Source organism: Ursus arctos, chromosome X (assembly GCF_023065955.2).
Source record: "Ursus arctos isolate Adak ecotype North America chromosome X, UrsArc2.0, whole genome shotgun sequence".
Classification (NCBI taxonomy): Eukaryota; Metazoa; Chordata; class Mammalia; order Carnivora; family Ursidae; genus Ursus; species Ursus arctos.
This window is the reverse complement of record NC_079873.1, coordinates 19,106,435-19,177,875: the sequence shown is the minus strand read 5'-3', so window position 1 is coordinate 19,177,875 and position 71,441 is coordinate 19,106,435. Positions and strand designations below refer to the sequence as shown.

Here is a 71,441-nt window from a genome sequence, read left to right as displayed (position 1 = left end):
GGCTCTTCTAGTGAGACTCTTTTCTCCCTTATGAGTTCTCTGGACTTCTTCCAAAGAGATCACAGATGCCTTCCTATAATGTGCCAAGTTCTGGCTGACTATAGGATGGAAGAAAGGGTATAAAAATGTGAACAGCCTTTGCCCTATATAGGTAGGTGGGAAATAAGCTGCTCAAAATAGGGGGTTTTGCTTTGCTTTGCCTTTCCTTTCCAGAAGAACCTACTGTACCCGGGGTGGGGTGGGGGAAGTTCTGCTGAAGTACTAGGAGGAAAAATCTGCTGTCACGGGAGAAAAGAATATAGACACAAAGCAACACAGACCAAAGCATCCACTCTGACCTTCCCACAAGAAAGGAGAAGAAGGTAGGGGAGTTGTATTTTCCCAGTCCATAACGAAAACCCAGGCCTTTGGACTTCTTCCTCTCCTTAGTGGGTGTCAGTCATCCAGTTCCTTCTGGATGAGACAGGCTAGCCGTAGAAACGGACTGAGGATTTCCTGGGGCTTAAATCCAGTCGAAGAGGAAAGAAAAGAAATAAGCCCTTATCGTGGTCCTCCCTCAGAGAAGTTAAGCTATAAAAAAATCAGACCTTTCCCACTGCCAACATTCATGTGCTCTCAGGCATTATAATGCTACAAAGAGTCGCTGTCTCTTTCCCTACTAAATGTCCTCTTCTGTTAATCAAGCTTTCGTAGGAGGCGCCAGACTCCAAGAATAGGGTGGGGATGGGGCAGGGGCGGGGCGGGGTGGGAGAGAAAATAACCTTCTACAGTAATAAGAAAAAAGTTATTTTTAATTTAAAAATCATCTCAAAGGGTTTAGATTAATGCATGGACAATTGATTAGATTGAATTTATGATGCTGGGGAGGGTAGCTTTTGAGGTTGACATTTATCACAGATTACGTTGTTGTCTCCTACAAGAAATCATCCTTTTTTTTTCACTGCGATGGACCCAATCTTTAATTTGGACTCTGAATATGACTGATAATGTGGTTCCTTTTGTTTTTATGTTATGCTCTTATGGAAGAATCTTAAAGCTTAATCTGGCTGGTTTTTAAAGGCTGGATTAGGACCAAACTAGCCTTTGAAGGTGGGAGCATTGCTTATAGTTCCTCTCCCTCCGTTACCAGCCTCCTCAAGAGTTGGTTTACATCTTCTGATCAATTAAATCTTAACTAGATATTGAGAATTAACTGTGTCCAGGTCCGCCTGGGTGGTGCAGTTAAGCATCTGACTCTTGGTTTCTTTCAGCTTGGTCTTGATCTCAGGGTCATGAGATCGAGTCCAGTGTCTGGCTCTGTGCTCAGCATGGAGTCTGCTTAGAGTTTCTCTCTCCCTCCCCCAAATAAATAAATAAATAAATAAATAAATACGATCTTAAATTAACTATGTGCTCAGACTCAAAATTTAAAAGATGACTACAGGGGCGCCTGGGTGGCTCAGTCGTTAAGCATCTGCCTTTGGCTCAGGGCGTGATCCCAGAGTCCTGGGATCAAGCTCCACATCAGGCTTCTCTGATGGGAGCCTGCTTCTTCCTCTCCCACTCCCCCTGCTTGTGTTCCCTCTCTCGCTGGCTGTCTCTCTCTGTCAAAATAAATAAATAAAATCTTTAAAAAAATAAATAAAAGATGACTACAAACAAACAAACACCCCAAAGATGACTCCAGCCTTCAAAAAACTTACTATGGGGGCACCTGGATCGCTCAGTCAGTTAAGCGTCTGCCTTCATCTCAGGTCATGATCCTGGGGTCCTGGGATCAAGTCCTGCATCGGGCTCCCTGCTCAGTGGGGAGGTGGCTTCTCTCTCTCCCGCTGCTCCTCCCTCTACTTGTGCTCCCTCTCTCTCTCTCAAATAAATAAATAAAATATTTTAAAAAGCTTACTATATTGTTGGAGTACCATGATGGACATTTCAATTCTTTAAAGAAATAATACAAAGTATAATTAGGTGATAAATTGTCAGATTCAGATTTAGTGAAATAGAAGTTTAGAGCAATTAAAATTTAATGATGATTACAGGAGTCAGGAAATCCTCTTAGAAGAAGTTGGACTTCAGTTAGGTTCTGCCAATTCAGAAAAAGAGGAAAGTTCTCAGCAAAGGGAGCATAGCATGAACAGTCCAGAGGGCCCCTCTGTGGCAGTGACTGCTGTTTTCAGTCTTGTGGGTCCAGCATGAGGCAGAGTTTCTCTTGTAGAATAAGCACTTAATATGTGGGTCTTGATTTGAACAAATAGGACATGTGGAAGAGATGGTTTGGAGATTTGTCTACCCAGGGATAAAGTTGATGTCAGCCAACAATGACTCTTCTTCAGGAAGCTGGGGCATGGCTCGTAACCATCCTGACAGAGGCACCTACTTCTCCCAGGGTGTGGACCTAAGTCCTCTGAGAATGCTGCAAAAATGGATGTCTTGCTTATGCACTTCCCTTCTGTTGAGGACACATAGCCCTAGTTGTCTCTAGCACAAGATTTATTTGGGTTGGTCACTCAGGGAACTCTCTGGCCAGGAAATGAGCAATGGTACCTGGCCAGCTTCCATGGGTGCCTTTAATTCAAATGACATATTTTAAGTAGCCAGGTATGTGTGTTAATGAGAGTTAGAAGGACAAATAACAATGTCCCCTTTAATTTCTTGGAAAACTTTCTTAGCCTTTTTATAAAGGGTTTAGTTATGAAACTGAAAAATTAAATTTGGATAATTTAGTGTCTTTTTTTCTAAGGAAAGAACTCTCTCAAATGTCACTTCCTCTCTGTGGCTTTCCAGGCCACTATCCTGTCACCTCACCAAGACTCCTTCAGTATTCCTTTTCAGCAGAAGGCATTATTTACTGCTTCCTCTGAGACCTTATGGCGCATTATTCATTAGAGCAGTTATCACAGTGCATTTGATTACATTTCTTTTTTTTTTTCTTTCTGGGTAGTGAATTCCTGGAGGTCAGGAACTCTCCCTGTTTGATCTTTGTAGTCTCAGCTCCCAGCACAGCACAGCACAGCACATAACATATAATGGGTGCTCAGTAGGATTAAATTAATATATTGGCTCTATTGATTACTTTTTAAAGTATTTATTTATTTATTTATTTATTTATTTATTTATTTATTTATTTTAAGTAGGCTCCAGACCCAGCATGGAGCCCAACCCGGGCCTTGAACTCAGGACCCTGAGATCAAGACTTGAGTTCAAATCAAGATTTGGATGCCTAACGACAGAGTCACCCAGGTGCCCCACGTTTCTATTTAAATTCCAGTTAGTTAACATACATAGAAGTTTCAGGTGTACAATGTAGTGATTCAAAACTTCCATACAACAGCCGGTGCTCATCAGGACAAGTGCCCTTCTTAATCCCCATCATCTTTCCCCACCCCCATCACCTTTTTAACCCATCCACCCACCCACCTCCCCTCTGGTAACCATCAGTTTGTTCTCTATAATTAAGAGTCTGTTTCTTGGTTTGTCTTTCTCTCTCTTTTTCCCTTTGCTTGTTTGCTGTATTTCTTAAATTCTACATATGAGTGGTCAAATATCATATGGTATTTGTCTTTCTCTGACTGACTGATTTCACTTAGTGTAATACTCTCTAGCTCCATCCACGTTGTTGCAAATGGCAAGATTTCACTATTTTTTTTTACAGCTGAGTAATATTCCATTGTATCTATATTATCACTTCTTTATCCGTTTATCTATTGATAATTTTCAAAGAATCGGAGATAGAATTCATCAGAAAAATTCCTCATGTTCATTAACTTTACTTTCTCTGGCTCAGACTATAAGAAGCCATCCCCAGAACTGAGTTGCAGGTGCTTCTGGTAAGAGGCTGAGAGAAGAGAAATGAGGGAGGAAGCAAACTCCTTGTGGGATAGGGTTAGAGTTCAAAGAGAAAGTGGAGAATTACAGACAAATTTGAACAATAATATCAGGCATAGGATCATGAGCCTGAGGAAAATTTAGATATTAAAAAGTCAAGATATAATGTTCTATTGCTGAGTAACCAAATACCACAACCTTAGCAGCCTACACAACACATTCATTATCTCACAGTTTTCTGTGGTGAAGAGTCTGGTCATGGCTTAGCTGGGACCTCTTTTCAGGGTCTCACAAGGCTGCACTCAAGGTGTCAGCCAGGGCTAGGGTCTTATCTGAGGCTCTGGGTCTTCTTCTAAGCTCAAGCGGTTGTTGGTAGAATTCATTTTCTTGCAGATGCAGAACTCACGGTGGCTTGCTTCTTCAAAGCCACTAGGAGACTATTTCCGAGGAAGGCCAAAGACTCTAAGGAAGTCTTTTCTTTTTTTTTTTTTTAAAGATTTTATTTATTTTCCGTAGATGAGAGAAACCATATGATACTTGGGAAGATCGGTAGGAGAAGAAAGGGATAAAGAAAGGGGGGGGTAATCAGAAGGGGGAATGAAGCATGAGAGACTATGGACTCTGAGAAACAAACTGAGGGCTTCAGAGGGGAGGGGGGGTGGGGGAATGGGATAGACCGGTGATGGGTAGTAAGGAGGGCACGTATTGCACGGTGCACTGGGTGTTATACACAACTAATGAATCATCGAACTTTACATCAAAAACCAGGGATGTACTGTATGGTGACTAACATAATATAATAAAAAATATTATTATAAAAAAAGATTTTATTTATTTGTCAGAGAGAGAGAGAGCATAAGCAGGGGGAGCAGCAGGCAGAGCAGGCGGAGGGAGAAGCAGGCTCTCCGCTGAGCAAGGAGCCCCGTGTGGGACTTGATCCCAGGACCCTGGGATCATGACTTGAACTGAAGACAGATGCTTCACCGGCTGAGCCACCCAGGCATCCCTCCAAGGAAGTCTTTTAAGGACTAACCTGATAAGGTCAGGCCCACTCAGATACTCTCCTTTTTGAGAGTCAAACTGATTGGGGCCTTAATCACATCTGCAAAATGCCTTTATGTTTGCTTTTTTTTTTTTTTAAGATTTTATTTATTTGACAGAGAGAGCGCACACAAGCAGGGGGAGAGGCAGAGGGAGAGGGAGGAGCAGGCTCCCCACTGAGCAGGGAGCCTGATGCAAGGCTGGAGCCCAGGACTCTGAGATCATGACCCAAGCCAAAGGCATACACTTAACTGACTGAACCACCCAGGCGCCCCTTGTGTTTGCTTTATACTATAACTCAATCATGGGAGCGACATCGATCATATTCACAGGTTTCACTCACACTGGAGAAAAGGGCCATGGATATCAGGGAGTGGAAATCAAGGGAGCCATCTTAGGATTCTGTCTACCACAAGCCCTGAATGAGAGACCTCTGAATGGCACTGTGCCTCTATTAGGAAAAATAGGTTAAGTCTGGGAACCAAAGGGCAGAAGCAGGAGTAGCCTTAATTACTATCACACCTAATGCCCCAATGGGGGATTTATGTTTTCTGAATCTGCAACACTGGGCTCTGCGGAGTTTGAGGTTCTCTTCCACATAGGGTCACACTCTTGCGCAATGGACGCAGCAAGGGTCCCATTGAACTACAAGTATGGCTACTGCCAGGGCTTTGGATTCCTGTGGCCAAGGAGTCATCATCTTGGCAGGGGTAATTGCCCTTAATCAGCAGGAGGAAGTAAAGGTGCTGCTCTACAATGGGACAGGGAGGAATGTGTGTGGAACTCAGGTTAGGGTGTGTGTATTTATATATTTATAGAGGGTTTTATTTTCTGGTGGGTGCAATAGGCAGAATCGTGGCCTCCCAAAAATATCCCCATCGTAATTCCCAGAACGTGTCAATATCTTAGGTTGCATGACAAAAGGGAATTAAGGTTGCAGATGGAAGTAAGGTTGCTAGTCAGCTGACGGAAGATAGGGAGATTATCCCGGTGGGTCCAGTGTAATCACACAGGTCGTTGAAAGTGGCAGAGAGTCAGAGGAGGATGTGATTATGGAAGCAAGGCAGAGAGAGATGCAATGTTGCTGGCTTCAAATAGGGTGGGAAGGAGCCATGGGCCAAGGGGTACAAGTGGCCTCTAGAAGCTGGAAAGAGCAAGAAAATGGATTCCCTCTTAGAGCTTCCAGGAAAAGACACAACCCTGCCAGTATCTTAATTTTAGCCTAGCGAAACCTGTGTCAGACTTCTGACTTTCGGAACTGTAAGGTAATAACTTTGTGTTTCTTTGAGCCACTAAGTTTGTGGTAAATTTGTTATAGCAGCTGTAGGAAATGAATATCGTGGGTGAGGAAAAACTGTCCAAATCACATTGTCCAGAAGTAATTCGTTCCTGCTGTATCAGGGGAACTTTGCATATTCCTCTATTAGAGTTAATGTTATTAAATTATGTCGATTTGTTTCCATGTTCCTCTCTGGCTCAGGCTGTTTGCATCTCCTGGTGCAGGATTGTGCCTTATACATCTCTGTATTTTTAATCTCTCAAATGTCATTGAATCTCTGTGGGTGTCTGTGGTGTTGAAGGAGGAAGTGGGGAGGCATGAGGGGAGGAGACGAAATGGTGGTGGTGCCAGAGTTAGAGAAGGAAAGCTGGGAACTGGTGGGGACTGAATCTGGCTGATGTTCCTCCTCTTCGGTTTGGGCTGGCTTGTGTGGAATGCAGAGAATTTGCAGGTCGGCAGCCCACCCCAAGCAGCTTGGTCTCAGTAGGGCTCTTGGTTCAGGAATGATTTGACAGTATTCTGAGCCTCCTGGATTGGCCCCATCAACAGAGAACCCCTCTCTGATTCCCTCTCATCTACCCCCGCACCTGTCACCCACAGTGTTTCTCAGCCCTTGTAGTCCCAGGCGGGAAGCCACAGACTTCAGTTAGAGATGGAGCAGCTCCAGTCCCTGAAGTACTTCATTTGAGCTTTCTGCCGGTGCCAGTGTTTCTCTAGTGTCCCAATGCTAGACCTCGAAATATGCCCCGTAATAGCAAACTCCAGCTCTCAGTGTGTGTGTGCGCGTGTGTATCTCAATCTGTAATCTCTATCTTTCTCTTCTCTTCCTCCCTTCTCCTCCTCCTCCTTCTTCTTATCTCTCTGTCTCTGTCTCTCACTATCTATCTCCTCAGGGAAGTATCGTGAGAACTGCCAGGGCCAGGGTAAGGGAGGTGGAGGAGGCTGAGTGACGAATTGTGGGTAATAATAGGAACTAGAGTCAAGGAAGAGCCTTTTAGAAGTAAAATAAGGATCTTTCCTCCCTCCACAGATGAGGCCAAACAGAAGCCATATGTGGTGTCTTGCGCAATGTGCTAGTTACTTGTGTAAACCAAACAAAGCAGTCTAACAATCCTATAAATATCACACATAAAGATGAACCAGCTAGAGTAACGTCAGTGTTTCTAAAGATAAAGTAAATTAATACTACTGGCACTGTCCTGTTTTTGTGTGGCCCATCTCCAAAAAGCACAAAATACAAATTTATACCCCAAAGCGTGTTTTAGGAGTTCAAACAGCCAGCACGATGTTAACATTTATGGAATATAGAAATCTTACTGTAAAGTAAGTTCTAAAAGCTTGCATGCACTCTGAAGCATGAGCTTTTGCAAAGAGAATGAAATATGTTTACAGCTTTGTTCCCTTCATGGTTATGCATCCCCGTGCAGCTGTAATTGTATCGGAGGTACTTGTTGGTTTTCCTTGCCCGAGGAATGGCAGAATTGGCTTCTACACTGGCCCAGCTGAACAGGCTCCCCTGAGAACTAATGGGAGGCTCTATTTCCTAGCTGGGGTGACAGCACTTGGGGTGGTGTGAAAATATGGAAAGTGGCTGAGCGGGAGAATGGAGAGAAATACGATGCAGAGTGAGGAATAAATGGAAGAGAACTGAATTTGTTGGTGAAAGTGGCTTGAGTGGGAGAGAGGTTGGGCACCTCACCCGAATGATCGCGTTAGGCATTGGTAGGGGAGACACCATTGAAATTGTACTGCTTAAGCCCTCTTTTATTGAAAGAGGCATTTTTATTGAAGATGACACCCTGAAATGAAGATGTACCTATCCTAAGGAGGCCCTCTGATCCCATGTCACTAATAGTATGACATGTTTTTAAAATTTGCTATTTTTAAGCAAGAGGAAATTGTTAGAGGAAAAGGAGAACATTAAAGACACAAACCTTTCAACACTTGGATTTGACGAGTAGTCATAAAAGTGGACCTGAGGGAAGGTAGGAAAACTGATAAAAATCACTGTTGTTTCAAAATTGCCTACCCTGAGTTTTGCTTCTTTTAGCGCAAGTGGGTATAATATTAAGCGCTTTCAGGTAACAGCTCAGTAGTCTTTCCAGTTTTTTCTTTAAGGTTTGGGGGGAAAAACACTTTTCCATTGTTTCCTCCTCTACTTCCCGATTCTGGATCCCTCTTTGTAATCTCTATAATCCAGGAAATAAACTAATTTTTAAAAAGTGATTTCTGGATCCTAATTGAAATTGTAGCAAGAATCAGTTGGCTTGAAAGTCGATGACATAGTTTTCCAAAAACATATTCTACGTAAGTTCGATATCCAAAGTTTATATGGTTCAACGGCCTAAGGAAAGACGGTTACTAGATAGTTTTCACTCATATTACATGATTGAGCAGACAAAATTTTAAGTTTTGTTATTTGATTTTATTCTACTTGTAATAGTGACCTTGATAATATTTTATATATCTGTCAGTGCATGATTTTTCTTGATACTATCTCTGTTACCCTGACACCAAATCAAAATAGAACTAATGGAACAAAACAGGAAACAAAAAGGAGGTGGAGAATCTGTTACTTAAGGACAGTGATCTCACCACTACACAACTGCTGGATGTTTCCTGGTCTGATTTTTGGCTACTTTGCCTTCTATCCCTGCTACCCGCAATTTGGTATAATATATATGCTTTACAACATTACACACAGAGAAATCAGGGTTGCTAAACTGTTTTAAGAATTTTTATTTATTTATTTTTAAAGATTTTATTTATTTATTTGAGAGAAAGAGCACTAGAGAGAGTGAGCATGAGTGGGGGGTAAGGATAGAGGGAGAGGGAGAAGCAGGCTCCCCACTGAGCGGGGAGCCAGATGACAATTTGGAGCTCCATCCCAGGACCCCAGGATTGTGACCTGAGCTGAAGGCAGTTGCTTAACAGACTGAGCCACCCAGGCGCCCCTATTTTAAGAATTTTATGCATCTGCCATTTGAGAAAATTGTAGACATGTGGATGAATGCTGGGCTGGCTGGGTTTAACAGGGGTTCTGTGAGGTTAGAATTAAGGTAAGTGGGTTAAGTGATGGGATCATTTTTTTCCTGTTTAAATTACGTATGTAGTGGACATCTATGGGGTTGGTTGCTCAGCATTCCTTTTCTAAGAAGTGCTCCATTTCCCTATCTATCTGGTTACTGTTGGAAATAGCCATGCTAGTAGATTGTGACCTAGCACTTGACCATGGCTCTGGCTTGTGGGATTCCTGGTAAGTCACATGGGCCAATCATATGACCTTGTGCTGCTGCCACAGTTGACCTGTACAGGGATGTGTACCTGCTCCCACTTGGGCCAATGAATCCCTTCTCAGGACTCTTTTTTCCATTGATGTCTAATTGACATAAAATGTTATATTTGTTTCAGACATACAACGTATTGATTCAACGATTCTATACATTACTCAGTGCTCACCACAATAAATGTGGTCACCATCTGTCACCATACAAAGTTATTAAACTATTATTGACTATATTTCTTATGTTGTACTTTTCATCTCCATGGCTTATTTTATAATGGGAAATTTATACTTGTCAATCCCCTTTCTTTTCAGGAATTTTTGTACGTGAGACACAGAAATTTGGGTGAGTCTCTCTGCATGTGTCTATGGTTATAAGATGTAAAGTTCAGGAACTTCTTTTGCTATGTGGAGAAAGATATTCTACAGAGAAAAAAGAATGAGGCCAGTGTGCAAAGGGAAGTGAAGATAAGCGATGGAAAGGAGGCATCTTCATGGCATTGAGTCCCTGGTTTCAGCTGTTCTGGTCCAAATCGACACCATTTATATGCTGATGAGAATGTGTCTGGTTGGAAGGTGAGTTGATTGCACAAAAATTATAAGCTGTCCCTATCTATTATTATACCATCTTTGTAACCTGAAAAATTCTCTTAATTTTTTGTTTTTAGTTTTTTGTTTCCCTCTTATACCATCTTCGTAACCTGAAAAATTCTCTTTAATTTTTCTCTCTGCATCTAACATTGCTTTAACCAAAAGTAAAAAGAAGAAAAATAGTGTAATTCAATAAAATATTTATTGTACTGTTAGGTGTGGTAGAGTATTAAAAAGTATAAGTGACACAAAATGTATCAAAACCATCACTGGAAACGTACAGACAATATGAACAAAAATGAAAGAATGTATCCCTGCAGGCTGAAAGGAGAGTCTTCTAGATGTGGGTCTGATAAAAGGGAAAGGTAGGTAGAGAGGAGAGACAAAGCCAAAGACCATGTTCCATTTGTAATTTAGGAAATGATTTTTTTTAAAGTCAGCTTAACTAAAATCGACACATTTTTACTAAACATGAGGTATCATAAAAAGCATACAATATGGTCTCTGCCTCCTAGGAAATAAACATCTTCAGGGGGAAAGTCAAGATTTGTGTATATTCTGGAAGGATCCTCTCTCATTATCTTGTTCTGTTTCTTTAGACTGCTGTACCACGTTTGAAATTATGCTATTTGCTAACTTGCAGACTTCCTTTCCTTCCGTCTAAGGTAAGCCCCCTCCCTAATGGCAAGGATTTTTGTCTATTTTGTTGCATCCCCAGCATCTACAGCAGCGTCTGGCGCACTGCAAACGGCTTAATAAGAATTCGTTGAATGAACTGGAGAATCAGGTCCATCATGGGAATCAGGATAAAATCATATTAACTCTCTGGCCTTGAATATCTCTGGGCCAGCCAAAATCTCCAACTTTCAAACACTAGGGGGCAGGCCGAGATTAGAATAGAAACAGTTTTTGCCCTTAGGTCAGTGGTTTCTGACTTCGCTTACGTAAGCATCACCTCGGGGTGCCTTTAGACGTCCTGAAGGCCAGACCGGCCTCCTAACTGTATAGGAATCCCCAGAGGGTGGGGCTCAGGCATCAGCATTCTGGAAAGCAGCCCAGAAGATTCCAACGCGCAGCCAGGGGCAAGAACCACAGACCGGGAGCCGAGGCCTGGAGGTCAAGATTGCGCGGCCTTGGCGAAGCGGGATCACAGAGACAGGTTCAGAGGGCCCGTCGCCTTCACGTCACACTCTGTCCGTGCCGCGTGGTGCCTTTAATCGATAATGGCGGGGATTGGCCTGTCCTCCGGGGAGCAACACGCCCGGCGCTGCCGATGGAGTGGGAAGCTCCTCGGAGACCAACTCCGGCTTCCCGCCAATGACAGAGGCTGCAGGCGTCGCGCACCACCCCCGGCTCCGCCGCGAACTCCCACCCCCGAGCAGCAAGGCTCCGCCCCGGGCGGCTGCTCCGCGAGGGTGCGGTCGTGGGGAGCGAGGTCTGGTACCGCGCTCGCGCTCTCCATTCCCTCAACTTCCCCCAGCCGACCGGCTCGCGCGGCCCGGGTCTCCGGTCGCGCGCGCGGCCGCACAGCGCCATGAGGCGGGCGGCGCTGCGGTAGGTAGCGGGAGGCCGGCGTGGCGCGGTCCTGGGGTCGCCCACGCTCGCGCTCCCGGCTGCTAGCGGGCCTGGGCGGAAGGAGCCGGCCGCCAGCTGGAGGGACGAATGCGAGGGTTTGGGGGCAGAAAGGGCGGCCGGGTGGGAAGGGGCGCCCACCTTCTGCTACCGGGCCTGGACGGGTGCCGTCTGGCTTAGGGTGGCGGCGCTGCGACCCCCACCTTAAAGGGTTCTGGAGCAGAGTTTGATATTAAAAGCGAAGAGGCACTTTAAGGGAGGAAGTTGGGTGTTCCCTGAAATTCCTTTCTCTTTGCTCATCAGGGGTGTGGTTTGGGGATAGACCCTTGTCGATTCCACATTAACTTTCCAGCCCTTTGTCCTCCTTTGGAGAGCATTTTTAGGGTTACGTGCCTGACCCCTTGGACTCTGGGTGAAGTGTATTACAATGTACGCAGAGATTGCAGGGTACCTCATGCGGTGTCAGGACCTCGGTCAGGACTGTGTGCCTAGGGCCTTTGGTGCTGATCCAAATTTTACCTTTAATTAGCAGCAAGGAGGCTTGATTAGGTTACTTGGACAAGGAGGATGCCTTTTTGTATGTGTCTCATGCCATCCTGCCCAGTTAATGCCTAGGAACTTAGACTCTAGGACAAGTCTGGCTCTCCCCCAGCCCCTTTCACCTGAGCACTCCAGCTCTCTCCCCAGGTTCTTTGTTCCTGGCCAGGTTCCCAGGGGCCTCACCCCTGTTCCAGCGTTTGGAATCATCCCACTACAGGTGCACCAACTCAGTATGGCCCACACTGGTGCTGACTGACACCGAACTCCATCATTTCTCTTGGGGATCCTGGATCTCTCTCTCTCTCTCTCTCTCTCTTTCTCTCTCTGTCCCTGTGGATCTTGCTATCGGTTGAAAAAGGTTCTCTCTCTCCCTCTCTCTCTCCCACCTCTCTCTCTCACAGCACTTAAAAAATAGCTTTGTTAACACTGTTTATACAGTATTACATTACAGGAAGGGCCACAGTTGCCTTTAGCTTACATTGAGCATGATGTGAAGGGCCTTCTACAAAGCTACCCAGTCTTGGGGCACCTGGGTGGCTCAGTCGGTTAAGTGTCTGCCTTTGCCTCAGGTCATGAGCTCAGGACCCTGCATCAGGCTGCCTGCTCAGTGGGGAGCCTGCTTCTCCTTTTCCAGCTCCCCCTGCTTGTGCATGGTGCTCTCTCCCTGTCAAAATCAATCAATCAGTCTTAAAAAAAAAAAAAAAAGCTGCGTCGTCTTGCCATGTGCCTTTTCCCAGGAAACTTGTTTTGATCTCCTCTCCCCCAATTTGGAAGTCTCTTTCTTTGCTCTGAACTCCTGTTATCCTGCATTCCTTTCTTGTGAATCCTATTGAACCTTAAGCAGGTAGTTTGTTAGTGTTTAGTGACTGAAAGAGTTCATAAATGAATACAGACTGCTCGAGATGATTAGGTTATTTGACTAGTGGGCAATCTCTGCAGCTGCTTTTTTTCCCCGAGACTCACCAAAGACTCACCTTAATTTGTTCAATTTCTACATTGAGGCATTTCCCTGGGTTGGAGGGCATATGAGTGACATTGCCGGTTGTACTGAAAACTCTTCCTGGACACCTACTCTAAGCTTGGGACCCAGAACAGAGCTAAGACACTTCTGCTCACACTTTAGGTGACTTCTGTGACTTCCTAGGCAAGCCATGAAGAGATTGGCCTCCCTGATCTTTCATTGGAAAAGTTCAATCATAGAGTCCTAGGGCCTGAATGTCCCCAAATCCTTTTGACAGTTTCTTCTAAAGGCCTACTTAGCGATTTTGCTGTAAAACTCTGGAGAGCTTATCAGGGGATAAGTCAGTAACCCTGAGGTACTGAGGTGTTGGTAGTGATTAAACCATTCTTCCGCTCCCTCCACCTCAGTGTTGCATATGTAAAAGGGAAGTAGCCTGAGACTGTGAAAAAAACAGCTTGCCTGCAGATGTATTCATGTGTGCATGTGTGTATGTGAACTTCTTTCTCCTTATGACAGTCCTGTAGGATAAGGTACTATAACTACCCCACTTTACAGATGAAGAAACTTTTTTTGGGAGGGTGGGGGAGTTAGTCCTTACTTGTCCCGACATGAGGTAGTAAGAATTTACTAATAACTCGAACTACAATGAGTAACAGTATTTGGGGTTCTTGACTTCTTCAGTGCCTTGCTTTCTTCAGCTGTGCAATCAGCAGATTGCTTTGTCAATCTCTGATATATGTGTGCTATCCCTGATATGATAGTGAGTGATTAGGAGTCAACACTAAAGAAACAGTGAACTTAAACCGGCTTAATTTATTTTGGCAGACTAGGCTAGGCACATTTGGGTAAATAGCTTTTATTTTGTTGGGGGATTAGGAAATTTTTGCCCCAGTCCAATAAATATTCTCTTTGAGTCTGGAAAGGGCTAATTCTGTTTTCAAATTGATTAACTCCTCATTGGCTTTAGCTTATGGTATGAGAATAAAGAACAGGGGCCCCTGGGTGGCACAGCGGTTAAGTGTCTGCCTTCGGCTCGGGGCGTGATCCCGGCATTATAGGATCGAGCCCCACATCAGGCTCCTCCGCTGGGAGCCTGCTTTTTCCTCTCCCACTCCCCCTGCTTGTGTTCCCTCTCTCGCTGGCTGTCTCTATCTCTGTCAAATAAATAAATAAAATCTTTAAAAAAAAAGAATAAAGAACAAAATAAATGTTCATAATTAATAATAAGTGTTCATAATTAATTTACTCAACTGTTTACCAAATTGATCCTGGGCTTCTGAAGCTAATAAAAAAAAGCAAGAGTAAATTCATTAAACCTCGTTGATATCTTTTATTTATTTTGTAGATTGTTAGCTAATTGGTCTCTGCTCTCATGAATGTTTACTCTAGTTGAAGAGATGATTTATAGAATAGCATCATATGCAAATATACATACACTGGAGAAACAAGTACAGACCCTTACAGGAAAGTATATGCTAAGGATATGGGATGGTCAAGTGTTCTGGGAAGAGGGGCCAGTCTTTGGGGTTGCGAAGAAGCCATGGAACCTACTTCAGTGTGTTTTATCTTGTTTCATAGGTTTTGTTCCTTGAACAAGGGGCTGCTTATTCCTGGCAGAGGACTGACTCAAGGATCCCAGAACCCGGAGAAACAGAGAGTCTTCCATATGCATGAAGGCAAGCATGGGTGTTTACCTTTTAGGCTCACATGGTGAAAAACCCTGTCTTACTTGGGATGCATATAGATAGGTAGTTTCGGACAAACGAGACATACTAAAGGTAGATCTTTCATAAACTTCTCGTTTATAAAATGATCAGTATAGCTTTGGGTAGAAACCACATTCAGAATTTGAGCTTTTGTTCCTGGGAGCCTGGGAGGTGGAGCTCTTTCAGTTAAATGATTTCCACCTTCCTTGTATCAGTACTAAAGGGGAAAGCATGGACAAAAGACACCTGCTGTATAAGTAAGACATGGACCCTTCATTTGTAGCAGCTAAATGCTCCTAATCTACAGTTTTGTTAGAGACACTGTTAATCCATGCTTAGCTGAAGTTAATTTCAGTTACTAGTCTGATATGCAAACTATGGATGTCTATATCAATTTAGGAGTATTCATTATAATTAAAATTGTGGCTTTTTGAAAAGGTACAAATTTAATATATATATATATATATAAAATTAACATTTCTACTTTCTTTAACATTAACATATAATTAACATTTCTACTTTTTCTTGGCCCTTGGTACCTACCTTTCTTCTTATGCTGACTAAACTAGTAATAATCATTTTGTGTCAGCAAGGATCAGCGAGTGTACTGTTTGGCACACTTTCTGTCCATTCTTTTATTCAAGGAGCTCAGGAGGGAAAAAAGTCAGAAGTAGGTCCAATTTCCTCGTGGTTACAGGCATAGCTCAGAGATGTTGCAGGTTTGGTTCCAGACCAGTGCAATAAAGTGAATATCGCAACAAAGTGAGTCAAATCAATTTGTTGGTTTCCCAGTGCATTCAAAAGTTACGCTTACACTACACTGTAGTCTATTAAGTGTGCAATAGTGCTGTGTCTAAAAAAAACAGTGTATATATCAAAACAATTAAAATAGTACCATCAAAGCTCACTGGTCACAGATCAGCATAACAAATATAACGATTACGAAAAATTTTGAAATATTGCCAGAATTGCCAAAATGTGACACAGAGACATGAAGTGATCAAATCCTGTTGGAAAAATGGCACTGACACAGGGTTGCCATAACACTTCAATTTGTAAAAAACATATTATTTGTGAAGAACAATAAAGTGAACTGCAATAAAATGAGATATGCCTGTATATTTTGCAGTTCTCTATGATTTAGTTGTTTTTTAAAGATTTTATTTATTTATTTTGTTTTAGAGAGAGAGAGAGAGTAGAGGGAGGGGCAGAGTGAGAGGGAGAGAATTCCAAGCAGACTCCAGGCTCATCACAGAGCTCGGTGTGGGGCTCGATCTCACAGCTCTGAGATCGTGACCTGAGCCAAAAATAAGAGTCAGACGCTTAACGGACTGAGGCAGCCAGGCACCGCTATGATTTAGTTGTAATTAGAGTTTGTACCAAATTTATGGTGTATAATGATTGTTTGACAGAAAAATCAATTATTTTTTCATTAAAGTGCATGCTTATCTAACCTTATTTCATTTTGATCAGTTATTGAAGGACCAAGGATTGCTATAATTTCCTATAACTAGAATATGTAGTTTATAAATCCTATATAAATGCATGTAAATACTAGAAAAAACATGAGCTTAGCAAATTATATGAAATCCTATAGATTTATTTCCACTGCTTATCTAATTTATTTTCCCTTTATCCATATAGCATGTTCACCTATACATGTGAATCACGGTGTGTGTGGTAATTAGTATCAACTTTTTTTAAATTTTTTTTTTGCATTAATTCATTCTTGCATGTTTTGAGCATTAACTAAAATTAAATTGCTTTCTTTGCTTTTCCTTGATTTACATCTTTGCTTCATTTTTGTGGCTTAAAATTTCTAAGAATTAGGATAGTATAAAAAATCAGAATGAAACTTGGATAGTAGAAAAATCAGAATGAGACTTGGATAGTAGAAAAGAAATCAGAATGAGACTTGGATATCAGTGTTAGTCCCTGCACTAAGCTGTCTGATCTACTGCTGCCTATAAGAAGCGAGGTGATGATTTTAGTCGTAATATCTCCATCGTAAAGGGACTCCTACTGACTGTGATACTGCCCCACCTGGTGAATAATTGGAGTTACCCTTTTCTGTTTGTGTAAGTAAATCCTAGTGATTGGTGCAAGAGTATTCTTTTCTGCACTAAGGAGACAACAGTTGTTTCAAGTTTTTAGGAAGCAGAGGCTTGGTCCCTTCCCTGAGCTGTTTGTTGTGGCATTAAATGGAAATTAATCATTCTTTAAAGCTTTTGAGTGCATGAATTGCTTTTCATAGTTCTTGAATCAGTGCCATAATCCAATGCCAATATTTCTTTGTTTCTTGGAGTTACCACTTTATGTTTGTTTCAGTTCGTGATAAGTTGCGGGAGATAGTAGGAGCATCCACAAACTGGAGGTGAGCACGCTTTGTGGTCATTCTTTCATCCTCATATGCTAAGCTGTGTTTAGGTTCAGCTGATGGTCTCATTGTAGGGACGGAGGGGGCCCTGTGTTGGGAAATGGGTTGAGAGGTGTTTTTTTTTTTTTTAACTTTGGGGAGAAGACCCACATTCCAACATACTCATCATTCGATGCATTGTTGTCATAAAATAATGTGATTTACATGTACTGCACATTTTTCAAAGTGCATTCAGGTATATTACCTCACTGATTCTCAACAAAACTTGTGACATGCTTATGGCGTATGTTCCTATCTTGTTTACCTATGATGAAACTGAAACTCAGAGACTGAATGATTAAGTATCAGGGTTTGGGACTTAAACCCAAGTTTCTTGGTTTTTCTGTTTCATGCAGCCTGACTCCTTTATTGTTTCTTGTCAGTTCACAGTTAACCCAGTCTCTCAGTATTTCCCCACTGTGAAATAAGATAATATCCTTCTTGGTGCACCGAATTTTGAGACTAAAATGAGATAAAAAGAAAAAGCAGTCACTAAACATAAAATAATCTATTGTTGGTGTAGAAATTATCTAATAACTTCTTTTTAACTGTTTAAACGAAAATTTTCCATTTACTGAAAAGTAGAAAAAATGAATACCTATGTGCCTACCATCTTGATTGGATATTTATGTTTTTCCAGATTAGCCAATGTGCATATATTGGGTGAACTATTTCTAAGTAAATTATAGGTATCATGATATGATGATACTTCAGCATATATCTCCAGTAAATAAATATATTCTCTTGTATAACAAAATCAGCAATCATGTATCTCTAACAAACAAGATATTATCTTACATAATGAAATTGACAGTAATTCCCTAATGTTATATTACTTATCTGTTCAGAATATCTCAACAGTTCCCCAAATGTGTTTTTTTATGATAGTCACCATACAGTACATGATTAGTTTTTAATGTAGTGTTCCATGATTCATTTTTTGCATATGATACCCAATGTTCCATGCAGTACGTGCCCATCACTGGGCTAGCCCAGCCACCCACCCCCCGCCCCTCTAAAACTCTCAATTTGTTTCTCAGAGTCCATAGTCTCTCATGGTTTGTCTCCCCCTCTGATTTCCCCCCTTTCATTTTTCCCTTCCTTCTCCTGATGTCCCCCTTGCTATCCTTTAGGTTCCACGAATAAGTGAAACCGTATGATAATTGACTTTCTCTGCTTTTTTTTAAATGTTTTTTTTATTATATTATGTTAGTCACCATACAGTACATTCCTGGTTTCTGATGTAAAGTTCGATGATTCATTAGTTGCGTATAACACCCAGTGCACCATGCAATACGTGCCCTCCTTACTACCCATCACCGGTCTATCCCATTCCCCCACCCCCCTCCCCTCTGAAGCCCTCAGTTTGTTTCTCAGAGTCCATAGTCTCTCATGCTTCATTCCCCCTTCTGATTACCCCCCCTTTCTTTATCCCTTTCTTCCCCTACCGATCTTCCCAGTTCTTATGTTCCATAGATGAGAGAAATCATATGATAATTGTCTTTCTCTGCTTGACTTATTTCACTTAGCATTATCTCCTCCAGTGCCGTTCATGTTGCAGCAAATGTTGAGAACTCGTTCTTTCTGATAGCTGAGTAATATTCCATTGTATATATGGACCACAACTTCTTAATCCAGTCATCTGTTGAAGGGCATCTCGGTTCCTTCCACGATTTGGCTATTGTGGCCAATGCTGCTATGAACATTGGGGTGCATATGGCCCTTCTCTTCACTACGTCTGTATCTTTGGGGTAAATACCCAGTAGTGCAATGGCTGGGTCATAGGGTAGCTCAATTTTTAACTTTTTAAGGGACCTCCACACTGTTTTCCAGAGTGGCTGTACCAACTTGCATTCCCACCAACAATGTAGGAGGGATCCCCTTTCTCCATATCCTCTCCAGCAATTGTTGTTTCTTGCCTTGTCCATTTTTGCCATTCTTACTGGCATAAGGTGGTATCTCAGTGTGGTTTTGATTTGAATTTCCCTGATGGCTAATGATTTTGAACATTTTTTCATGTGTCTGTTAGCCATTTGTATGTCTTCATTGGAAAAGTGTCTGTTCATATCTTCTGCCCATTTTTTGATTCGTTTATTTGTTTCTTGCGTATTGAGTTTGAGAAGCTCTTTGTAGATCTTGGATACCAGTCTTTTATCTGTAGCATCATTTGCAAATATCTTCTCCCATTCCGTGGGCTGCCTCTTACTTTTTTTGACTGTTTCCTTGGCTGTGCAGAAGATTTTTATCTTGATGAAGTCCCACAAGTTCATTTTATCTTTTATTTCTCTTGCCTTTGGAGATGTGTCATGAAAAAGTTGCTTTGGCCGATGTCGTAGAGGTTGCTGCCTATGTTCTTCTCTAGGATTTTGATGGATTCCTGTCTCACATTGAGGTCTTTCATCCATTTGGAGTTTATCTTTGTGTATGGTGTGAGAGAGTGGTCAAGTTTCATTCTTTTGCATGTAGCTGTCCAGTTTTCCCAGCACCATTTATTGAAGAGACTGTCTTTTTTCCACTGGATGTTTTTTCCTGCTTTATCAAAGATTAGTTGCCCAAAGAGCCGAGGGTCCATTTCTGGGTTCTCTATTCTGTTCCATTGGTCTATGTGTCTGTTTTTGTGCCAGTACCATGCTGTCTTTGTGATCACAGCTTTGTAGTACAGCTCGAAATCCAGCATTGTGATGCCCCCAGCTTTGTTTTTCCTTTTCAACAGTTCCTTGGCGATTCAGGGCCTTTTCTGGTTCCATACAAATTTAAGGACTATTTGTTCCAGTTCTTTGAAAAATGTCATTGGTATTTTGATCGGGATGGCATTGAAAGTGTAGATTGCTCTGGGTAGCGTGGACATTTTAACTATGTTAATTCTTCCGATCCATGAACATGGAATATTTTTCCATCTTTTTGTGTCTTCCTCAATGTCTTTCAAGAGTGATTTGTAGTTTCTAGAATATAGGTCCTTTACGTCTCTGGTTAAGTTGATTCCTAGATAACGTATGATTTTTGTGCTATTGTAAATGGAATGGATTCCCTAATTTCTCTTTCTTCAGTATCATTATTCGTGTATAGAAATGCAACTGATTTCTGAGCATTGATTTTGTATCCCACCACATTACTGAATTGCTCTATAACTTCTAATAGTTTGAGAGTGGATTCTTTTGGGTTTTCCATATAGAGTATCATGTCATCTGTGAAGAGAGACATTTTGACTTCTTCTTTGCCGATTTGGATACCTTTTATCCCTTTTTGTCGTCTGATTGCTGTTGCAAGGACTTCTAGTACTATGTTGAATAATAGTGGCGAGAGTGGGCATCCTTGTCGTGTTCCTGATCTTAAGGGAAAGGCTTCCAGCTTTTCCCCATTGAGAATGATATTTTCTGTAGGCTTTTCATAGACGGTTTTTATGAGATTGAGGAATGTACCCTCTATCCCTACACTCTGAAGGGTTTTAATCAGGAAAGGATGCTGTATTTTGTCAAATGCTTTTTCTGCATTTATCGAGAGAATCATATGATTTCTGAATTTTTCGTTCTGGATAAAATCTAAGACCCCGATCGATTTGCGAATGTTGAACCACCCTTGCGTCCCAGGGATGAATCCCACTTGGTCATGATGGATAATCCTTTTAATGTACTGTTGGATTCTATTAGACAGGATCTTCTTGAGGATTTTGGCGTCCATATTCATCAGGGAAATCGGTCTGTAATTCTCCTTTTTGATGGGGTCTTTGCCTGGTTTGGGGATCAAGGTAATATTGGCCTCATAGAATGAGTTTGGTAGCTTTCCTTCTGTTTCTATTTTTTGAAATAGCTTTAGGAGAATAGGTATTATTATTTCTTCTTTGAATGTTTGGTAGAATTCCCCAGGAAAACTGTCTGGCCTGGAGTTTTGTTTTTTGGAAGGTTGTTTATCACTGATTCAATCTCTTCATAATTAATTGACCTGTTTAAAAAAATCAATTTCTTCCTGTTTCAGTCTTGGTAGTTTATAGGTTTCCAGGAAGGCCTCCATCTCTTCTAGATTGCTTAATTTATTGGCATAAAGCTGTTGATAAAAGCTTCTAATAATCCTTCCAATTTCATTGGTGTTGGTTATGACCTCTCCTTTTTCATTCATAATTTTATTAATTTGGGTCCTTTCTCTATTCTTTTGGATAAGTCTTGCCAGTGGTCTGTCAATTTTATTAATTCTCTCAAAAAACCAGGTTCTAGTTCTGTTGATCTGCTCTACTGTACTCCTGGTTTCTAATCATTGATTTCTCCTCTAATCTTGGTCAACTGCTTCCTCGTGCATGTATTAGGCCTGTCCCTCTGTTCCTGTTCCAGCTTCTTGAGGTGAGAATATAAAAACTGCATTTTAGATTTTTCTATTCTTTTGAGTGAGGCTTGGATGGCTATGTATTTCCCCCTTAGGACTGCCTTTGCAGTATCCCATAGGTTTTGGACTGTTGTGTTTTCATTCTCGTTGGTCTTCATAAATTGTTTAAATCGATTTTTGATTTCCTGGTTTATTGAATCATTCCTGAGCAGGAAGGTTCTTAGTCTCCAAGTGTTTGAATTTCTTCCAAATATTTCCTTGTGGTTGAGTTCCAGTTTCAAAGCGTTGTGGTCTGAGAATATGCAGGGAATAATTTCAGTCTTTTGGTGTCGGTTGAGACCTGTTTTGTGACCCAGAACATGGTCTATTCTTGAGAATGTTCCATGGGCATTAGAATAGAATGAGTATTCTTTGGTTCTGGGGTGTAGTGTTCTATATATATCTATGAGGTCCAACTCGTCGAGTATGGCATTCAAAGCCCTTGTTTCTTTGTCAATTTTTTGCATGGGTGTTCTGTCTATTTCTGATAGTGGAGTGTTGAGGTCCCCTACTATTAACGTATTTTTATCTATATGTCTCTTTATTCTGGTTAAGAGTTGGCTTGTGTATCTTGCTGCTCCCCTGTTGGGAGCATATATATTTATAATTGTGATATCCACTTGTTGGATACATCCTTTAAGAATAATATAGTGCCCTTCTGTGTCTCTAACTATAGTCTTTAGTTTAAAATCCAATCTGTCTGATATGAGAATTGCTACCCCAGCTTTCTTTTGAGGTCCATTGGCATGAAAGATGGTATTCCATCCCTTTACTTTCAGTCTGAATGTATCTTTAGGTTCAAAATGAGTCTCTTGTAGACAGCAAATGGATGGGTCATGTCTTTTTATCCAATCTGCAACCCTGTGGCGTTATGGGAGCATTTAGGCCATTTACATTGAGACTGATTATTGAGAGAGATGATTTTAATGATGCCATGTTGCCAGTAAAGTCTTTGTTTCTATAGATTGTGACTTTCTGTTCTGTATCACTCTTGGGGCCTTTTTACTTTTATAGAACCCCCCCTTAATATCTCCTGTAGGGCTGGTTTCGTGGTTATGAAATTGGTCAATGACTGGCGATTCTGGAAGGTCTTCATTTCTCCATCAATTCTGAATGACAGCCTTGCTGGATAAAGGATCCTTGGCTGCATGTTTTTCTCTGAAAGATCTTTAAAAATGCCCTTCCAACCCTTTCTCTCATTCCAGGTCTGTGTAGACAGGTCTGACGTAATTCTGATACCTTTGCCTTGGTACGTGAGAAATTTCTTTGCCCTGACCGCTTTCAGTACTGTATCCTTGGATCTAATATTTGCGAAATGCACTATGACGTTATGTGGTGTAGGTTTGTCGTGGTTGAGCTTGGGAGGGGTCCTCTCTGCCTCTTGGACACGAATGTTTGTTTCCCTTGTTAGATTAGGGAAGTTTTCAGCTACAATTTATTCAAATATCTCTTCTAGACCTCAGTTTTTCTCCACCCCCTCGGGGATGCTGATGATTCTGACATTGGAACGTTTCATTGAGTCAGTAATCTCCCGTAACCTACATTCCTGAGCATGGATTTTTTTGAGTTCAGATTCTATTTTAGCGTTGTCTTCTACTAACCCATCCTCCAGTTTGCTGATACGTTCTTCTGCCTCATTCACCCTGGCCGTCAGAGCCTCTAGTTTTGACTGCATTTGGCTCATAGAATTTTTAATTTCTGCCAGATTCGCTCTCATTTCTGCCCTTAGAGATTCTATATTCTCATTAACATTTTCGTTAATCCTTTTTTCAAGTCTACACATCATCTTGACCATTGTTACTCTGAATTCCATTTCTGATAATTTGGTTATATCCATACCCATTAGTTCTGTGGCAGAGGCCACAGACTCACTGTCTTTTCTTTGCTGGGGGGGATTTCTCCTTCTCGTCATTCTGATGAGGAGAGGTTGCGGGGTTGTCCAGAGCCCAAATTATTGACTGGGACCCAGGCCGTGCGCCCTTGTTTTATAGGGATCTTAGGGATGTGGGCTTCTTGATTTTTCAGCCTGCCTTCTGGGGGAGGGGCCTGCCGCGCCGATACTCAGGCAACCCTGTTTGGGTAGAGTCTCCGTGTCCCCTGCAAGGGGGGATGGGGATGGGCACACTGTGAGCCGGTGTTTCCAGGCTTTTGTTCTCTGGCGGCTTTCCCTGGTGGTTTGCTGTGCCTCTTCTGAGAGTCAGAGCAGCAGTGGCCGAATCTCAGCCTCTGTCTCAGAACAGAGGGATCACGGACCGTTCTCCACTGATGTTCTGGCCAGTTTAACTCTTTTTCTGTTGATGCTGCTCAACCCTGCAGCGTTCCGGGATGTGCGCCCCACACCTGGCGTCCCAGCCCTCACTTCCAGGAACGGCGTGTCTCTGTCCTTTGTGTTTCTAACACCGCCAGCTGCCAGCTGCCCCCCCGCGCGCTCCCGGAGCTCCCGGTCTCAGTCTGGATCCAGTGAGTACACCGGAGCTCCGTTTCAGTCTGGTCGTGCGCGCTCCTGGTTCACAGTCTCAGTCTGTTCTCTAGCGGGTGCCCGTCCGTGAGTCCGCCTGCTCCCCCGTGCACGTGGCTACCGCTTCCTGGCGCCCGAACGCGGTGGCCCCCTCCCCCTTCCATTTATCTTCTGATATCTGTGTGCGGTTTCACGGCTCCCCGCTTCATACGTCAATACTCAGCGCTGGAGATGTTCATTTGTAGAGATCCAGATGTGTCTTCCTGCATCTCAGGCTGACTCCGTGGATGTTCAGGCTGGTCTGGTACCTATCCAACTCGACTCAGGGGACTGGATGAAAAAGGGGTCCCCTACTCCTCTGCCATCTTAACTCCCTCCTGTCTGACTTTCTCTGCTTGACTTATTTCACTTTGCATAATCCCCTCCAGTTCCATCCATGTCGATGCAAATGTTGGGTGATAATTCTTTCTGATAGCTGAGTAATATTCCATTGTATATATGGACCACATCTTCTTTATCCAGTCATCTGTTGAAGCATCTTGGCTCCTTCCACAGTTTGGCTATTGTGGACTTTGCTGCTATGAATATTGGGGTGCTTATGGCCCTTCTCTTCCCCAGGTGTTTTTTACAGCTTTTTAAAAAATACCAAGATCCAATAAAGGATTATATACTGCCTTTAGTGCTTATGACTCTTTGGTCTCCCCTTATCTAGAATAGTAGACAATTATCCTGCCTTCTTTTTTTTTTCTTTCTATGAGCTTGACTTTAAAGAGGCCAAGCCATTTGTCATGTAGAATGTTCCATATTTAGGATTTACTTGGTGCCATTTAAGTTGTTCCTCTGCCCCTTCTATTTTTGGTATGCTAGACCTTTCTGGCAATAATACTTCATAAGTGAAACTTAGAAAGATGTCTGGATTAATGATATTGTCAGCATTTACTTTCCTATCCCCTTGTCTCTTTCTCTTCTCTCCCACTTTAATCATTTCTTCTTTTTCTTCCCTTCCTGTCTCCTTTTTCTGTTGTCCTCCTCTTTACTTTTGCTCTGCCTTCCATACTTCTTTTGGATATACTTCATTTTTCTTCTTCTGTCTCTCTTTCCTGAAATTGAAGGCAGAGAGGGAGAGAGGGAGAGAGCTGGGACACAGAAAATGCGACACTTGTCAAGGTGAGAAATGGGAATATGGAGTTCAGTGGCCACTTTGTTCTTTAATGCATATATATATTTGTGTCCATTGCTGCATTTTTAATTTGATGTCAGATACTCTGTTTTTTGAATATACTTTTTGATGAGGTGAATATATGGTTTGGGTGTATCTATATCACTTATAAGCATTTTTTTTAATCTATAAGCCTGAGACATTTTAACAGAAAATTTTAATTCTGCCAAGTGCCAGATGGGGAGGGAGGGAAGGAGGAGAGGATGAGGTAGGTCCAGACCTTCATTTTCCTCCTTTGTTGGTGTCTGACCTGTCTGACTGTCACTGGCGTGTGGGGTAGCACTGCCTCTGTGTTTCATGAAACTTGCGTCCTTTCTTCTCAGTGACCATGTGAAAGCAATGGAGGAAAGAAAATTACTTCAGAGTTTTTTGGCTGAGTCACAGAAAGAACTGCCACCCAGGAGAATGAGAGACAGTTATATTGAGGTTCTCTTGCCTTTGGGTAGTCAGCCTGAATTACGAGAGAAATATTTGACTGTTCAAAACACCATAAGGTAACACAGCAATCTTTTTATTTGCATCATTTATTTGTTTTTATTTCCTTTTGTTATTGTGACTTTGAGATGTAATTTCCACACCATAATATTCAGTTATATAAAGTGTGCAGTTCTGTGGTTTTTAGTATATTTGTAGAGTCATGTGGTCATCACCACAATCAGTTTTAGAACCTTTCATCTACCTAAACTGTGTTCTTCATTTTTAAGTGGTGATCATTATGATTTTCATTTAATCACAGTTTTCTTTACTTCACAGATTTGGCAGGATTCTTGAGGACCTTGACAGCTTAGGAGGTACTGGTATTCTTTTAGTATTTCTAAATAGATATTTACAACTATACATTGAATCCTTTGGCTGGAGAGGGCCTTTTTCATTCTTTAACTTGCACAGATGAGGATATTCTAAAAGAGGAGTAAAAGAAGGGCCTCTGTTACCTCTGAGTTGTCATAATTTTTTTCCCTGAATGTGTAGATTCCTGTTTAACAGTTGTAATCTCATTAATTCTTCTTTCTAATAACTTTTCAAAAAGTCTTAAATTTATGGAAAAGTTGCTAATACAGTACAAAGAATTGTTCTTCTCTGAGTCATGTAAGAGACTACATTGCTGATGTGGTACACATCACCCTTGATGGTTCTTGTTAGTATTTCCTACCAACAAGGACATTCTCCTCCATAACCACAATACGGCCATCAAAATCAGGAAATTAACCCTGATACTTTAGACTCTTTAATCCTCGGACCGCATGCAACTTTCCCCAGTGGGCCTTTGTAGCAGAAGGGATCCAGTTCTGAATCACATGTTGCATTTAGTTGTTGTGTCAGGAATAGCTCAGTGTTTCTCTGACTTCCATGACCTTGATACTTTTGAAGGTTATAGGCCATTTCTTTTGTGGAATTTCTCTCAATTTGGGTTTATTTGATGCTTCCCCAAGATTAGATTTGAGATATGCATCTTTGGCAGGAACATCACAGAAAGGATGCTGTGTTCTTACTGCGTCTCATCAACTGGAGCATAATTCTCACTTGTCCCATTACCGGGATGCTCACTTTGATTCCTTGTTGAAGGTGGTGTCTGCCAGGCTTCTTCACTCTAAAGTTACTCTTTCCCCCTTTGTAATGAATAAGGACCTTGTAGGCCAGTAAATTCAGACCTTATAAACAGTCCATTTCTCATCAGACCTTCAATTTATTATTTTAAAATTGGTAGGGCCTCAGGATTCCTATTTTATAGAATGTAATGTAATATGTCGCTTTCATCTCTTGTGGTACTCAGATTGTGCCGGGACGGCCTCAGTCCCTTCAGACTGGCTTGTGGTTTTTTTGTTTTTTGTTTTGTTGTTGTGGTTGTGGTTGTTTTTGTAGTTGTTGTTTTGCTGTGTCCCTATCATTCTTTGAGCACTTCCTCACTTTCTGCCACAGGAAGACGTTCTAGGCGCATTTATATTTTACCTGACTTAGTCCTAGAATCGGCCAAATCTGCAAGGAGCTCTGGTTCTTTTTGATGGAGAATGGTAATTAGAAACCAAGATACCGGTGCTGGGAGTGATCCCTGCTGCTGGGGTGTCACTGCTCCCATGCCCTTTCAGTGGACGAGGTGGGGAATCTCTGCACATGCACGTACATTCACATCTCTGTCTGTCTGTCTATCCATCTATGAAAATGATGGGTTCACAGTGACAGTCCCAGTTCTGGTTCAGCACCACAGGTTCATTCATTTCTTCCCTTCGCATGTTTGTAATTCCCTTTTCCAGCCAGCTCCATGAGCCTAAATCCATTTACTTATTTGATCAGTTTTCCCTGCATGAAGTTAATTTCATATGTCTGCCACCCCTATCCCCTCATGGACCCCTCACGGATGCTCCCCTCATCTCACTGGGATTCGTACTAGGTGCCCTTCTGCAGGGTCGCCCTCCTCATTGTGCTCAGCCTGCAACATGCTGGGCCATCGCTCTGGTTGCCCCTCTCTTTATGTCCTCCTGACCCTGTTTGGACTTCAGCATCCTACTCTGGGCTACCTTGCTGCTCTTACTAATGACTTTTGGACTGTACTGTTGGGAAAGGGTTTAAGGAAAGGTTCTAATGACTTCTATAATATAGACAGAAGTCTTTTGTTAGGCTTAACACCCAGCTGCTTGTTTCTTTTTTTTTTTTAAAGATTTTATTTATTTATGTGACAGAGAGACAGCCAGCGAGAGAGGGAACACAAGCAGGGGGAGCGGGAGAGGAAGAAGCAGGCTCCCAGCGGAGGAGCCCGATGTGGGACTCAATCCTGGAACGCCGGGATCACACCCTGAGCCAAAGGCAGACACTTAACGACCGTGCCACCCAGGCGCCCCTGCCTGTTTCTTCAGATTAAATAAACTTGGTCAGGGGCACCTGCATGGCTCAGTCGGTGAAGCATCTGCCTTCTGCTCAGGTCATGATCCCGGGGTCCTGGGGTCGAGCCCCGCATCGGACTCCCTGCTTGGCAGGGAGTCGGCTTCTCCCGCTGCCCCCACCCCCAGCTCATGCTCTCTCTCTTTCTCTCTCTCTCGCTTGCTCTCTCTTTCTCTCTCATAAATAAATAAACAAACAAATAAATAAAATCTTTAAAAAATAAATAAACTTGGTTAAACATTCTTACTGACCTTTAAAAAAAAACCACACAAACACATACACATACTCCTGACTTCGGTTTACTTAGGTGTCCCTAAATACACAAACTCCTCTGCCACTACCCTAGTTTTTCCTCATTGGCTTCTGTCGATGGCCATTCCTTTCACCTGTTCACTTGACTCTGTTCTTTCCAGTTCTTCCAGCAACTTGCCTTGTCAACTGTGCTTTCTCTCTCGTATCTCAAGCCTTTTCTCAACTTCACATTTCCTTTGACTTATAAACATGTTCAAGGCTCTTCCATCTTAAAATGAAAAGTAGGTAAAATCCCCTTCCCTTACAACACTGTTAAACTTGCTCCCTCACTTCATAGCTAACTTTCTGGAAACAGTTGGAAAAACACATTTGCTCTTATTTCCTCTATATCTTGACCTTCTATTTACTTCCCAGTCTCACGTATTCTGGCTTCTGCTCCTCCGTGCCATCGAATGGCTCTTGCCAAACTCTCCATTGGCTCCCTTATTTCATGATCTAATGGGTGCTCTTCAAGGATTACCTGATCCCTTTGTGGCTCCTAATACTGCCAAACTCATCCTTGGGCTTTGCGGACATTTACTCCTGCCTCTCTGGCTGTTCCTTCACAGTCTCCTTTGTGGGTTCCTCTTTCTCTAGTGATCTTTTGAATGTTGGTTATTCCCAGGGTTTTGTGTTCTGCCCTTTTTTGCTTATCTGTACAGTCACTATAAATAATCTCATTTACTCTTAGTGCTTCACTTGTTCTCAGTATGTGGAATACTTAGGAAGCCACATTTCTTGCCCTGCTTTGCTGAGTTCCAGACCAATTTGTCCTCCTGGATATCTCTGTTTGGATACGTGATAGGCTTCTCAAATTTAACATGTTGAAAATAGTCCATTCTGCTCTTCTTGTATTCTGTTTTTCAGTGAATGGGTTACCATCTTTTCACTCAGGCAAGCTAGAGCCCTGGCATTATTACAATATTGTCAAGTGTACCCTCTTCTTAACTCTAGGATCTTTTCATTTCCATTGATACTGCCATAGGTCAGCCGCATATGATTTATTCTATGGGTACCACAGAGGCTTTTAAATGAACTTTCTTGCCTTTAGCCTCTCATTCCCCAGTACATCCTTTAGCAGGTGCATGGATGGAGGGATTTATTGTCACTTACCTAGTATTTATTGGGTGCAGACCCTGGTCCTGAGGGCTGATGATACAAATTTGAATGAATCATGGGTAAGCAGTGAGGCCACCAAACACAGGAGTATGATACAACTTTAAATGAGTTGTTATTTGTAAGGTACATAGAGCCACGCTAAGCTTATTGAAATATGGAAAGTATACAGAGAGCCACAAGGTGGTGTTGGAGTCAAGGGTGTTATGGGGAAGGAGGAGTAACTGAAGCGAAATAATTGCTTTATGATTAGGAAGGAGTCAGAGGGAAAATAGATAGCCAAGTCCTTGTGACTTGTTTCTCTTTTCTGAAGCTGTTTGATGCTGTCAGACTCACATGCTGAGGTCTTTTTCTGATTGAGGCACTGCATCTCTGTGCAGTGGTGACAGGCCACCTGGTGGGCTCAGGCATTGGGCTTCCATTTCTTCACCAAATCTAAAATTGAGTGTTCAGTCAGATGGGAGAATCCCCAAATCTCTTCCATGTATGAGAAATCTTTGGTCCTCTGATAAGACCACTAGTGGGATATGGGGGGTTGGGTTTTCAAAACGAGATAATTTCAGGGAGTCAGTTGTCAATGTTGAGAAATAATTGTGCTTTTCCTTTATTTTGTTCTCTTCTCTTACAGTTCTTATTTGCTACATGCACACCAGAGTTCAAGAAGCTAAGATGTCTCCTTTGTCAATAGTTACAGCCCTGGTGGACAAGATTGGTAAGCGGTATTCTTTTTTTTTTTTTTTAGTAATTTTTAAAAATTATATTATGTTAGTCACCATACAGTATTATTTTCTATACGTAATTAGAATTCTCAGTAATTCCAAGAGATTATTGAAATTAGAGGAAATATTTTCCTTTTATGGGGGAATTTTTATGTGTGTGTGTGTATATATATATATATATATGAAAATGTCTAGAATGCTCTATAGCAAGATACATGTTTATCATAGTAATCTTTGGAAGGGTTTTGCATGATTCCAGTTTTATTTTTTATATTCTTTGCATTGTCTGCAGTTTTCAAAAAGATACACAATTTTTTTTCTATGTCAAAAAAGTTGTTTTTAGTTTCAAAGACTAAAAAAAAGAAAAAAAGGAAATGTGGTGAATTTGCCAGAATTTCAAGTGAAATTTTCCAGTTGTAATACAGAAAATTAGGGGTATGGTTTGAACTCAGATTGATTTTCTGTTTTACAGATATGTGTAAGACGAGCTTAAGCCCAGAACAGGACATTAAGTTCAGTGGCCATGTTAGCTGGGTTGGGAAGACATCCATGGAAGTGAAGATGCAAATGTTTCAGGTTTGTATTCGTCTAAAGTTTGCCCACTTGTTCTAATACAACCAGCCGGGTCTAGTGGAAGAAAAGTGTATTTACCTATCTACCAATAGACAGGTATATAGCTCACTACTTCTAGAAAAATAATTGAAAGTTCATGTCCTGCAGATGGGTGGGTTATTGTTTTTAGATTTGTTTATTTATTTTTAGAGAGAGTGAGAGAGAAAGAGAAAGCAAGTGGGGGGAGGGACAGAGGGAGAGAGAGAATCTCAAGCAGAATCCCTGCTGCGCTGGGAGCCCAACGCGGGGCTCGATCCCAGGACCCTGAAATCATGACCTGAGCCAAAATCAAGAGTGGGACACTCAACTGACTGAGCCACCCAGGCATCCTGTAAATGCTGGGTTTTTAATGACCTCCTCCTGTATAAAGACTGACACATTATTTGGTGTTTATGGTCAGTGTTTATTACTTTCAAATTGTATATAGCTACGTATTAAGGTGCTTGTTTCTGGTTTTGCCCCAAATAATGTCACAAGAGTCTTGAGTTACATTAGGCATGAATGGTACTGGTCACTCTGTTAGTTTCCTAGGGCTGCTGTGACAAAGTACCACAAAGTAGGTGGCTTAAAACAAATTATCTTATAGTTTGGCAGCTAGAAGTCCAAAATCAAGGCCTCAGCAGGACCATGATCCCTCTAAAATTTGTAGGGGGAGAGTCCTTCCTTGCTTCTTCCTAGCTTCTGGTGGTTTGCTGGTAGTCCTTGTCATTCCTTGGCTTGCAGCTCTAACACTTCAGTCTCTGCCTTCATTGCCATGTGCTCTTTCCCTCTTGCGTCTCTGTGTCTCTTCTCTCCTTTTTTTTTTAATTAAGTAATCTCTGTGCCCAGTGTGGGTCTCAAACTCATGACCCTGAGATCGAGAGTCACATGCTCTACCGACTGAGCCGGCCAGGCAGCCCTCTTCTCTTCTTGTAAGAACATCAGTAATATTGGAGTAAGGCCCCACCCTACTCCAGTATGACCTCATCTTAACTGATTATATCTGCAGTGGTCCTATTTCCAAGTAAAGTCATGTTCACAGGTACTGAGGGATAGGACTTCATATCTTTTTGCAGGACGCTGTTCAACCCATAACAGTCACTTAGACCAATATGGCACTTAGGAACAACCCCTCTAATGCGCAGAGTTCAGAGTAGCTATTATAAAGAAATGAAGAAATTTGACAAGAAAAGATTCCTCAAAGAGGATAATAGCACAGAAATCAGATAATTCAGAGTAAGAATGGTGAGCATAGCAGAATGGATAAACTTGTTGAGTCACTGTGTTGTACACCTGAAGCTAATGTAACACCGTGTGTCAACTTTACTCAAAAAAATAATAATAATAAGGGAGAAAAAGAATGGCTTCTCCAGTTATGCCAGGGTATTCAATAGGCCCATTATTCAGACACATTTTTTCTGTTTTGGAATTATGAAGCGTTTTACCTTTCAGAGAAGTCTGAAGCTTGCTCTGCAGTAATTAAAGTTTTTTGTCAAAATAGTTAAGTAGTTTTTTGTTTGATGCTACATATAAGCAGTAGGATTCTTTAACTCCCATGTTGCTATAACTGACAGTAACACTGTTTTTAGAACAAAACACAGTAAGGTTGTAGGGTCTATAGCTATGATTTGTCCACATTGTTTTTTTTTTAAGATTTATTATGTATTTTTGAGAGAGAGAGAGGGGTGGTGAGGGCAGAGGGAGAGGAAGAGAGAATCTCAAGCAGACTCACCGCTAAGCACAGAGCCTGACACAGGGCTCAATCCCAGGATCCTGAGGTCATGACCTGAGCTGAAGCCAAGAGTTGGACTCTTAACCAACTGAGCCACCTACATGGTTGATTCCTACCCTGTTTAGATTCCAGCTGTAGGACCTGCTTTCTGGAGAATCTTGGTAATTTGAATCTTGGCTAAATAGGCTGAAAAGAGATACAGGACTTATTGTGAGGAGAGAGGTAATGAAAATTAATGTCTGACAAGTACAGACTTCTGCTTTAAGTTTGTGTTTCTCATCGGCCATTTTGACTAATAACTCAAGAACCGAGTGATCCTTTCTACTCCAGAGAGGAAGCTTGGTGATAGGTGCTTTGCCTTTGGTTTGGGTACCCGTAGGTTCAAATGCCAGCTCTGCTGCTTATTAGCCATGTGACTGTGGGTAAGTTACTGACCTTCTCTGAGCTTCTGTTTTCTCAAGTGTAACATGGAAATAGTAATAGTACCATGTTTTACTGTTGGGTAGGGATGAATGAAAAAACAACCTGTTTTAATTACTTGGTACAGTTGTCTGTCACACAGTGACCACTAATCCCATGTTGGCAATAATGTTAATTTATTATCATTACTATGGAGGTGGTCCCAAATCTTTTCTGGGATTGACGTTCAGACCTATCTTTCGAGTGCCTGTTACATCTCTCTCCCTACATGTGCTATTGCTACCTAAAATCCAGTGTATTACAAACTGAGTACATCAGCTTCTTTTCCAGTCCTGATCCTCCTCCATTTTCCCCTTTGCCCACACAGCCTTTTGCCAAGTCTTGCAAATTTATCACCCATAACAACTCACCAGAGTTCTTTCTTGTCACACAAGAGGCAGTAAGGCCTTGAATGAAATGCAGGGGCCTAGTTAGTGAGTCTCCCTGCCTCTAGTCTGTTGTCTCTCTGTTAACTGTACAGATTTTTACCAGTTAGACCTTCCAAAGCCGATCTTAAATCCCATTGCATCACATCACATTCTGTGACCATTCTCCGTGCATTAAAGTCAAAACTCTTTTGACTAGTTGGGATCCAAGGTGCTCCATAAACTAGCTCCCACCTACCTTTCCCACTGTACTTCCGCCAACTTGTCATTTATATACCTTCCTAGATCTTGCTACTGGACATTCTGAACATTCTAAGAGAGGAGAGTTGTTCATTTTTGCATTCTTGTTGCTTGGCACTAGTAGGTGTTCGTCGTAATAAACCATAATTTAAACAGTGAGTTGGATGAGTATCATTGCTTATGCTTTTTTCTTTGCCTGAAATCCTTGTGCTCTGGCTCCACGTACCCACATTCTGCCTGTGCTTCTGGATTCCCTCGTGCTCGGATGCTTCCCTCGTCCTCCCACCGCCCAGCCCCTGATGCTTCCCCATGACTCCTTCCTCAATGCCCTTGTTCGGACTCTTTCTCCTGGCATCTGCAAATCTCTTCTCCACCAAGCTGCGTATGAACGTTTTCTCTTCTACCAGGCTATACATGTCTTGAGAGCAGCATCCGGGTGTGAGTCGCCTAGCCCACTTCCCGACATCCATTCGTTTATTGTTCCTTTAGCCATTGTTTCTTGAGTGCCTATTCTGTGCTAGGCATACAGCAGTGAGCTAAACAAAACTTCATTGTTTTAGAGTTTACATTCTCGTAGTGCTCAATCATTTTCTGCCTTAGTTCATACATCCGCAGTTATTGGTTGGGTATCTGCTATCTGCCGGTCTTTGTGGTAAGTGTGAGGGATGCAAATGTGAGTCAAAATGGTCTTTGTCGTCAAGGAGCGCGTGCTGCAATAGGGAGTCAGCCACGCATACAAATGTCTGTGATACACCGTCCCCACCTTGGGATGGTTTGACTTCTGATTTTTCAGCTTTACGATGGCGTGAAAGAGTGTTCAGTGGAAACTGTACTTTGAAGTTTGAATTTTGATCTCTTCCTGGGCGAGTGATCGGTTATACCACAGCAGCTGCGAGCTGCAGCTGCCAGGCAGCCACGTGATCGTGAGGGTAGATGACTAATCCGCTTGTAACCTGCCCGTCCCCATTCAGCCATCCTGGGTTTACTTTCCGAACAGTATTCAATAAATGACCTGAGGTAGTCAATACTTTGTTATAAAATAGGCTTTGCGTTGGATGATTCTGCCCAACTGTAAGCTAATGTCCGTGTTCTTGAGCACGTGTACAATAGGCAAGGCTAAGCTGGGATATTCTCTAGGTTACGTATATTAAATACATTTTGACTTCATGGTATTTTCAATCTATGACGGGTTTGTCGGGATATAATCTCATTGTAAGTCGAGGGAGGTCTGTAGTATTTACGCGTTGTGCAGCAGTTCTCCACAGGGACACTATTGGCATTGTATGTGGGAAGCTTCTTAATGATGCAGGATGATCTCCTGCGTTGTGAGGTGTTTAGCTCCTTGGTAACCCCTGCCCTGCTAGTGATGTCCCTCAAGTCATGTGACCACCAAAGCCTCTTTTACACATATCCGAATGCTCCCAATAGGGGTGGTATCCATATCTCTGTTATATTGAGAACCACTTTCAGAGGAGGATTTCGTTTCCATTCTCATGGCAAACCAAGGAGGGAATGATGACTTCTGCCTGGGGAGGAGGGATGGAGCAGGGGTGGGGAGGAGTGTCCTGAGGAGGGCAGCTGTGAGGAAGGCATCAGGCACAGGCATGGCCAGGACAAGTTCAATAGCATAGTACGTTCTAGGACCTCCAAGTTGTCAGCTGTGGCAGGGCAAAAGGTGCAGGTGTCGGGGAGGTGTTAGTGAACAACCAGAGAGGAGTCTGGGCTGTGTTGTGGAGGGCTTTATATATAGTGCCAGGAGGCTTAGAGCAGATGCGGGAAGAGGGTTAAGGGGGAGGGTGATAGGGGCCTGAACGGGCAGCAGTGAGGAGGACGAGGGGTGAGGTCTGTTGAAGAGTGAGCCTACTATACCCCCAACTGATGATGGGACTTCATGATATAACTTCTCTGGAAGTACAGAGTCCTGGAGGATAAGAAATGCCTTAAATCCTCAAAGGCCTTGTGCATTGTAAATATATCACTCAATCCACAGAATTATCACTGATTCTCGGCCCTTCTTGGGAGTGCCTGTGCTCAGCTCACGAAACCCAAATATGCTGGTCGTTGGCACACTGAAAACACTAATGTCTGTGAGAGCAGTGAGCCATTCACCTGGCTCTGTGTGCCGTCGTGAGGACTGGCAGGTGTGAAGAACGCCGGCATCCTGCGCACTGCTGGACGGTTAAATGATGCTGATGCAGAGGGTCCCTCTGTGACCCTTGCTCTTGAGTCTCAGTCACATGCGGTTCCAAAGCCCATTGGTCATGGCCATCCCAACCCTTCTCACATGGACGCTGTTTGAATTTTAGGAAGTCTTTCTCCTCCCCCAGACCACAGGCTCTTTGGTCATGCTGCCATTCACCCAGAGCTTAGTTCTGTGCCTGGCAGCTCAGCAGATGGTGGTTAATGAATGATTAACTTTTCTTTTTCTTTTCTTTTATTTTTTTTAAGATTTTATTTATTTATGTGACAGAGAGACAGCCAGCGAGAGAGGGAACACAGCAGGGGGAGTGGGAGAAGAAGAAGCAGGCTCCTAGTGGAGGAGCCCGATGTGGGACTCGATCCCAGAACGCCGGGATCACGCCCTGAGCCGAAGGCAGGCACTTTAATGACTGCGCCACCCAGGCGCCCCTAACTTTTCTTTTTCTAATTGCAGCCTTTTTCAAGTGTGCGTGCTAGCTGCTAGAATTGTAGTACGTCTTCCCAGTAAATGCACTTCTTACATCTGTATTTTCTTTCCATTGTTCTTTAGTTACATGGCAATGAGTTTTGTCGTGTTTTGGATGCAACATTTGTAATGGTGGCTCGTGATTCTGAAAATAAAGGGTAAGTGCTCTTTTTTCCTAATTCTTTATTTTGAAAAATTAAAAGAGACATAAAACTAGAGAGAAGACTGTAATGAATTTCTGTATACCCGTCACCTGGACTTCATATTTTTTAACATTTTTTGCCATATTTGCTTCATCTGTTTTTTCAAACTATATTGTTTTCTTTGTTATATTTTAAAGCAAATCCCAGACATCGTGACCTTTCACCTCTGAATACTTTTGTGTAGGCATCTCTTTAAAGATGAGGATATTTTCCTAAATAAATACATTACCATTAGCGTGCCTAACAAAAATAATAGTAAGTTCGTGACATATTCTCATGGTCAATTCATATTCATTTTTCCTCAGATATCTTTTTAATGATCTTTTTGAGTTAGGATCCAAACAAAGTTCATGTACTACATTTGATTTTTATGTCTCTTAAGCCTGTTACTTTTGTTAATAGCTTTATCGAGATATAATTCACATACTATACAATTCACCTATTGAAAGTATACAATTTAATGACTGTTAGTGTATTCACAGAATTATATGATCTCTTAAGGATTTTTAATCCAGAATACTTGTGTGTCCCTGCTGCACCCTTAGTGTTTCATATCAGCTTATTGAAAGGCCAGATGGGCTCTTTTGTATGGTGTCCAACTTTCTGGATTTGTCTCATGGCTTCCTCATGGTATTTTTTTTTTTTACTTATTTCTCTATCTTTAGTATTTTCTGTAAACTGAAGTTAGATCTAAAGTCTTGATTAGATTCAGGTTCAATTTATTTGATGAGAGCATCTTGTAGGTGGTGAGATTCGTGTATGTCAAACTGTAATGTATCTCACGTTGTATCATAGCAGGAGGGATAGATTGTCCCACTCATAGTGATGCCAAGATTGGTGCGTGGTGGTTCAGTAGTGACTGTAGTGGTCTTTTCATTGTAGGCTTCACTTTATCCTCTTACGATCAGCAATAATCTGCAGGCTGTAGTAGGGTACAGGGTGTACCCCGAGTGTACTTTGTCACCCTGTGAATAGCTAGCTCCCTATCAGTCTTTCTCCAGTGCTTTGAACATCCATTGCTAATCATTGCTTTAATCATTAAGGGATGTAAACGATTCTTAAATCCTGTCTTTCCTGCTATATTTACTACCTGGAGTTCTGGAAAGAAGAGCTTTCCTTTATTAACTAGGGCAGTTTGGTTTGTAAAGGAAAGTCAGGGTTAATGTTTCATTCTGGCCCTTTATTTACACTTTCTCTGAATAATGAGTTGCTTGACTAGCTAGTGATGACATGCTTTGTCTACTTTTTGGCTTTTTAAAAAAGTGTCATAGTGAATTCATGGATTTTAGTGGTATGAATTGCAGTAAATTGCAGCCCTTGTTCTTCCTGGTCCTCAGAGTACCATCTTTGGGCAGTGGGAGCCCCTTTAAGCTTCCTCCTGTGAAAAGCTCTTTTCATATCTCCCCACTAGTCTTGCTGTTCTCTGGGATATCTTGGGCTCATCTTACACATTTCCTGCCTCAGGCCTGGAATCAGCCATTTCTCCACGGAGTCCTGGGGTTCCTCTTAGCGAGCACTGGTATTTAGAGACCAGAATCCGGGCACCAGAGCTGTACGTTGTTACTCATTTGTCATTGTCTCTAAGCCTTTTCAGTGGACAGAGCTAGGATGTATGTTAAAAAGCAGCAAACACACACCCATCCTCATGAATTTATACCATCAATTCCAAGTCATATTGAATTTTACAGATTTTAACTTCTTTGGCTTTATACTTTTTTCCTCTTAAGTTGTAGTTTTGGTTCCTAACAGCTTTCATACCTGAGGCATTGAAATGGAGAAACACTGTCAAACTGTAGGGGGTGGTACTGGGGTGGGAGGGGATGGAAAGGGATTGCCGTTGGTACAAATTAGAAACTTGAAGGAGGAGTCTGCTATGAGAAGTCTCTCCTGCTGCATGGAAAGCTGACTCGGAAGAGCGAGTTAGGATCAAACCATCCTTTGGTGACTGATGTGAGCGTAGAAAGCAGTCGCCTACTCTTCACTCCTCCCACCAGCCTGGCTGACCTGCCGCTGCTGCTGCTGGCTGGCCTGGGGCTCCTTGTCAGCCCTGGAAAGGGCAGGGTTTAAAGTTTCTTTCACAGCTGATGCTTTTGAATTTTCCAAGCTGCCATTTCAATATGTTTGTTTCCATCGTTGTTTCTCTTTTGAAAGATTTGCTACCTATGGAGAGGTAGAATAATGCAGTGAGCACCCTTAAAGGCTTCACCTAAATTCACCGATTAGCATTTTGCCTCTAGCCTTATTCTCTCGCCCTCTATCTATAAGTACACACATAGATACTGTTTCCCTGAATCATTCGAAAGGAAGTTTTGAGACTGCTTCACCCATAGATGGTTCAGCATGTACCTCCTGATAATAAGGTCATTCTGCTGCACAACCTCGATGCCTTTATCATAGCTAAGAGATTTAAGTGATACAGTGATACTATCTAATATACGATCCATATTCAAACTTTGCCACTTGTCCCTAGAATGTCTTCTATAGCCCTTTCCCCTGAGTCAGGATCTCATCAAAGATCACGTATTGCATGCAGTTAGCATGTTTTTTTTTGAAAGAGTCCCCCTGCCCTTTTCTGTCTTTTAAGACATTGACATTTATCGAAGGGTCCAGGCCAGGTGTCCTATAGAATGTTCTACAGCCTATTTTTGACTGTTTCCTCATTACCGCGATCAGGTGAAATTTTTTTGCGAGAGGCAGTATCCTTTTTATAAACGTGAACTTTCTAGTGTACAGACTAGTCTGTAGCCGGGAAGCTCTTCATTTGTTCCGGGGCTATTATGGAAGCGGTCAGGCTGCATTACCGAAGACCAGAAGCAAAGACTTCTTGAAACTAGTGGGTAATTGTTCACCTTCTCTATTTACTGGGTAATGACACCTCTTAACCTGTAATCTTCTTTTTTTCTCTTTAGGCCGGCATTTATAAATCCGCTCATCCCTGAAAGCCCAGAGGAAGAAGAGCTCTTTAGACAAGGAGAATGTATATAAATTTGTTGATAATATAAAGATGCAGTTGAAAAGCCCATTAACTGTACTGCAGAGGAGGTTGTGGAAGAGTCTGGATGGACTCCTCATACCGGTCACGTGTCTTACTCATGCCAAGAATTTATTGAAATTAAAAATACCTTATTTTTTTTCATTAGAGTCCATAGTTTGAAGTTTTATCAATTAGACAATATTCATTAAGTGAATGAATTTGCTTTCTCATTTTTTAATGAAATGGGAAATGTGTCAGTGAAATAACTGCTGCTCAGGACTCTAGGTCAGGATGGTCTTTACGTGTGGCCTTAAGTGGTTCCATACTGAGCTGCTATAATTTCCATCTGGAGGCAAAGAATCGCCGGACACCTTATATAGCCTCAGCAACCTTCTCTGGGATATGTGTATAATTTCCCGTGGGCTTTTCGAAATCTGGAAATGCTACCTTTGTAGGGTCCAAGGCAGCCCAGGTCAGGAACCCCAGTGCTGTAGTGTGACCCCCCTGATCGTAACTCCTTATTGTCCTGTGTTCCAGTGAACAAGGGGAGAAGGGTTGCCTTCAGTGCCAAGTCATTACTGAAAATGGCTCCCAGTGCTGAGGAGAGGACTACCATCCATGAGATGTTTCTTAACACGCTGGATCCGAAGTAAGTTAGCATGGTGAGATTACAGGTTGCGAAAGCGTTTAAACCTCGGCCCTCTCCACAGTTACGTCTGCCTCAACATATTGGTAGTTATTTGCACATATTTTGCTTTTCAGCAGCAAAACCATGGCATTAACAAGGTTTACTAAATCTCCATTTGTACAGGACTGTAAGTTTTCGAAGTCGAGTTTTGCCCCCCAATGCAGTGTGGATGGAGAATTCAAAACTGAAGAGCTTGGAAGTTTGCCACCCGCAGGTACTGTAAGTTAATGGAAAATCGTTTCCGTAGGATAACTCGCATTCGTGGTTGTCATGGAAAATCTGACACACCTTTAAACTGACCTCCATTTGGCAGCGTTGTTAATTTTCTTTTTTCTGTGTTTGAGGGTGGCCGTGAGCTTGTGTGTGTTAATCCTTATTTTATGTCCTATAGGAGCGCAACATTTTCAATCGGATCTTTGGTGGTTTCCTGATGAGGAAAGCATATGAACTTGGATGGGCTACTGCTTGTAACTTTGGGTGAGTTAGATTGAAGGTAGTTTTAACTTCTGAGAAGCAACGTGTACTACCCCATTGAATTGAAACATTTTGGACCGGTCTGGATGTGTTGGGGCATATGCTCTGTTATTAAATAATTATTACAGTGATACCACCTGCCTTTGATGTTACTTTTTCTAAGGCTGTTGCTCTGCCTTTGTCAGTTAGTACGTTAAAGACCTGAGAAGAAGTGATGATCGGCAGGAGGGAAAAGGTAGAGGGGTGATCTCATCTCAGGGGTATCGCTTATCATTTCTCACTGGTAGGATTGTTTCCCCCTTCCCTAGGCTTATTCTTTGATCCTTTAAATTTTGCTTCAGCTGATTGTTAGGGGAGAAATAGAGATCATCTGAATTTTGTGGTTGACCCCCATTCTGCCTTTGTCTGTTAGTGGCTCCCGACCGTTTATAGTAGCAGTGGATGATATCATGTTTCAGAAACCCGTTGATGTTGGATCATTGCTGTTTCTTTCTTCTCAGGTAGGTGTGCGATGAGAGACAAAAGACAATTTTTTATCATTTGGGCCTAGAAGAGAAGTTTTTTTTTTTTAAGCCACTGTTTATCTTATGACCGCCTTTCCCCTCCTTGCTAATGCACTTGACTGACTGTCATGTCTAAATCTCCTAGGTTTGCTTTACTCAGGACAATTACATTCAAGTCCGAGTACACAGCGAAGTGGCCTCTCTTGAGAGTAAAGAGCATATGACCACCAATGTCTTTCATTTCACGTTCATGTCAGAAGAAAAAGTGCCCTTGGTTTTCCCCAGAACATACGGAGGTAAGCAGCAATGTCTGCTTGTCTCTAATGAATGGAAGAACTTTCAAAGTCATTTTTCTTCTTTTAAATTGTTGTAAGAAGTACACTGATACCTGTTAGCTCAAGAGCATATCTTTAGAAGATGGTGCTTTGAGATTCTGCAGCCCTGAAGGCCCAGATGCCTCATGGCCTGTATGTGGCAGTCACTGCTCTGCGCAATCTGGCTGTTGTCTGAAGGGTCGGTGCCAGCTGCGAGCAGCCACTGGTGGTCAGAGACTGGTCTGGCCCAAGGAGGGGGCAAGAGTTGAGGCCCACTCCCTCGGGAGCCTTGCCCGGCCCCACCCCGCAGGGCATGGCCAGTGCCAGTTTTGCATGCTCGTTGCTCTCCTCGTGTTCCCAAGTAGTCTTGTGTTTGTACAATGATTTTGTAAGTTTCCACGGGTTTCTTCACGGTTCTCTCTTTCGTGTTTCAGAGTCCATGTTGTATTTAGATGGGAAGCGGCATTTCAATTCCATGAGCACACCGGTGAACTTGAGAAAGGACTACCTTGTGGAGCCCTAGGAAAACCATGCTTGTTGAAGAGCAGCTCTCCACACTGACATAGTGCCTGATGGAGGCCTGATCACGTGTCCTGGTTTTAGTGTTTATTCTCATCCTCCAGAGAGAAGAATGTATTCAGCCTTCAGGATGATCAGAAAAGCAGACCGAGAGGGTAGCTGGGTGGGGCAGAGGGAGGAGGAGTTATTAAACAATAAATATTCTTGAGACAAGTTAAATTGTGAACCTACCATGTTGCCTCCTGTGTGGTAAGGAAATTAGGGCAGAATGCCTTTATACACAGTTGGAAACATTTCTTTTCTTACACTTACCGCAAACTGTCTGTATGTGTGGTTTCCTGCCAAGGTATTTGGAGGGCATTCCGTACGCCTGACCTTGGCTGCAGTTCCCCGGTGTTGTCTAAATCCCACAACCCTACCTGATTCCTCTGTGTTTTGCCTCCCTCTGCTTCCCAGCTTGTGTTGTTAGCAGAGGGAAGATGAAAAGTCGGGGTGAAGGGATCCAACAAAAGGTAAGAATTTGGAAGGATTTGTGGGAAGCTTTAGATCTAAAGCCATACTAAGGGGAGGTGTTCGGTGATGATCCGGACGAGGACGCCCAGGACCCACGTGTTCATTCTTTCATGTGCCAGACAGCTCTTCAGCACACTCAGCTAGGGGCTGGCCAGGATAGATCTGATTCAAAATCAGGAACAGTAATAAGAGCTGCGGAGGCTTACTGAATACTTGCCCTGTGCTAAGGCACCGTCTAAGCACTTGACATGTATTAGCTCATTTATTTCTTCCAGCAACACTAGAGGTAGGTTCTGAAACTCCCTCAGGTTAGTCCACTCAGGAAACTGAAGCACAGAGAGGTTAAGTAACTTGCTCATGGTCCCACAGCTAGAAAGTGGTGGTGCTGGCATTCAGAGCCAGGCGGTGGGCACTCTTACCAGTACACTGTACTGCTTTCTGGGAATCTAGCAAGGGAGGCTGTGTCCAGTATCACAGTGTCACCTAGGAACCCAAAAGGAGGTATTTCCAGGAGTCTAGCCAAGACACAGTGTCTTCCTTGATGGGACAGGAGGTTGGTTGAGTCTGGAAGAGGCAAAAAACCAGGCTGTATAGAAGAAGAGTCATCCCGGAATAGGTGCTTCTAGGAAGGAAGCAATCCTTAGTGTGGGTTTTAGATCAGTGATCACAAACGTGGTTCTGCCACAGAATTAGCTGGAGAGCTTTCTTTTTAAAAAAAATTTCATATTGGGGCACCGGGGCACCTGGGTGGCACAGCTCTTCATTTCAGCTCAGGTCATGATCTCGATGTGAGTTTGAACCCCATGTCAGGCACCGTGCTCAGTGGGGAGTCTGCTTGAGATTCTCTCTCTCCCTCTGCCTCTGCCCTTGCTCACACTCTCTCTCTCAAATAAATAAATAAATCTTTTAAAAATGTTCATATTATTTTAATATTTCCTGGAATCACAGTTAATATGGACAGGCATCTCTGGCGTAGTCATGGGAACAGGCCCAGCTCCCCTGGAGGCGTGCACTTTGACTTCCGGAGAGCAGTCTGTGCCGCGCTGTGGTGGCTTGCCAGCGCTCGCGTTTGTCTCCCTGCACTGCCCGTGCTACTGTCCTGAGCTGCTCTGGGCTCTTCAGTACCGCAGTTTGCATATTCACCCATGACTCGGTGACCCTGGGAATTGTGTGAATGTGTTAAGTGCAGTCCAGTTAAGAGACGTACTGTATGCTGTTGTATAGATAATATTTTTAAGCATTTATTGCTCTAGTCACTGAAGGTCTTTCTAGAACTTTTCTTGCTATTCTAAGCAGTGTTGCAGTAAATCTCCTAAATAGCTGAAATATTTAACCTTGAAATTACTTCCTTAGGAAAATTGTAGAGGAGTGATGTCTAGGTCAAAATAGTACGCACATGTTGAAGGCTTTGAGTATGCATTTCACATAACCCTCCAGAACAGTTGGACACCTTCATTTACTCATCAATTTCCCTAAAATTTGCTGAATTTTATCCTTTTCTTTATAAACATCTTTGCCATTTTGATAGGTGAAAAATGGCATTCCTTAAAGGCCTTTCTTTGAATTCTGCTGAGATTGAACTTTGAAAAAATTGCTTATTTCTTTTTAGTTAAATTACTAGTTCAAGTAATTTTAGATGTCAGAATCTTTTTTTTTTTAAGATTTTTATTTATTTATTTATTTGACAGAGATAGAGACAGCCAGTGAGAGAGGGAACACAAGCAGGGGGAGTGGGAGAGGAAGAAGCAGGCTCATAGCGGAGGAGCCTGATGTGGGGCTCGATCCCATAACGCCGGGATCACGCCCTGAGCCGAAGGCAGACGCTTAACCGCTGTGCCACCCAGGCGCCCCTAGATGTCAGAATCTTAACGCAAAATCTGTTACCTGCCAATATGGGTTTTCCTATAATAAGAACAATTCTCAGAGCTAGAACAAACAATCCTAAAATTTGTATGGAACCACAGAAGACCCCAAATAGCCAAAGCAATCTTGAAAAAGAAAAGCGACGCTGGAGGCATCAGAATTCCAGACTTTAAGTTGCATTACAAAGCAGTAGTCATCAAGACGGTATGGTCCTGGCACAAAAACAGACACACAGATCAATGGAACAGAATAGAAAACCCAGAAATGAACCCACAACTATGTGGTCAATTAATCTTTGACAAAGCAGGAAAGAATATACAGTGGGAAAAAAGATAGTCTCTTCAACAAATGATGTTGGGAAAACGGGACAGTGACATGCAGAAGAATGAAACTGGACTGCTTTCTTACACCATACACACAAATAAATTCAAAATGGATGAAAGACCTAAGTGTGAGACAGGAAACCATCAAAATCCTAGAGGAGAACATAGGCTGCAACCTTTTTGACCTTGGCCGTAGCAACTTCTTACTAGACATGTCTCCCGAGGCAAGGGAGAGAAAAGCAAAAACTATCAGGACTTCATCAAGATGAAAAGTTTTGCATGGCAAAAGAAACAACCAACAAAACTGAAAGGCAACCTACAGAATGGGAGAAGTTATTTGCAAATTGACAGATCTGGTAAAGGGTTAGTATCCAAAATATATGAAGAACTTTTACAACTCAACACCCAAAAAACAAATAATCCAGTTAAAAAATGGGTGGAAGACATGAACAGACATTTTTCCAAAGATGACATCCAGATGGCCAACAGACTCTTGAAAATAAGAAAAAGGTATTTTCATTTTTAATACAGGACTTTAAGAAGATAAGATGAAGCAAACTACAAAGGACATACAGGAGGCTTTAGATATTTAGTGTTCTGTCCCTTTTTTTAAAGAATAGTGAGTTTTTAACTAGGCCCAGCACCGTTATGTGTTTAGCATGGAATTTCCTAATATGGGCTGGATATAGTTTTGTACTGAATTGTCCATGCTGAGATGCCCCATACTTATTTATTACCATGTTCTTTGTTTTTGCTTAGGTGTTTATTCAGTGGGCAGTCTGAGGATGGTGCCGTTAACACTGGTGTTTGGCAAGAGTTCATGCTAGTATGCTTTGCAATGTGTTGTGTGTACCCACGTGATGCTGTGGATCCATTTCTTGCGGAAGCCGAATGCTCTGCATGTTCCCTTTGCTCCCTGTGTTCTCTGTGATATGATCTGCTTTCTCTCATCTCCTTGAATAGGGCCAGGAGCTTGACTGCTGAGGAACTGAAGTCTTCCCCACACCATCACCTGAGGGAGTTCAACATTTTATTTTTCTTTTTGTAAGTTTGTGCAGAGAAAGACTTTTATCTTTCTAAAGGCATGGGTCTTGTTTTGGGAGAGAGAGAGCAGGCACAAGAGTGGGGCGGGGAGGGGCAGAGGGAGAGAAAGAGAGACTTAAGCAGGCTCCACGCCCAGCATGGAGCCCAAAGTGGGGCTTGACCCCATGACCCTGAGATCATGACCTGAGCTGAAATCAAGAGTTGGATGCTTAACAGATTGAGCCACCCAGGTGCCCCCTAAAGGCATATTTGATTCTGTGGGATGGCTGGGCCCATCTGGGAGGTTCTTTTCCACGAGGCTTTGGCTTTGGTCATTTAGGCAGCTGTGTGCAGCTGGGAGCTCAGCTGGGAGCATGTCTGGGACTGGACCGTCTCGCACCTCAGCTGGGGTGGCTGGAGTTGGCGGGGGCTGGCCGGGCCTGTAACAGGAGGGTTAGATTATTTAAATGGTGGCTTGAGGGCTCCAAGAGTAGCCAGCCAGATTTTCAGATCCTAACTATGCCATTCTCCTGCCTCTCAAAGCCGTTTCTGTGGAGGGAATGATCAGTGGTGTCAGGGGAGTTGACAAAGATGAGCACTGGTTAAAGGCCACCAGTGGGATGATTGAGAGGTTGCTGGTAAGAAAAGTTTGAAAATGTGATGGTGTCTGGAGCTGGGTGGGGAAGGGCTGAGTCATTCCAAGTGTCCTGCTCTCTTCTTTCCTGGGTGAATTCCTCAGATGCGGGTGCTAATAAGATACTCTTTTAAAAACATTTTATCAACAAGTCCCATTGGGAAACACTCCATCAGATACCCCTCCTCTGGTAGTTTTTAATGCATATGAGGTTACAAAAGACTCTGAAAAGTAGGCCCATAAGAACACCTGTTTAGCTTTGTTTAATCAGCTTTCATGAAACTTATTTGACCATGGTCCTTTTTTCTTATTAATAAATTTTAGGGGCGCCTGGGTAGCGCAGTCGTTAAGCGTCTGCCTTCGGCTCAGGGCGTGATCCCGGCATTCCGGGATCGAGTCCCACATCGGGCTCCTCGGCTGGGAGCCTGCTGCTTCCTCTCCCTCTCCCCTGCTGTGTTCCCTCTCTCGCTGGCTATCTCTCTGTCACATAAATAAATAAAATCTTAAAAAAAAATAAATTTTAACAGGGGTGCCTGGGTGGCTCAGGCAGTTAAGCATCTGCCTTTGGCTCAGGTCATGGTCCTAGGGTGGAGAGCCTGCTTCTCCCTCTGCCACTCTCCCTGCTTGTGCGTGCGCTCTCTCTCTGTCAAATAAATAAATACAATCTAAAAAAAAATAGCTTGTAACAAATTACACACACGAAGAGTTTTTATAACTTACAAAGTCTGGATCATACTCTCTATTCTATTTTGTACTGTGAAAAAGCAGTGTAGTATGTTGTCCAAAGAGTAAATCTTTATGCCTTCTGCTAGGAAGAATCAAATATCAGTGTTATGTTTCTTAAAACTGAATGTAGGATCTCATGTTAGATCTGACTGACATTTCCAGCTTTCAAAGGTTGGCAGTCTAGCTTTTAACGGGAGTGTAATTGCTTGGTGTCACTGCTGATGTGGTAGAAAATGTTAACTTGTAGGAACATGTGTTTAACTTTACAACAAATTCTGAACAATAGCCTTGTAGCATCGTACTCCTCACAGACAGGAAGAGGGAGGCAAAAGGAAGTGCCAGAGGGGAGCGGTGAAGGTTAGTTTATGTTTGTCTCCATTTTGATACCAGCAATACAAGTTTGTTACCAATTTCTGTTTCTGGGCCAGAGCCTCAAGCTCAAACTCAAAGTTTTGTGCTTTAACACGAAAACATTTGGGAGTAAGTAGGGATTCTTCATTTGGTTACAGAACCCCATGGCAACTTTTGTTTTGGCAAAGTGCTGCAAAAAATTGGTGATAAGATGTAATCATCATAAAATAAGAATTTTTATATATGGCTAACATTGGAGCCTTGCTATGGGTCAGGCACTGTACGAATGACATTCAAGTGTAGTTTCTCATTTAATCCCTACAGTCACCTTTTGAGGTCACTATCATTGTTACCCACATTTTGCAGATGAGGAAAATGACTGTTAACTATCCACAGGTGGTGAAGGCCCAGACTGGTCTAGAGTCCTGCCCTTTTACACATTTCATACAGCTGTTATGATAAAGGGTTAAGTAATATTTATGTTTATGTATATTTTTGTATGTATATTTATATATGTATTATATGTATATATGTATATATATTATTATATTATATATACTATATATAGTATAGTATATATACATATATAATATACATACATGTATATATATGTATATATAGTATATATACATATATAATAATATATATATAATAATATATATTATTATATATGTATATATACTATATATACATATAATATAATATATATTATTATATATACTATATATATACACCATATAATATATATACTATATATATGTATATATATAGTATAGTATATATACATATAATAATATATATGTATATATAATATATATACATATAATATAATATATATTATATATACTATATATACTATATATATAAACACGACTATACTATATATATAGTATATATAATAATATATATACATATATATGGTATATATAATATATATACATATATATATGTATATATATATATACACACACACACACACACACACACAATATCTCAGAATACAGTCAGGTCTCCAACCATGAGAGATGAGCATGACTGAAATATTTTTGGCATTTAATTCCCTTATAGAATAATTTTTTACTACGTGTGTGATTGATTCTCTAAATGGACTTGCGAATGTTCCCCCCCCCAACAAATAATGAATTGCCGTAAAATAGGTAACAGGAAAGAGGAATTAAAAATAAGGATTTAGCAAGTTCAAAAATGGATTTAGGGGTCCTTGACTCATCACATTGCTTCTAGATGAAACTGTTGTCATAAAATTATTTTGATCCAAGAAGATCAATCTGAGGGGGACTTGGGGGTCTAGTTTTGGAAGGTGGTGTGATGTGCTGTGGGTGAAGCAGTGTTGGCCTGAATGGCTGTGCCCGTGAGTCTCGCCTATAGGTCTGCAACTGGCATTTTCTGGGGCACTCTCCTCATTCCAGTCCCCTGATTTAGGCCTCTGTTCTTTCACTTGATAAAGTTTTTTGGTTAGTGAACTATTTTAATGAGTATATTGCTTATCATCTTAAAAATCAAGTTCTATTTAAGATGTGTATGCTAAAAAAAAAGGAGCCTCAGAATAAAACAGGCCCTTCTGAAAACCGTTCGGTAACCCAGAGCCACTGAGAAATTAATACCTCAGAGAAAGGATTAGAGTAACCAAAAAAAAAAAAAAAAGGATGTTTTGGTTTGTGTCACAGAAATTGTACACCTTTCACAGAGGGAATAGTAAGGCTAAAACAAATGAACAAAACCCTAATGGAAGTAAAATGAAAGTTATACATGGCAAGGTATTGATATACCAGGCATTTATTTTATCCTGATTTTATATGTACCTATATCTATCATATATAAGAAAACTGTGTATTTATTTATTTAATTTTAAAGCTATGGGTCATGACATTTAGTGGGTTGTGACCAACATAACAAAAAGAAAAGGTCAGAATGCATCATGCCTAGTAATGGTAAGTATGTGAAACTTGTTCTGCATGTTCATGGCACATAGATTTATGGATGTACTACATCAGTGTAAAATGTACTCACTGGGTCATGGTAATTGATGGAAGGAGTACACTTAGTACATATTAAGATGCCTACTTGAGCTGTACTTAGGTTGAATTGGTCAGAATTTTTAAGATTTTTTAAAATTTAAATTCAATTAGCCAACATATAGTATACAACATTAGTTTCAGATGTAGTGTTCAGTGATTCATCAGTTGCGTATAATACCCAGTGCTGAAATTTAATTTTTGAATCAGAGTTGTAAAAAACCCAAAACAACAATAACAAAAAACCATTTGAGTCATAGTCCTTTTAGTTTAGCCTATGGTTCTAGAACGCAGCAAGTCGCTCAGTCATTTCGGTTTGCCTGGCGCCATCTTGTGGCCTTTGGGTCACAGTGCAGCATACTACCTTTAATAGAAAACTTGTAAATCCAGTTTCGGATGTCCTGACTGAGCTGTACAAATGGCCAGAGCTTGAAGTTCATGAGATTCAATTTTTACTTCCATGTAACCTTGGCCACACACCTCTAACCCTAATCAATCAACTCTCAAGTACCTGCTATCTCCCAGTAGATTATCATGAGAGCGAAAACCAGTTAGTGTTTTCTCTCTTGAGGTTGGGTCACAGATACTGTTTTTTGTTTGTTTTTTTAAGGGACAGTACACTTGTAGATGGTATGGCCTTCAGTGGAGGAGTAGGAAATGTGAACTCCCTGCCGGTGGGTCAGCCTCCCTCATCCCTGTCTTTCCTTGTCGTTGCTCACTGTCCCCCGGTCCCCTTAGAGCTACCACCAGTGTTGGCGGTTTTAGCACTTAAACTAAATTGTGTTGCTCCTTTTGTATGCTTTCATTTGGGAGACTGTGGGCTTCTTGATGGGATTGTTTCATGTGTTCTTTTTTTTTTTTTAAGATTTTATTTGACAGAGAGAGACAACAGCAAGAGAGGGAACACAGCAGGGGGAGTGGGAGAGGGAGAAGCAGGCTTCCCACTGAGCAGGGAGCCCGATGTGGGGCTCGATCCCAGAACCCTGGGATCATGACCTGAGCCGAAGGCAGACGCTTAACGACTGAGCCACCAGGCGCCCCTGTTTCATGTGTTCTTATCCACATCGCCAGCCAAGTACCTTGCACATGTGTAGGTCATATTTTCTGTATGAACAAATGCATGATTTAGGTGAATTTGGGTTTTGACTTGGCTTTCGATTTTGTTAATTTAAAAAATTGTAAGCTTAAGCCTTAGGAAGGTGGATCTTAAAAACATATTCTTAGGATTTTATCTAAGTGTATAACATTATGCCAAAATTGTGTTATGTTAATGGAATTGGTAAAAGTTGCTTTGCTATCTAAGACTAAATACATAGTAACTGATAAACATTTTCTTTCCTTTTAAAAGCTAGGTACAAATTTAATTACAGGAGTGGGGAATGAGTCCTTGCATGAGATTCTGGAGACTAAAATCGCCAGAGGAGCAGTCTGCCACTATCATTGTGAAGTGCAGAACACCGGTGAGGCTTAGCTGGGAAATATTCCACGGAAGAACAGAAATTTGAGGGAGATGCAGGGAATTATAGATGTCATCTATGTACCAGTGCCCTGAAAAGACACTGCCTAGTGTACTTCGTAGAAGCTTGAAGTTACCTCTTGGTGTATTATTTTGGAGAAGCTGCTGCTGTCAGCTTGGGCTGTTCTGCTGTGCAGGCAGCTACTAAACCACACTGACCTCCTTTCCTTAAGTACTTGGCAGCTGTCTCTAGGGAAGGGTCTCTTAACCTTACCACTATTGACATTTTGGGCCAGATAATTCTTTGTTATGGGGGCTGTCCCGTGCAATGTAAGATGTGTAGCACCACCCCTGGCCTGTACCTACTAGACACCAGTGGCACTCTCACAGTTGTGACAACCAAAAATATCTTTAGACATTACCATGTCCTCTGCTCTAGATGATGGTAGGTCAGCATGTTCTGGGAATAGGTTTCCTGTAGCTGCACCCCAGTCAGGCCCAGGGCCTACCGTCTCCAGCAGGGCACGGGACTCTCCTTTCTGAACACTACTTTTCCTGTCTTCAGTAAATGGCTACATTAGATCATTTTTAGGATATAATTTTGGATCTGTGGACTTTCAGAAGTAAGCTGTTTAAAGGGGTAGTTTATAAAAGACATTGAGAAGGAGTGCATTTAATGCTATTTTTTTCATAGGCTATTTACATTATCCAGTTAATATGAAAGTGGTGACTCAGGATGTATTGTCTTTATTTTTAGGTACCCCCCCAAATTACTACAGTATCAGCACCTGCCTCAGTAATCAAATATTAAGCTCCTTGGGAACAGAAATTTGTCTTTGGTTACTTGATAAATGCCAGGTATTTAAGAGTAGATGATCAAAAGTTGCTGAACACTGAATGAAACATTAATGACTAGCTTTTTGGAACAGACCTGAACATAACTGTCTTCCTTGTAAACATACCTAAATTGAACTGGAGGCTAGAAAACTATTAATGGAATGGAATGGAAATTATTAATCAAGAAGATACAGCCTGGGGAGCCTGGGTGGCTCAGTCGGTAAATATCTGCCTCTTGGTTTTGGCTCAGGTCGTGATCACAGGGCCATGGGATTGAGCCCCACATCAGGCTCCGTCCTCAGCATGGAGTCCGCTTGAGACTATCCACCCCCCTCCCCCGCTCTCTTTCTCTTTCTCAAATAGATAAATCTTAAAAAAAAAAAATGAAGAACTCAAAGAGTTGCTTTGAGGATTAAATGAAATAATGTACCTAATCTAACACAATGCTTGGCACATGACATGTATTACATAAATATTAGTTACTCTTGTTACTAGTTTGATTCAATATGACATTTCTTACTTTGGGAAGATAGAGAGTAACTGCCTATCTTTTGGCGTCAGTGTTTAACTTGAACTCTAAATACTTTAGGGAGTTTTATATTCTTCAAGAAATTACTTCTATCACACAATATGGTACTAAAACGGTGAACTTTATTGAGAACATTCAAGCATTGTAACCTGAGGAAGTATTTTTCAGTTGAGTTTATCGAAATACTTCAGTTTTCCAGCTGGATCTGGAATTATCTGTTAAAAAAAAAGCAAATTATTATTTAAAAAATGTTAATTTTTATTAAAGTATAATTGACATACAGTATCCTACTAGTTTCAGGTGTACATCATAGATATTTTTATACATTATGAAATGATCCCTATAATAGGTCTAGTTCTCATCTGTCATCAAAATTATTATGATATTGACAATAGTCCTTATGCTATACTTTTAATCTCTGTGATTGATTTATTTTAGAACTGGAAGTTTGTACTTCTTAATCCCCCTTCATCTATTTTGCCCTTTCCCAACCCACCTCCCCTCTGGCAACCCCCAGTTTGTTTTTTATATGTAATACTGTTTGGTTTTTAGTTCATTTGTCTTGTTTTTTAGAATCCACATATAAGTGAAATCATATGGTATTTATCCTTCTCTACTTATTTCACTTAGCATAGTATCCACTAGGACCATCCATGTTGCTACAAATGGAAAGAGTTCATTCATTTTTATGGCTGAGTAATATTCCATTGTGTATATGCACATTTTCTTTATCCGTTCATCTCTTCATGGACACTTGGGTTGCCTTCATATCTTGGCTATTATAAATAATGCTGCACTGAACATAGGGGTGCACATATCTCTTCAAATTGATGTTTGCAAAGTATTTATTTTAAAAGCCAAAATACATCGGTAGTAGTCAGATATTAGTTGCCCTTCTCTTGACTAAAGAAGATAAAGATGACTTTTGTGTCCCAAATTATATATATAGGAAAAACTGGATTTGTCCTACCTACTAATCTCACCTATCCCAAAAGGCAAATCTGTTAATAAATTAACATCTGTACTCAAGCATCCCAAAATTTACTTACAGCTCTTCTCTTGGCCACCAGGCTTTCATGACATCTTCAGGTTTGATCTAATTAAGTCAAACACATTAAGAGAGCATGGCTACAGATGTTAATGTATTTTTAAAGTTATCTGCTGATGAAATGTTGGTATGCCACAATAACCTGAAAGGCGGCAGTGTGTTCAAATGGATTTTTAATTTTTATTTATTAAAAAATACTTGACATACAAGATTTTGTTAGTTTTAGGTGTACATTATAGTGATTCAGTATTTATGTACATTATGAAATGTCACCACAATAAGTCCAGTCACCCACTGTCACCATACACAGTTGTTATAATATTATTGACTACATTCCCTGTGCTGTACTTTTTATCCCCATGACTTATTCATTTTATAACTGGAAGATTGTACCTCTTAAATCCCTTCATGTATTTTGTCTACTGCCCTACCCCCAACCCCTTTGGCAGCCATCAGTTCTCTGAGAGTCTATTTCTGTTTTGTTTTGTGTTTATATATATATATAAATATATGGTGTTTATATAAATATATGATGTTTATATAAATATATGGTATCATATGGTATTTGTCTTTCTCTGACTTATCTCACTTAGCATGATACCCTCTGGGTCTATCCATGTTTCCACAGATGGTAAGATTTAATTCTTTTTATGGCTAAGTAGTAGTCCACTATATACTACATTTTCTTTATCCATTAAATGGATTTTTTTGGAGGTCCAGAATGCAACCTTTTAATCTCAAACTGCAAAATAAAAAAATACTCAAATACAAGAAGTAGTATGTTCAACAACTATTTAGTGAATGAACAAATACTCTGAAAGAAAAAAAAAAACCACGCTCCCTCCTTAACAGGATCACAGCCTTAGAACCCTACTATAGTTTTTTGAAATTTCTAATATGATTTGACCTCATATTGATATTATTTGATAGTTATGGGTAAAGTACATCTGTCCCTACATATAAAAAGTAACCTACTGTAATCAGTTTATGATAGTTCTATATGCATTTTCTTCAGAATTTTTCTTCAGCATATAATAAATATTACATAATTTTTCAGGTATCACTTCAAGGAGTATTCCATCTTTGCCAATTTATAATCTCTTTGCATTGAAATTCAATTTGCAAATACTTATGGAATAATATGGCACTGTGTGCCAACAGTGTGCTGGGCAGTGGGGGGTACCAGGATAACTACACTCAAGTCCCTGTCTTTGAGAAAAAGATGTGCATGTACACAAGTTTTCAACGCAATGCATAATATGATCGTGTATGATGCAGGCTGTGCCTGAATGGAGGCTGAGATGGCATCAAGGAAGGCCTCAGAGTGGAGGTGGCATTTAAGTTGGTCTTGAAAGATGAGTAGAATTTAGGAAAGGGGGAAGATATTCCAGGTTAAAGAACCGAGCAAAGGCATAAAGGTGTGAAAAAGCAGGGCTTATTTCAGGGAAAAGTGAGGCATGGGACTTGGTGGGAACACAGTGTGTGTGCGTGTGTGAATTGTAGGGAAGATGACCTGGGAGAAGCTGGTAGATACAATCAGTGCAAAGGCTTGAAAGCTGTGCCAAGTATCTGGATTTTGTCACGTGAGTACTGGACGGCTGCTAAAAGGTCCTGGTTTGGAGAGTAATATGCGCTAAAGAGGAGAGAAGCTGAGGTCAGGGCAACCAATCAGGCCTGTGCAATATACAGGAGAGAAGTGAGGCAGATCTGTTTTGAAACTCCTCCAAACTAGTTGCTGCCCTCACCACAGTCACCAAAGACTTCACATTTCCATTACTTCACTATATTCCCATTCTCCATGCCACATGACACTGGTGTCCCTACTCCCTCGCTCTGTCCCTGCTTCACAGGCCCTCCTGACGTTTCTTGAACACACTAAGCTGATTCCTGGCCTCAGGATCTTGCCCTTGCTTTTCTTTCTGTACTGCTCTATGCTTGACTAGCTCCCTCTCTTCAGTCACGTTTCAACTTAAATGTCATCTTAGAAGTCTTTCCTGAGCTTAATCCCCCACCCCAGGCACTATCCCACCAACTCTCATCAACCTGTTTCTAAAAGCATTTGCCACAATCTAAAATTAGAATGTAACTCTGAGGGTACGGACCTTGGCTGTGGTATTCACTAATAAATACCATCTGCCTATCGTAATAGTTTGACTAGTTGCCATATAGCAGGTGGTCAAGAAACGTCTGTTGAAAGAAAGCCCATAGAAACAGAGTAGAATTGTGGTTGTCAGGGACTGGGGGTGGGGGAAATGGGGAGATGCCAGTCAAAGGGTACAAGCCTTCAGTTTTAAGATGCGAAAGTTCTGAGGATGTCATGTACAGCACAGTGACTATAGTTAATACTGTTTTGTGTATTTGAAATTTGCTAAAAGAGTAGATCTTAAGTGTTCTCACTGCACACAAAAGAGTGTAACCATGTGAGATGATAGATTTGTTAATTAATCAGATTGTGGTAATCATTTCACAATGTATACATATGTCAAATTTTCACACTGTATAGTTTAAATATCTACAATTCTGTTTATCTATTTATACCTCAATAAAGCTGAGAACAAAGAAAGGAATGCCCAAACACAGTATGTGATTAGATATGTGAATTTTTTGGTGGGAGAATCATGGTTTTTATCAGATTCTCAAAGGGGCTTGTGGCCTTTCCAAAAGCGAATCTAGTGGATAGGCAACATGTTTTCTGAAATGTGAACAGCTCATCCTGTACCTAGTCTGTACCTCGTGCAAGCTCTTGCTGATCTCTCAGTACAAGCATGTGATTGATGGTGAGCTTACTCATCACTCACTGTTGGGTTTTGCTACGGCTCCTGGGGAACATGCCCCCTACTACTTCAAAGACCCCTCCAGAGATGCCTTCGAAGGCTTCTCAGGCGATGCCTGCAGCTTCTGATTCCTATTTCTATCTGGAAGCCTCAGTCAATAATTGTAAGCTAACCTAATGACTCATGTATAATTTAAAGTACCTAGTGCTCAAAGTACCTTTAATGCCTACCTTCATACCTATCTTTGAGATCCATCAGGTCTATGTAGAGGTAAATAAATTTGTACTGTAACCTTAACTTTGACTCACAAAGGCAAAGCTGTTTTGCAAACTCATCAAAAACTGGTTCAAAATCAGTGAAATGTTACTTTACCATCCCCAATCTGTTAGGTTAGAGTGAATTTCTACCTCTCATTGTCTATGATTAATGGTACTTTTGTTGATTTGCTAAAGAAGAAAGTCTTAGGAATCTGTATTTTTCTTTTATCCTAAATAATTTCTTCCTCCAATGCTCTAGTATTTGTCAATTTCCTAACTCCAGTTTGTATAGAACTGTTGATTTTTGGAAGATAAACATGTTATTTATTTTTTTTTTTAAAGATTTTATTTATTTATTCGACAGAGATAGAGACAGCCAGCGAGAGAGGGAACACAAGCAGGGGGAGTGGGAGAGGAAGAAGCAGGCTCATAGCGGAGGAGCCCGATGTGGGGCTCGATCCCAGAACGCCGGGATCACGCCCTGAGCCGAAGGCAGATGCTTAACCGCTGTGCCACCCAGGCGCCCCGATAAACATGTTATTTAAAAAAGGTTCAAGCAAGTTTCCAAATTGTATTTTGGCCAGAGACTACTTCAGGGATTGCCTATAAATTATACAGCCTCTCTAAATGAAAGGATATACCTATTTCAGTCTTCCTTCAAATGATAAGGAGAGACTCATTAGCTTCAATGTTAATTAAGCCAGATTTTCTCAAAAGTTTATTATATACAGAAAGGTTTTGCTTTTGACTATTTTCTTGGCCCACAATATAGGAAGAGATTCCATACATGATCCCTAAGACTTTATTCTATCAGGTCTCCACTGTTCCCTTTGGGTTTTTTTTTTTTTTGGTGCTATATTTTTTGTGGATAGTTGGCTTTAAAATTCACAGTATTAAGTCTCATATTCTGCTTTCTCCAGTTTCAGCTACTCTCTCTACGGTCCAAAGAATGCCTGTGCTCTTATGATTTCTGTCTAGTAATGTTTACTTCATTTATAAAATCAAGATAGTTCTATTACAAAGGAAGATTATTCTAAGATTGGCAGTTTTTGGCCCCAGCTATCCCGTTGACAGAAAAATCAGTTTGACTTACTGTTTCACTACCAGGTTTCCAACCAGCAGGACAAACTGAAAGGAACAAAAATTGGCAAAAAGACAGTTTAAAAACAGATTTCAGTTCTCTTCAGCAACTCTTGGTTTTTCTTTTTCCAAAATGAAACTGAAAAGAGCCTATAGCGATGAGAACACTTCTAGGCTGCCGACCACTTGACTACTGTTTGCCTGCCTGCTTGCACCAAAAATTCCAGCCATGGAGTTTATCAGCAGCAGCTAATCTATGTCCATTTTTGCCAATTATGTCTAGTTACATTTACAATATAAGAAACCAAGTTGAGTGTGCCCCTAATAAAGTGGGAAGGTTTGGGAATCTGGTGAACCGACAAGTCGGGGCATGGCAAAATCTCTGAATTTACATAAACTTCCAGTATAAGCTTATCTTCTGTTTTCTGCAGTACTGTGTACTAATGCCACAGTTTGCTGTTTGTCAAATAAGAGTTCAAATTACTAGGAAAGTGGCATTTCCCCTTTATTTAGAATGCACCCTTACTCAGGCACCGAGTTACACTTTTGAAAGGAATATATAATGTATGTTCTATTTTAGCAAAATCTGACCTTTTCCACTTAGCTACTGCAAGAACTTGGAGGGAAATGATGAACTGATGGATTACTAGTGTGATACCAAACAGCTTTGAGGAAAAAAACCAAGTCAAATAATGTAAACATGCACACCCCCCCCCCCGCATGACTAAATATTGCCAGACTGGCACATTTTAAGCTTACAGAAACATAATTTGAAAAATTATAGTAGCAGAAACTTTTCTCTGCGGACTGTGCAAATAATATTTTTGCATCTTATTCTGTAAGTAGAATATATTAGTGACATTTTGTTAAAAGCACTTTAAGTAATAACTGGATCTGCTAAGATCAGGTAATAATTTGAAAATAATTAGAGGACTTTGGAACCATCCAAATTACTTTTTGACTAAGAAACCAAATTAATCATGCTATCATCTGTCAAATGAAAAAATCAAAAGGCTAAGATGCTTAGAAGGAAAGGGTACCTTCTCCATGTTTGTCAGTGTACTGGAATGCTTGAACCAAACGCAGTGTCTCATCCACTGATCTACCGACAGGAAGGTCATTCAGAGTAATCTGCCTTAGGATTCCTTTGTCATCAATAATGAAGAGACCCCTGTAAAATACAAGAGTGGTAGAGGTGAGGTCATTTCATCTCCATTAAGACAAATATTAGTTAATCTGATCCCTGTGCCGTCCACACAGAAAGATGTTCTGCAGAACCAACAACACACTACATGCCTGCTTGACTGGGACACACACACACGCAAATACATCCCCCTCCTCATACCCATGCTTATCTGCTGTATAATTTGGGATTATCATTGTCAAATGGTAGCTTTAAAGTTTTGTTTTTGTCTATACAATGTATTGTTGTATTTCTATTTAAATCTTCATGAGTACTAGGTTTGGGATTTTAATGCACTGTTAATGAAATGATGAATTTATATAGCAAAGTCTTCCTCTGGGTAAAGGAGTGATCCATCTTTCTTACCACTGGCTGTTTAGAACATCTTTGCATTTCCTTTTTCAGAGGTGGAAAAGACAAAGTCTCCAATACAAGCGAAGTTACCTTTCCCTCTAAATGTGTGTATGTGTGATTCACTTTTTTGGCCTAGGGAATAATGGAGTAGTTTAACTTAAAAGACCCGCTAGTGAGATGGAATGGCATTGCGAGAGTTAAAGCAGACCAGAGGAAAACAAAAATTTCCAAAAGACTTTACTGTCTATTTCAGTCAATATGGATTTCAACCCAAAACTTGGTTTAGAAAAAGACCTCAGGTACTAGGGCTAATTGCTTACATACATGTATTATAAATAATAATGAGATCTATTTTCAACAGAAATACATGGAATTATTTATCTATTATATGAAATTTTATTTTATAATCATATTAAACATTACTAAAATGTTCCTGCTTATCCTACAGTATATTTTTTTAATGAGCACCATGATGTCTGAACTAACCAGAGCTCACTCTCCTTGGACTACATCAATTTGGCAAAACTCAGGCAAAACTGTTAACTATTATTCATATGGGTGTTCTTTCATGTAGCTACTTTTACAGTAGAAAACGGTTGTCAATGGTGATGAAGTCTGTTCTGAAGTAAGTGAGCCTAATATGAAATTTTGAACTTACTTTGGTAACATATATCATACCAACACACACCACACAAAAACAAATCTGCCTTGGGTGCCTGGGTGGCTCAGTCGGTTAAGCAGCTGACTCTTGATTTCAGCTCAGGTCATGATCTCGGGGTTACTTGGTTTTACTTGGTTAATGTTCAAATAATTCCAAATTTTAAAATAGCTTCAGTCTTTATAGCGGCATATTTACTCTTTGAGAATTAACTTAGTCATAAACTCTATGAAAGGAGAAAACATTAAAGACTTGGCAAATACAAAAGAAGAAACTATTGGTAGTGACACATGATACAATACGAATGAACCTTGAAAACATTATGCTAAGTGAAAGAGGCTGGTCATAAAAAAGCACATACTGTAGCATTCCATGTACATGAAATGTCCAGAATAGGCAACCAGAGAGACATAAAGTAGGTAAGTGGTTGCCCAGGGCCAGGGGAGGGGGATTGGGGGAACGGGAGAGTAACTGCTAATGGGTATGGGGTTTCTTTTTAGAGTAATGAAAATGTTCTAAAATTGATTGTGGTGATGGTTGCACAACTCTCTGGTTATACTAGAAGCTACTGAATTGTATGCTTTAAATGGGTGAGTTGTATGTGAGTTCTATGTCAAGTTGTTATTAAAAAACAGGATTATAAAATACTGGCACCTTCACATAAAACATTTTAAAAAAGAAACTATTAGCACTGCAAAGCAAATTGACAATAAAATTACAACTCTTTTAAGCTAAAGTTGTCCTTTTATCAAAGACTTCTAGTGGTACCTCCTTAATTTGTCCCACTCCCCAAGGCACAAGTTTGCTAAATACTAGGATACTTATATTTAGAAAAACCATTACTGGAGTCATTTTAGAAAAGAGGAGAAAGAAATAGGCAAGGAGTTTGGGTACCTGGGTTCAAGTGTGGGCTCTGCTATTAACTGATTATGTAACTTTGGCTAAATTCACGGAGTTCTATGAATCTGTTTATCTGTAAAATGATAGGGTTGGTCAAAGACCTCTAAATTTTCCAGCTTTAACAGACTAGGATACTCACATGATTTAAGTAGGGCACTCACCAACTATTTAAACTCTATTTTTGCAAATAGAGCAAATAATTCTTCTTGATCAAACCTTGTAACTTCTAACTTCATTTCAGGGAGGATTACAAATATATTTGGATTTGTCATAATATAAAACCACTGAAAGGTACCTAAGAGTATGGCCTGAGTCCTCCAGGTATACGCCATAGTCCTTGGAGATTTGATGTGTCAGATCTGAAAGAAGTGGAATCCTTATTGGCCCGAGTCCTCCTTGTCTGCGAGGGGTATTAATCCTTTAACAAACAAAACATTTACCACTCAGATTGAAGTAAATGTATGTATCCAAACAGCACTGTTTGTCTCCATCACACATGTACGAATGAACACACAACATACACATTCTTTCTCTAACAAAAACAGGCTAATATACATTCTATTTTTTGCCTTTACTCTGGACTTAATATACTCATTTCCTTTAAACAATAAATATGGAGATACATATCACATTTTTAAAGTATTGACATACACGGTATTTATTTTACCAATCTTTATTGCTAGACATTTAAATTATTTCCATTTTTCTTTTGCTTTTATCAACACTGCTGGAAACATCTATGTATTGTCAACTTTGCACACTTATTTGATTAATTCCTAGAAGATGAATTGATGGATCAAAGGTTATACACTGTCATAACAATAACCTCAGAATTGTGATCACAAGACAAAGCCTCGAGAGAGAGAGAGAATACAAATGGATGATATTTTAATATTCTGAGACAAAGGAATGCAAAGTCCACTTGAAGCAGGGAAGGAAGTTAGTTACAATCTCAGACATATCAGTCTTCAGATTTAAGCATTCTTTTACTTGAAACCAGGGAATGTGGGTGTCCCAGTGGGAGGGCACTGACAGAGCAGCTAGCAAACGGAAATACTGCTCCAGATGTCTGCAGCCCCAGTTCTGACATCCAAGTGGAAATCTCTGGTTGATATGAAACCTATCCAGCTCAGAATCCTTGAGAAGCCAATCCCAAATTATTTGGGCGGATATAACTTTTTCCTTAGTGGATTTATGTTGTAATCCTACAAAGATTTAGAATTACTATGGAAGTGATGAAGCAAGTTAAAACCATCATTTTCACTTTGTGATTCCAATTTAAATGTATAATGTGAAATTTTATTCAGTTTTTAAATAGTAAAGAAACATTTTTAAAGGACTTAAGGCATACCATATTTGTCTATTAGATTTGCAAGAATTACTTAAGTTCTTGGAAGTTTTATCTGAAAATTGAGATACTTAAAGGAAATCAAATAAATATACAACTGCATTTAAGAATACTTGAGAGAATTAATTACTTAAGAGAATAAAAATTAAATTGTAGCTCATGCAGTTAAAATTTTAGTTATACAAATGTCTATATATAATTGGATAAAAAGTTGTTTTGAATTTGTTACTTTAATGAAATGAATATTAACTTTTAAAATGAAGATAATTGTAAACCATCTTTATTGTGCATAAAATCTTGTGCACAGAATTGTGGGCATGAAAAATTCACATCAACACACACACTTCAGATTTTGAAATATACTGCCTAACTGCTCTCCAGAAATGCTCAACCAGCTGTATGTGTGAGAGGACCATTTCTTCACACCTCTGTCACCACTGGATGAAATTTTTCACTATTTGAAATCTTGGTCACTCAGGGAAAAAAAGGCATCTCTTGTCATTTTAATTTGCACTTCTTTAAAATTAATCAGGTAAAACATCTTTTCATGTTTAATGAGTTAAAAAACGTATTTAGAAATTAAGAAAATCAATGCTTCTTGAAAAATACTTATAAAAGCTATGTTGAGTTTGACTTAATACTAGACAACTATGTAACAGAGAAATGGAATTTTAAAGAATTTTCCCCCTCCAGATCAAGGCTACCGAATTTATCATAATAAAGTAATCGTGCAACTCAATGGTGTTTGCTATAGATATAATGTCTTTTGCACTGAGCTTTTTTTCCAGTTTGGAAATGTCCTATAAAATCCTTGAGCATTTTTACCGTAACTTCATTGAACTGGTAGCTCTGAGATATCTCTATTCCCAAACTGTCTGATAGCTATATTCCATGGCGCCAGGCTGGCTCAGTCGGTACAGCATGCAAGTCTTAATCTCAGGGTCATGAGTTCAAGCCCCACGCTGGGTGTGAAGCCTACTTAAAATAAAATTCAAAAAACCCCCTATATTGCTATCACATTGAGAGTTGTCTGCCTATAATTGAAAAGTAAATGCATTCTTTTTCCTACAAATCTAAGAGTAAGATACTGACCAGGCCAAGTGGGTAAACTGTGAATCAACAGAGCATGCTACCACTTCAGCGTTTATAGACCTGAATTCTTCAATCCTATCACCAAAGGCGATGATTTCAGTTGGACACACGAAAGTGCTGTAAGTTTAAAAAAAATTTTCAGTATTCTCAAAATATGCATATACTTAAAGTTTCAAATGACTTAGTTTTTACAAACATCTTTAGTATATAAAAATGCATATTAAGAACAATTTTACATATGAACATTGTCACAATGCAGTTATCTAAAAGATTATTTGATCAAATATCATTTAATTAAAAATGTTATATTACAGAGTTCCCAATTACATCTCAATAAATGTTATTTTTATAACTTAATGGATCCGTGGTCAACCAATGTTCCTTTCTCTGTTATGGCAGCACCTCGTCCTATTTCATTAGCTTTTATTTAACAATGCTTTATATTTATATAGTGCTTTACAGCTTTCAAAGGATCTATACAAATTTTCCATCATTCCACTATTTTTTTATATTCCTATTCCACCCCTATGAGCTACATGCAGTGATCTTTATTTCAGAGATGAGAAAATGCTCTTCCATCCCTCTCCCTTTCTTGATAAGGTCCTCTTCTACCTTGTCTCCCAGTCCTGTTGTCAGAAGAGCATGTTTAGAGAATATTACCTTAGGGTAGTATTTTCCGAACCACGGTAGGGACTCCTTAAGCTAGTTTATGGAATTCTAAACTAACACTTTAAACAAGTGGAATAGAAAATACAAGAATACTTTATATACAAGAAGGGTAAGTCATGAAACATATACATACATACACATGCATATCTATGGGTGTGTGTGTTCAGGAGTGATACTAAAAATATTGAAGAACCTTAACTCAAAGTTGGCTTTAGCTCTGGAGGTTTCTGAAAGGGACCAGGTGGGAGGGGCAACTTGGGGAGGAGGTTGGGAAAGTGGCTATTTACCATTTGGTATAGAAGTGTTTCAGGATTTTAATGAGCACGGCTGTACTTGTGCTTACAGACTGAATGTAACCCTGTGTGTGTATGTAAGTATACTGGGTGGCAATGAAAAATGGATTTTGTATTGTGTACAGGTCATGGTCAAGAAAGTCAGAAGAACACAGACTTAGGGGACAAATTCCTACTGCAGCCCAATACAGGCTTTTCAAAGGTTTCGGTTGTTCAAATGTAGAACTGCCACGTGCAGGCAGACAGTTCTAATCTAGATTATATCCCGGGAAACCGGGGCTATGTTATGTATTTTTAATATTTTCCCAAAGGTAGGAATGGTCAGCCCCTGCCTGCCTTCCTATTATTCCAACAAATGCTACCTAGAGACATATTTATCCAACTTCTTAGTGAAGACAGAGAAAAAGTTCTGGCAGAAAACTAAAGGGTTACGTTTTTGACTTTCCTACTTGCAGACTGTGGCATATGCCTCAGAATTTTTCCTTTCTAACCAGGCCCAATCTGGCATCACATGGAAACAGAAAGAAGTGATCTTAGCTTCTTGCCCCAGGAGGCCACTGGTGACATCATGCTTTAGATATGTCTTATTCATTATGGAGTTTTAAGTAACACTGGGAGAAACAGGATATTTGCTGCTATATTAGACTAATTTCAAGACTTACGTTTAGCGTCCTATATATTCAACAGATGTGTTAACTTTTTGGTTTTATAATAACATGAATTTAGAAGGCATATCATTTTTATATATTAAAATTTGTACTCCTGGTTTCTATTAGAAATTAAGTTATATCATACATTTTAGCTAGTCAGGCCACAGTACAAGTTGATTAAAAAGAAGGAAGTTCTCACTAATTTAAAAGATTATGTATTATCCACATTGGTTTAGTCTCAATGAGTTGTGCACAGAACTCAATGACTTGGTTTAGTCTCAATGAACTAATTTTTCTAAGGATTTTTCCTGTTTGGATTAGAGTAGGGGGTCAGCAAACTTTAGTCCACAGGCCAAATCCAGCCTATCTTATTTTTTTGTAAATAAACTTTCAATAGAAAACAATACTCATTCATTTGTGTATAGTCTATGGCTGTTTTGTGCTACATTGGCAAAGTTGAGTAGTTGCAATAGAGATCACAAGGCAAAAAATATTTACTATGTGGCCCTGTACAGAAGTTTGCTGACCTCTGGCCTAGAGACAATCTATAGAGATGAGTTTAAGTATATCCTCCCTGCCAGTTTAAGGTTTTATTTACACAGTTCTAGGTTAGTCCTAATGGAAAAAAGACCATAATATACAGTGGCAAAGACAGAAGAAACGTCTTTTTTATAACCTAAAAATATATTCAAATAGAAAAAAAGATAAAAGTCAGGATAAGACTCTTTTTGTTACCTTTTCACTTTCGTGGAATTTGAAAAGCACTCCAGATAAAACTATATCCTTGATAAGAGTAAAGCTGCAAGAGTATTTATTTGAGTCAACTTTTTATCTAAACTGCTCACTGTCAGAGTTAAAGAGAAAATTCCCCCAATAACCATAATTTATATTAATAGGCATTATTTCTTAAGCATATGCAGTATTTTCAGGAAAATGATCAAACCACAAGAAAGCAATAGATGCAGCAAAGAATAAAAATGATAAAAACATAGTTAAATGGCATCATCATTGTAAAGGGCTAATTTTCTAGTTAATAGAGATACATTAAACAAATTTGTGCCATAAGTCTTACTATTAAATGCTTTCTAAAATATCCATTTTATTGCCTTAGTAGGTATAGCTTAATATAATTGTAGCTTTCCTTTCTTTGACGATTACATTATAACACAATCATGTAGATTTAAGTATGAAGTATTGGGGTCAATGGGTTTTGGTTCTGAAATACATGGTGGATGTTACCTTCTTGAAAAAATTCATCTCAGCTTACCTTTTAAGAACGAAGAGCTAACTAAAATAATTCGTACTAGGTGTTCTGGAATAATGATTGATAATGACTGATGTTTTATGACCTGTACATGTATTACTTACAAATCAAGTGGGTAGAAGAAAAAAACCAGGTATTTCCCACGATAATCGGTCAACTTGAGCTCCTTGAATTCTCCATTTATCACAGCTGTTCCTTCCCAATAAGGCGCTGGCTTGGAAACTAAGAAAGAGAAATATATGATGTTCTACAACACTGAGAAAATTGGTGGGATGACAGAAAGACATCTTTAGGAAATCACTAAAAATTAAGGATTCTAAACCTTTGGATCTCTTTAGCAGTCTGGTGAAATTATGGACTTTTTCTACGGATAGTGTTATTGAAAGCATAAAACAAAATATATAAAATTACAAAGGAAGCCAAGTATGGTGAAATGTATTTATCAAAATAATAGAAAACAAACGTGATATAGTAATACATATACCCTTTTTATTAACACTTTCAAACTGCAAGATCTATGGGGCACCTGGGTTGCTGAGTTGAGCAGCCGACTGTTGACTATTGATGTCGGCGCAGGTCATGATCTCTGGGCTTGAGGGAGAGAGATGGAGCACTGGGTGGAGGCCCCCCCCCCTCATACTTCACCCTCAGCACGGAGTCTGCTTGTCTCCCTGACCCTTCTTTGGCTCACTGGGCAAGCACGTGAGCGTGTGTGCGCTCTCTCTCAAATAAATAAATAAAAATTTTAAAACTGCAAGATCTAGCAGTGGTCTAATAACTGTCCAAGACAGTGATGAGTGTAAATTTTGTTGCAGAATACCTGCAATTATGTGGCATAAAAATATCTGTGATTCTCTTGGCAACAGGTACAAGTACGTACTGTTGAACCTAGTGTGATTTGTTGCTGATGTTCATAATGGAAGGAAGTTCTAAATTTCAGTTGTAGGTTAGTGAAAACAAAGACTTTGTTTTTCTGTGCATGCTCACAGACCCCCTACATTCCATCCCTGCACTAAACCCTACTGGATACTTCACTATACCCCTCCAAGTTAATCAACTTCCTATAGTTCAAATAATTAGATTTTCCTTTTTCTAATGGCAGTCTTCTAGATGTACTCATTTAAATGTTTGTCCAGTTTCTCACATACACACAGAAGACCTGCTGTCACACTCAAGGAGTAGGAAATCTGCAAATGTCAGGTGAGAAGTTTAAAATCCCAGACCACGGGATTATTTTCCCAGAGGGCTCTGAAAGAGGAGACCCCCTTGAACGGGTTTCAAGTGACCTGATGGAAACTGAATGGCTGATGCTGCTCTCTTGTAAGGGCATGCTGTAATTCCAGCCAACACACTTTCATAACGTACCTTGATCTTCTCTTAACACGTTCACATGGCACTTAAACTTTCAGAATCATTACATACATTGAAGTCAATACTTGATTTCAAGTTTGACTAAGGTTCCTAGAAAGTAAGGCTTAAAATAGCTAGAATTTTTGATCACTCCGAAAATAAAGACAAACTTAAGATGAATTTCTCTATGAAGTTAATATATAACGCATGATTATTTATCTTGAGCGAGCAGCCTACCTCAGATAAATATCCTGATCTAACTAGGTAAAGGCCATGAGTGAGAACTGGATAGAAGGGAACTGAAGTGTGAGGTATAATTGTAATGATGTTACAATGATACTCCTTAATGATTTTAGCATGTAGGGAAAATCAAATCTGAAAAATAATTTTTTTTTAAATTGTGATTTTGGAAATTTGGAGTTTTTGACTTAAGAACTGCAGTGTTCTAACAGTTTTTTGATGGAGTCTTTAGGGTTTTCCATATATAGTATCATGTCATCTGCAACTAGTGGAAGTGTTGTTCAAAGAAAAAAACTCACCCATTTATAAGGCAAAAAGACTGCAACTACTTTATTAAGAACTATAAATGGAATTCCCAAAGCAACCCCTTGCATCTGCTAAAAAAATAACAATTGTCCCAGATAGAAACAGCAGAGTTAACAAAGATTCTGGCAAATGCAGAGCAGTAAAGAATGTTTAAATCCCTTCTTCCCATATCTGCCCCCCATCAATTTAACTACTGTTAACATTTTGATGACTTTCCTTCCATTCTTTTTTAAACACACAAATTTGGATCATGTTGCACCCATTTTTAAAAAGGGAACAGTAATGAGAACTGAATAATATATGGAACTGTTAAATCGCTGTATTGTACACCTGAAACTAATATAACACTGTATGTTAACTACATTGGAATTAAAATTGATAAAGGAGGGGAAGAGTAAATCATGAAGTTTTTCATGTTACTAGAATTCATTTAAAATTTAATGGCTCTGTAATATTCCATTTTATGAATAAAAGTCCTCGTATCTTTAATTCTAGATAAGTCTACATGTGATACAGAAATGTAGCAGATATCTAAATTTTGAAAAGGTTTGCTGGTAAAGGGAAATCTATTATTATTTTTTTGCTTTCACGAGCAGACTTGGATGGGATTTGTTTCTTATGGGAAATTTATGTGATGCCAGTAAAAACTGGCTGCCATATTTCAAAATATCTTCCCAAGCCAAGTAAAAGCAACGGGACTTGGAAATATTCTGATTTTAAAAGTGCAAGACTGTCTCTTTAAAAACAAAAATCCCAAAGTAACTCCCAGTTAACTCAGTAGGAAAGAACTGCAAATGTGTAAGGAGGCACAACAGTTTTTCTCATTTATCTCTCCCACTCCATCCTAAGTTGTAACAACATCCCCTGTAACACTGGGGATTCATAATTGTGAAACACTACTTTTGTTACTGAATACAGGCATGGAACATGCTGTAACTGAACCAAATATGTAACTACAGAATGCCAAATGATCCTTAGGAAAAGCTACAGATAATCTTCATCCTTTAGCCCCTGGCCACTTCTTTTTGGCCAATCTTAATATCCAGATGCAGTAGGCCACAACTTTCTCAGTATCCAGTCTGACGTGTCCTTCCTGAAAGTGGCCATTAGCTGTGTACACTGGACAGAAATGCAAATAACCGAAAGCCAAATTGGCAGGACACAAATTTGCCACAAGGTTTATCATCAACCCAAATGCATTACTTCCAACCACTTTCCCCCCCCCCCATTTTCCTACAAGGAGGCTCCCAAGTACACCCTGTAACAAGTTCTTCATTTTTGAGAAACAAAAAGAATACCCATTAAGTATACAGGTTTTGGGGAAGGTGGCTTTTACTAGTCTTTTTAAGATGCAACAACAAAAAAGAACAGAAAAACCAAAGGTTTGCCGTCCTGAGCATTTTGGTTAGCCACTTTTCTGTTTAATTCAACTTTCTGTGAACCATGATTTAACTTTTCAATGTATTCTTCCCTGAAATAGTATTTGAAAATAGATGGGATGTGCTGCAGGCACTTTTTGATGTTTGAGGAAGTGTTTCAGTTTGCACAACATCCTGATGCCTACAAACTCGAGGCCAGGGCCACCCTCTTTCCCTCATCTGCGGCTTTGGGGTAACCACTACTTCTTCCAAAATCTGATTCGTAGAACCCATCCCTTTCTTCACAGCTGGAACCCCTCTCCATCCCCCTACCCCCGCCTCCCAGGCAGGCCAGCCCAGGGACCTAAGGCCGCCCAAAGGGGTGCCGCCCCAGCCAGGCCCCCGGGTACTAGCAGGCTACACGTGTCTCCGGCCCTCTCCACCTCCCGCCTCCCTCTGCCACCCCCACCTCTTGGCGGGGCACCACCTACTCTTGGCCTTGCTGAGGTGCAGGGAGTGGTCGGCGACCGAAATGCGGGACGCCTCCCCTGGGTAGACTTGTCCACCCGCGTAGAAGTGGCACTCCTCTTCGCGGGTTCGGGGCCTCTCTTCTGCCTCCCAGCCTCGCAGAGCTCCGGCTGGCAGCAAGAAGAGCAGCAGCGGCAGCAGCAGCAGCCTTCGGCTCCGGCCACAGGCCGGAGACGTCGCAGCTAGCGGCTGCAGCGGCGCCTCCATGACCACGCGAGTGCAAACACACGTCCCTTGGCGCGAGCGCGACTTCTCCCGCCGTCAGGGAGCTACAACCGCGCGCCCGATGCCCGCGTGAGCAGGGGCGCGGCCTCGCGAGACCTGCTCCGCCTCCACCCCGCCCCGGCCCCCCCCTTGTTCCCTGCTCCCCCCGCCTCCCCCCGCCACGTGGGCTGCAGCCCCGCCTGCTCGCCCCCAGCCGGAGTTTGCGCCTGCGCCCTAAGCGGGCCAGGGCGGGGTAGTTCAGTCCAGCTCTCTGAAAGGAAGCTGCCGACCCCTGGCGTCTCGCGAGTGGCCCGAAGCGCCCCCACCCTCCATACAGTTTTAGATAGCCTTCCACGCCTATCTCTTCCACAAAGCCTCACCGCTGCACACCACCCCCAAAGTGAAACTAACCTATTTGCCTTTGAATGGCTTGAATTTTGTACTTCTCACCAGTTACTCGGGTTTTTCCTTCAAGCGATGTGTGGAAAGTGCCAGGACTACTTGCTCAAGCTGCAGCCCTTTTAAGTCCCCGGAAAACTTGGAGAAGAAGGGTCTAGCCATTTACTCTTCTCAAGCAGGCAAGAGCAAACAGGCAGTTTGGTGACTTAAGCCTGTCTCAAAGGTTTTTTTTTTTTTCCTTTTTCTTTAACTTAAAACTTGAAAAGTTACCAGAAAACCAGACTTCCTCCCAACACACTGTTGTTCCATCTTCTGGTAATTACCCCTATCACATTACAGGAGCCTTTGGCAGCCCTTATGCTACCCAGGATCCCTTCTAGCTTCCTGTGAAGCTTGTCTTCTTTCTGGATCCCGCAGAAGTCATCCTGTTTCCTCCATTAGACTGTCAGCAACCTGGGGTTGAAATCGCTGCGTAATAATTCTGTGTTTCCCAAGACACCTGGCACTCTGTGAGCATTTGTTATCCTCAGAACTTGAGTTTCTAAATGACACCTAATGTTCCCGACAGCCTGTCTCAGCTTCCAGTTGCTTTCACGTATTATATCCTTGCTCCTCGTGACAACCCTTTGAAGCAGATAGGAAAACTGATTTTTTCCAAACTCAACCCTTACCCCAGTTCAACCTATTCTATACCTTGGAAGAGTTTGGTGGGAATAGGGCTGAAGGTCCCTGGCACCCTACCCGCTCTTTTGCTCCTTCAGGCCCCCAGCTCCTCCCCGCCCCCGCCCCGTGAGTATTTGCGCCTGCGCTCTGGGGCCAGACCCGAGAGGCCATGACTTTCCTAGCCTCAGGAATACGGCTTTGTGGCGTCCACCGTGTCCCGCCCGCCCTCAGCATTGTTTCAGACACTGCTCGTCCTTGCAGGCCCATCTCTTCTACAAAGCTTCGCTGGAGATGGCCTCCGGCCCTTGCTGGTGACTGGTCTTCTGCCCTCAGCACTGTTTTAGATCCTCTCACCCTGCGGTGCGCACCTCTCCCCCGACGCCTCGCTACCGCGTGCCATCCTGCCTCCCCACCAAAAGCTCAAACAAACCGGTCTGCCTTAGAATGGCTTGCATTTTATACCTTTAACATTTACTCTCCTTTTCCTTGCAGTGAGCGGGTGGACAGCGATGACTCCCCTCTCCCGTTGTATCCCTTTTAAGTCCTGGGAAAACTTGAAGAAAG

At 41.0% G+C, this 71,441-nt stretch overlaps 2 protein-coding genes across 5 annotated transcripts; one reads left to right on the top strand and one right to left on the bottom strand.

Moving 5' to 3' along the window:
• The first annotated feature begins 11,225 nt into the window (after positions 1-11,225).
• ACOT9 (acyl-CoA thioesterase 9) lies at positions 11,226-42,190 on the top strand. 3 transcript variants are annotated; one of them, XM_026480188.4, is made up of 16 exons: positions 11,226-11,552; positions 14,650-14,747; positions 16,422-16,448; positions 17,106-17,151; positions 25,547-25,717; positions 25,977-26,014; positions 30,133-30,216; positions 30,696-30,799; positions 36,381-36,454; positions 39,409-39,476; positions 40,011-40,122; positions 40,285-40,375; positions 40,553-40,638; positions 41,048-41,135; positions 41,284-41,434; positions 41,887-42,190. In XM_026480188.4, exons 1-16 carry the CDS (start codon positions 11,533-11,535, stop codon positions 41,973-41,975), a joined length of 1,347 nt encoding a protein of 448 aa, XP_026335973.1. In that variant the 5' UTR covers positions 11,226-11,532; the 3' UTR covers positions 41,976-42,190. The 3 variants fall into 3 exon arrangements, with proteins under 3 accessions (XP_026335973.1, XP_057166583.1, XP_026335974.1); XM_057310600.1 differs by having other exon boundaries at positions 11,374-11,552; positions 16,422-16,457; XM_026480189.4 differs by lacking the exon at positions 16,422-16,448 and having other exon boundaries at positions 11,395-11,552.
• Positions 42,191-52,361: 10,171 nt separating this feature from the next.
• PRDX4 (peroxiredoxin 4) lies at positions 52,362-69,901 on the bottom strand. 2 transcript variants are annotated; one of them, XM_026480191.4, is made up of 8 exons: positions 69,575-69,901; positions 65,934-66,051; positions 62,954-63,070; positions 60,809-60,931; positions 58,459-58,589; positions 57,432-57,466; positions 53,309-53,355; positions 52,362-52,474 (listed from the first exon to the last, which is right to left on the bottom strand). In XM_026480191.4, the coding sequence occupies exons 1-8, from the start codon at positions 69,816-69,818 to the stop codon at positions 52,471-52,473; spliced, it is 819 nt and encodes a 272-aa protein (XP_026335976.1). In that variant the 5' UTR covers positions 69,819-69,901; the 3' UTR covers positions 52,362-52,470. The 2 variants fall into 2 exon arrangements, with proteins under 2 accessions (XP_026335976.1, XP_026335975.1); XM_026480190.4 differs by lacking the exon at positions 53,309-53,355 and having other exon boundaries at positions 69,575-69,899.
• Positions 69,902-71,441: the final 1,540 nt, after the last annotated feature.

Excerpts from the sequence above, each read along its gene's own strand:
- ACOT9 (XM_057310600.1), top strand. The coding sequence starts at position 11,533 with ATGAGGCGGGCGGCGCTGCG. Across the intron at positions 17,152-25,546 it reads GGAGCATCCACAAACTGGAG|TGACCATGTGAAAGCAATGG; the intron begins GTGAGCACGCTT and ends CTTTCTTCTCAG. Across the intron at positions 25,718-25,976 it reads ACTGTTCAAAACACCATAAG|ATTTGGCAGGATTCTTGAGG; the intron begins GTAACACAGCAA and ends TTTACTTCACAG.
- PRDX4 (XM_026480191.4), bottom strand. The coding sequence starts at position 69,818 with ATGGAGGCGCCGCTGCAGCCGCTAGCTGCGACGTCTCCGGCCTGTGGC. Across the intron at positions 57,467-58,458 it reads CACTGACAAACATGGAGAAG|TTTGTCCTGCTGGTTGGAAA; the intron begins GTACCCTTTCCT and ends TGTTCCTTTCAG. Across the intron at positions 53,356-57,431 it reads GGAAACCTGGTAGTGAAACA|ATCAAACCTGAAGATGTCAT; the intron begins GTAAGTCAAACT and ends TGACTTAATTAG.